The sequence below is a fragment of the Solanum lycopersicum genome, chromosome 11 (assembly GCF_036512215.1).
Source record: "Solanum lycopersicum chromosome 11, SLM_r2.1".
NCBI lineage: Eukaryota > Viridiplantae > Streptophyta > Magnoliopsida > Solanales > Solanaceae > Solanum > Solanum lycopersicum.
The window spans coordinates 18274769-18338708 of record NC_090810.1 but is presented as its reverse complement, the minus strand read 5'-3'; the positions used below and the strand labels follow the sequence as shown (position 1 = coordinate 18338708).

Below are 63940 nucleotides of genomic sequence, written 5' to 3'. Positions count from 1 at the left end.
TAATAAGATTAATAAATTAATCTAACAAGAAAATTATAGTAATGCCAAGTATGTTTGATAAATGACTATTCTAATTAATCAAAAGCTTTTTCGAGGTCTATTTTTATTATCATGTTCCCTTGTACCCCCCTCATTTTTCCGACATGGTCTATTATTTCTTGTACAATAATGACATTCTCAATAGCTTGCCTATGTTTATGTAGCTTGCCTATTTTTAGGAAGCTAGCTTGGCAAGGTCTAATTAGTTCGGTCAGTATTAACTTAATTCTGTATACTATGATTTTCGTTATAATTTTATAGGTAGTATTACATAGGCTGATTGGTCTAATGTTTTTGAAGCTTGATGTATTTTTACATTAAGGTATCAGACATATGGTGGTGGTGTTTATACAAGAGTCTATATATTCATCTTTCCATGCCTTCCTACAGAAGGTTACCATGGATGTTCCCACTATGTTGCAATATTTTTTTATAAAAGAAGAGGTGTGTTGCATCAGTCCCGGGTGCCTTGTATGGTACAAAAGATAGGACAACATCAAATATTTCACTTTCAGTTAAGTTATCACTCAAGGATCATATATCATTTTGGAGTGTGTACTCATCCTAGCTGCTTAACGACTAGTTAGAGAGGTTGTGGTTTGTAGTAAAAAGGTTACCAAAATAGGTTGCTACTGTTGGGTATGTAGCAAGAATTGATGCGAAATAGAGGGTAGTAAAGGAATTTGAAAAGTTTAGAACTTGAAAGGTTGGGAACTTGAAAAGTCCTCTAATGCTTTAATGAAAAAGGCAGTAGTCCCTCATCGGTAATGAAAATGAAAATAGGAGAGTTTAAATAAATAAACACTCCTATTAATTGTTAAAAGGGTTGGAAAGAGGGATCCCCCTCGCGCCGCCGTCGTCGTCGCTCGCTCGCTTCGGCTTTGTCAAATGATCGATCGAGAAATTTATTTTTTTAATTATTTATTTAATTAATTAAATGACCAAAAATTATTTTCAATTAATTAGTTGATAACAGAAGTTAACCGAAATGTTTTCAACTTTTTAGTTAACCCTACCCGACTCGGATCCGCGTGCGTGACCCATTTTTTATTCCGTTATATTTAAAAATTCCTGCCATGACTGTTCTGAAAGGTTGCAACTTTCAGGAACAGTCAATACCATTTGAAAGTTTGCAACCTTTCATTAATGGCCGTGTCAATTCTGAAAGGGTTGCAACCTTTCAGAATATATTCTTCTTGCCAATAAATACCATTCAAACTTCAGAATATTTGACTACGAATTTTCTGATCTTCCTTCTTCTTAAAAACACATATTTCTTCGTGTACTTTCCTGCTGTGGATTGATTCGTTGACATTAGAGTTTTTGGTATCTATACTCTACTGATTAAGATCATTTTACCCTGGAAGGTTATATTCCAAATCAAACCTCGGATAGTAGAGGGGAATAATTTCCTTAAGGGGACACTGTGAATTCAGTGGACTTGATTTTCTTCCTATATTATCAAAAAGAGTATTCCAGATTCTGGTAAGTTTTACAGATTCAATTATTTTTTACAAATAAATTTATGTTCATCTTATTTACTGGTTCTAAAAATCTCAGTTACTTCGTGTTTCTGAATGATTTATTAAAACCAGTAATTTCTGATTTTCATAACACAAATTGGTAACAATCTTAAGGAAATTATTAAATCTATGTTTCTGGTGGAGACAAAAAATTTTGTGATTTTATACTCCTTTAAGTCTGCAATTATAATTTATTGCTTACTTATATTGTATTAATTTTGTTTATCAGAAATGGAAAACACTGGTGTTACAGTGCTGTTGCTGCACCAACCCAAACTCTTGTATCACAAGCAGAGAAATCGGGTAAATTCACAGGTGTGAATTTCAAAGGATGGCAGCAACAAGTATTTTTCTGGCTTACCCCTATTGGTCTACAGAAATTTACAAGTGAAAATACTCCAGTTCCTGCTGATGATATGCCAGACACAAAAAAAATTTTGAGTGTTGAAGCATGGAAACAGTCAGACTTCCTATGTAAAGGTTACATTTTGAGTGCTTTAGAGGATGACTTATATAATGTCTATAGTGCAATAACAACTTCAAAAGAGTTGTGGAATGTACTTGAGAAGAAATATAAGACAGAAGATGCATGCTTGAAAAAGTTTGTGGTCGCAAAGTTTTTAGACTATAAAATGGTAGATTGTAAAACTGTTGGATCACAAGTGCATGAAATTCAACATATTCTCCATGATCTGATTGCTGAAGATATGGTAGTAAATGAAGCTTTTCAAGTGGCTGCAATGATCAAAAGTTGCCTCCTTCGTGGAACGATTTCAAGAATTATCTAAAGCACAAGCGTAATGAAATGAAGCTTGAAGATCTTGCGATTCGGCTCAAGATTGAGGAAGATAAAAGAAATGCAGAAAAGAAATCGCATAAGAGTTCAACAATCATTGGAGTTAATATTGTTGAAGAAGCTCCTACCAAAGACAAAAAGAGAAAGAAGTTCAACGGGCAGAAGTCAGAACAGGCCAAGAAGAAATTCAAAGGCAACTGTTATAATTGTAGTAAGGCTGGTCATACATCTTCTGATTGACATGCTCCAAGAAAGGACAAAAACAAAGGCAAAGGCAAAAGTCAAGCAAACATCGTGGAAAAGATGGAAAATGCAGATAACTTGTGTGCAATGGTATCAGAGTGTAACATAGTTGGAAACCCCAAGGAGTGGTTTCTCGACTCAGGTGCCACTAGACATATTTGCTCTGCGAAAGAAGCCTTTGCAACGTGTACTTCTGCTGAGTACAATGAAGATTTATTCATGGGACACACAGGAACAACAACGATTGCAGGAACTTGGAAAATAATGTTTAAAATGACATCGGGAAAGGTGTTGACATTGAACAATGTTCTGCATGTCCCTACTATTAGGAAGAATTTAGTTTCTGCTGCACTACTAGTTAAGAACGGGTTTAAGTGTGTACTAGTTAGGTATAAAGCTGTAATAAGTAAGAATGAAATGTTTATAGGAAAGGGCTACTTCAATGAGGGTCTTTTCAAACTAAATGTAATGGTTGTTGACAGTATTAATAAAAATTCTGCTTGTGTTTACTTATTGGAGTTAAGTGATTTATGGCATGCCCGTTTGGGACATGTAAATTACAAACCCTTGCGAAAATTGGTTAATCTAGAAGTATTGCCTGATTTTAAATGTGATAAGTCGAAATGTGAAATTTATGTGGAAAGTAAGTTTGTTAAACATCCTTACAAGTCTGTTGCAAGAAATTCAAAAACTGTAGACTTAATTCACACAGATATTTGCGATATGAAGTCAACACCATCTCGTGGTGGAAAAAAATATTTTATAACTTTTATTGATGACTGCACTCGATTTTGTTATGTATATTTGATTAATAGTAAGGATGAAGCAATTGATGCATTTGAGCAATACAAAAATGAAGTGGAAAACCAATTGAATCTAAAGATAAAAATGATTCGGAGTGATAGGGGTGGAGAATATGAATCTCCTTTTGCAGAGATACGTTTGGAATATGGTATTATTCATCAAACTACTGCACCTTATACACCACAGTCAAATGGTTTGGCAGAATGGAAGAACAGAACATTAAAGGAAATGATGAATGCCTTAATAATCAATTCTGGTTCACCGCGAAATCTTTGGGGGAAGTCATCCTTACAACAAATAAAATACTCAATAGAGTACCCCATCGAAAAACACAATCAATTCCATATGAGTTGTGGAAAGGAAGAAAACTCAACTTGAAATATTTCAAAGTGTGGGGGTGTTTAGCCAAGGTAGAGGTTCCTTTACTTAAAAGAATTAAAATTGGACCCAAAACAATAGATTGTGTCTTTATTGGGTATGTTGTGAATAGTAAAGACTGTCGATTTTTGGTTCACAAATCTGATAATCCTGAGATTCAAGTTAATACGATAATTGAATCAGATAATGCAGAGTTTTTTGAAAATATTTATCCGTATAAAACTGAAAGAGAGTAAACAAGTGAAAGACCTAAACGACCACGAGAAGAATCTATGGAAAATATTCTAACTAGTGAGGAACCTAGGAGAAGTACTCGACAACGAAAATCTGTTTCTTTAGGACCAGATTTTGTAGCACTATTGCTTGAAAATGAGCCTCAAACATTTAAAGCAGCTATGTCTTCGTCAGAGTCAACTTATTGGAAAGAAGCAGTCAATAGTGAGATTGAATAAATTTTAAGCAATCACACTTGGGAATTGACTGATCTTCCTCCAGGAAATAAACCTTTAGGATCAAAATGGATCTTTAAAAGGAAAATGAAACCTGATGGGACTATTGACAAATATAAGGCTAGACTGGTAGTCAAAGGGTATAGACAAAAGGAAAGTCTGGACTACTTTGACACATACTCTCCAGTAACAAGGATAACATCAATTAGGATGTTAATAGCACTAGCAGCAGTGCATGATCTTAAAATTCACCAAATGGATGTAAAGACAGCCTTTTTAAATGGAGAGTTAGAGGAAGAAATTTACATGGAACAACCTGAAGGGATTATAGTTCCTGGTAAAGAAAGGAAAGTGTGTAGACTTGTGAAGTCACTTTATGGACTCAAGCAACCACCCAAACAATGACATGCTAAATTTGAATAAATAATGTTGGCAAATGGATTCAAGATTAACGAATGTGATAAATGTGTTCACATTAAAAACGTTATGAATCATGAAGTCATTGTTTGTGTGTATGTTGATGACATGTTAATAATGAGTAAAGAAATTGACGATATAAATGCTACCAAGCGCATGTTGTCCAGCAAGTTCGATATGAAAGACTTAGGAGTTGCTGATTTGATCTTAGGGGTCAAGATTATCAAAACTCCCCAGGAACTAGCATTATCTCAATCTCATTATATTGAAAAAGTATTGGATAAGTTCAATTACTTGAATTTCAATGTAGTCAAAACTCCAATTGATTTAATTTGTACATTTAAAAAGAATGAAGGTCAAAGTGACTCTCAATTGGAATATGCCAGAGTGTTAGGAAGTTTGATGTATATTATGAATTGCACGCGACCAGATATAGCATGTGCTATTAGTAAACTGAGTCGGTACACTAGTAATCCGAATCAAACTCATTGGATGGCTATGAAACGTGTGTTGGGTAATCTAAAATGGACACAACATTATGCTTTGCATTATAATAAATAGCCTGCTGTGATTGAAGGATATAGTGATGCAAATTGGATCACCAGGTCAATTGATGTAAAATCCACGAGTGGTTATGTATTCATACTTGGTGGAGGAGTTGTCTCTTGGAAATCTTCCAAACAGACATGTATTGCTCACTCCACAATGGAATCTGAATCCATTGCTTTGGATAAGGCTAGTGAAGAAGCGGAATGACTCCGGAATTTCCTAGAGGATATTCCATTCTGGCCCAAACCTGTTGGACCAAATTGCATACATTGCGATAGTCAAGCAGCAATAGGTAGGGCAGGGAGCGTTATGTACAACGGAAATTCTCGTCATATACGACGTAGACATAATACCATAAGACAGCTGCTCTCTAGTGGAATTATCAAAATTGACTATGTAAAGTCAAGCGATAATGTGTTTGATCCACTAACGAAAGGCCTAGTGAGAGAAGCAGTTAAAAGATCATCTAAGGGAATGGGTTTACGGCTTAGGACAAGTCAGCATGACGGTAACTCTATCTAGCAGAATGGAGATCCCAAGAACTAGATTCAAGGAGAAAAACAAAGTTGTGGCTGACGGTTCGACATTGTCAATCAACTCAATCAATTCTCATGATGAAGACAATGTTCAGGAAAAGGTTTAGACTTTAAGGCTTGTTAATGAGGTAATAAATCTTAAAGTTTTTAATGATTTGCTAAGTTTGGTAGATTTGACCAAATAGTGTATTTACAAGATGAGACGGTTAGAAATCACCTATTGGAGTGTGAAGTGGAAGCCGCTTCAAAGAGAATTTCTCTATACACTCATAAAACCAGAAGGTGTTCATGACTGAAACGAACACAACCGTAAGAATCATAAACAGTAAAAGGTTAATTGTTTGACATATGTTTGTCTAGGTATACACCAAAGTTTGACGGTTCAAAGATATCACATCTACCGATTGACCGAGTATACCCGACATATGTTCACTACGAAAAGTCCAAGGGGAAACCTATTTATCCAGATGCAATTAATCCTTGCTTGTAAAGTACACAATTGTCCGTGCATTCCTGTGTTATAACTATTCCCCATCAATGTGGGGGATTGTTTGGTATGTAGCAAGAATTGAAGGGAAATAGAGGGAAGGAGAGGAATTTGAAAAGTTTAGAACTTGAAAGGTTGGAAACTTGAAAAGTCCTCTAATTCGTTAATGAAAAAGGCAATAGTCCCTCATTGGTAATGGAAATGAAAATAGGAGAGTTTAAATAAATAAACAATCCTATTAATTATTAAAAGGGTTGGGAGAGGGATCCCCCTCGCGCCGTCGTCGTCGTCGCTAGCTTCGGCTTTGGCTTTGGTTTTGACTTTGGTTTTGGCTTTGGCAAATGATCGATCGAGAGATAATTTTTTGGACAAATTTATTTTAATTATTTATTTAATTACTTACATGGACAAAAATTATTTTCAATTAATTAGTTGATAAAAGAAGTTAACCGAAATGTTTTCAACTTTTTAGTTAACCCGACCCGACTTGGATCCGCGCGCGTGACCCATGTTAAATTCCGTATTATTTAAAAATTCCCGCCATGACTGTTCTAAAAGATTGCAGCTTTCAGGAACAGTCAATACCATTTGAAAGTTTGCAAACTTTCATTAATGGTCGTGTCAATTCTGAAAGGGTTGCAACCTTTCAGAATATATTCTTCTTGCCAATAAATACCATTCAGTTTTCACAATATTTGACTATGAATTTTCTAATCTTCCTTCTTCTTAAAAACACATATTTCTTCGTGTACTTTCTTGTTGTGGATTGATTCGCTGACAGTAGAGTTTTTGGTATCTATACTCTACTAATTAAGATCATTTTACCCTGGGAGGTTATATTCCAAATCAAACCTCGGATACTAGAGGGGAATAATTTCCTTAAGGGGACACTGTGAATTCAGTGGACTTGATTTTCTTCCTAAATTATAAAAAAGAGTATACCAGATTCTGGTAAGTTTTACAGATTCAATTATTTTTTACAAATAAATTTCTGTTCATCATATTTACTGATTCTAAAAATCTCAGTTACTTCGTGTTTCTGAATTATTTATTAAAACCAGTAATTTCTGATTTTCATAACATAGATTGGCAACAACTACTTTATCTATGATCTTCTATTGATCATATAACCAGTTCCTAACTTCAATCTGGAAAGATGAATTTTTATTCCTCCTTCTCGAATTTAACGTAGTGGTATGTAAGAATTTTGTATTCAAGTTTCTATCATTTAGCCATTGGATTCGCGAACTTAGTTTCTGGTAATCCTCTTCTGTTTTTTTAAAATGTCATTGTGGTTCCCAGATTTATTCTCTTTCAAGATTAACTAGGAAGGTGCTATTTGGGTACTTCGGAAATCATTGAATTCCTTTTAAGCATTTTAGGATTCTCATATTTTTGTAAAAAATATCCCCAAAGGTATGTTTCTTCCATTATGTTATATTCAATTTAAAACACGCAATGGCCTCTAAGAGGTTCCCCTTATCCTCCTACGCTTAGTCTACTATGTTAGTGAAATCGGGTGTAAGGTCCTCATTGTTTCTAGGCGGAACTATTTTGGTAAACGATTAATGTTCTACTTGTAGAGAGATATAAGTATAGGGCAGTGATTTAATTATGTTCTAGGCAAGTGCTGAACTTGTGCATCTGGATAATTTAGTAATCATTTGTTATTAGCTAGAAACCTATTAAATCTCTCTGAGATAAGAGAGATGTTATATTTAAATCTCTTATTGATCTATGTATATTGACAACCTTTGTACCCCATGTCAATAAGTTTGCACAAATTGATGGTATCTTGGAAATCTTTAACTCTAGATATGGTAAGAGGGCTCCCGCCTTTTCTCTTCGAGGTTAGCACTAGCTCGTGTAAGTCCCCTCCTGTCATGCAACTACTTTTAAGGTTATGTTGATATTTCTCATGTTCTCCCACAAATGTTACGAATTTATGGTTGTTAGCATAAACAACACTAAATAACTAGAAAGATGAAATTCGTAAGTAGTAGTAGTTATGTCATCCCATTCCAGTATGGTGTTATCTTATAATATTGCAATGCCTCTAGAATTTCCTACTGATGGGACTTCGATCATTCTGGTGATATGAAAGTCCTCTAGTAGGGAATGATGGTTATTCATTTTTGTTTCAAGGAGAGCTATTAACGGTGGTTTATGTCAATTTAGGAGTGAACAGAAGTTGCTCATAAAATCTGGGTCATTTGCACCCCTACAGTTCCATATAATTATATTCATGGGTCTGTTTAAGTTGGGTGAAACCATCAATAGTATGCTCCTCCCGAGATGTAACCTGATGTCCCCAGTAAGGGACTCATAATTATCACATATTTCCCCTATTGAGAGTTTAAGGTCTTATATCCATGGAGACTTTTAAGAGATTCGGGTGGCAGATCAATATTAGTTTTTTTTAATTTATCGTTGAATACCATAATTTTTATATCTTTTAGAATTGATATTTTGTTTCTTATTTCTCACATTAATGTTATGGTTTCCTCTGTCTTTTGTGTTCGGGTAATGTATTAGAACTATAAAGGGTACTGGAGTCGGATACTTGAGACGAAGTTATCACATTGTTAGGTCCCTGGTTTGAGCTCTCCATCGACCCAGTTGGTACAAAACTAGTGGTGAGGTTCCTAGCTGATAAAGGTGAAGATGACTGAACAACGGATCCCTACCCAAGTATGGTGTCGTTTCTGGTAGGAAGGGCATTTCAGTTGGGTATTGATTCATGTCTTGGGGCACTGGCGTCTCCCAAGACGGATATAGAAGGTAGGGCCGGTGAGGTATTGGTAATTGAGTGGAATCTAGAAAGCAAATGCCATCCATACACTCGTGTTGTAAGTTTCCATCGCCAGCTCGCGCCTTCCCCCCCACCACTTCACCTTGAAAGTTTGGGTTTTGGACTAATATGATCACCTTTCTCCATTCTATGACTATATTGAATGCTTTGGACGCTCAGTTCTAACGATGACATCGGTACATTATTTGGGGATGGAGCTGGGGTGGGTATATGGGAGTAGCGAGGGGTGGTTGGAGTTGGGATCGTTTGTGTTTACCATTGCCTGAAATCAGTTTTGGTAGACTTTTAACTCCTTAGGTGTATTCAGTGTGAGGGAAAATATTTTTTAGATAATGTTTTTCAATTTTCTCATGTTTAGTTGGGTCAAACATTTTGGAAAATTTTTTCCAAATCAATTCATTTTCCTCAAACTTAAGGAAAATGACTTTCCTTCAAATGTTAAGTCATCGGGTATGAGATATGATTTAAAATTCGGAACTAGTTGTGTTTGACCCTTGAAAGAAGGGACATAAAAAAATGTATCCCACTCCCTCCATTTTAAATTAAATGATCTAGTTTAAATCGATTAAAATTACGTTAAATATATCAAAGTATTTTTCAATTTTATGGCATTTTAAGCATATCAGTGGAAAGCTAAAATTAAAATATTGTCAAAATAAAAGAAAAAGATCGAATAATTTTTTTTAAACACACTAAAAAAATCATTCTATTTGTATATATTTTGTTAAGCAGCCATCCATGATGGGAAATATAAAACTCATGAAACATGAGGGTAGCAGCTTGTTGACAAGTAGTGTATATATATGTAGCTATAGGAAGTCAATAGGCATGGCTATCAACTCAAACTTTTTCCATGGCTTCATTTGCATTTTGGTTGCAATAATATTAATAGGGTGTGTTTAGTGCAATAGAAAACCAGCATCCTTCTTTGTGTTAGGTGATTCAACATTGGATCATGGTAATAATAACTATATCAACAGTACTAGTGATAATCACTCAAATTGGTGGCCTTATGGTCAATTATTCTTAAAATATCCAACTGGTAGACCTTCTGATAGGCGTCTCTTATATGATTTTATAGGTAAGTAACATCATCAATTTGACCAACTAAACAATAATAGCTACTAGTATATACTACTAGCAGCTATTAGCACTCTTTGTAAAAATTAGAAGTCGTTTCTTTCCGAGTCAATCTTATATCTTTTATACAGTAACCATACATTACTTTAAAAATCCACACAATAACTAAGGGCAAGTGTATAAATTCTTATATAATTCAAATTCACTTAATATAAGATTGCATTAATCTAATCTATTTGTGAAATTACGACATATCTTGATTTTGACAGCTCAATCGTGAAAGTCAAGAGGGGGGTGAATCAAAATTCCCTTCAGTCGACTTCCTAATATGGTCAGTCAACTCACCTGCACGTTAGTAAAACAGACAATTAGTAATGATAACTTGCAGTAAGTAATAATAACACACAGTGTTTTTATACTGGTTCGGATCACCGATGTGGTGCCTAGTCAAGTCCCCTTGGGTTTCAAGGGTTTCCTTAAGAGCTTGTTGAGAACTTTTGTTTTACAGAATGTTATGATTAAGAGCCCGTCTGATGTGCAAATCAGACCTTCTTCTTTTACACAACCTCTACTTGTATAACCTACACTCTAATTTTTCTTTCTCTTTTCTTTACAGTTGTTCACTTAAAGGTGTACAGAGTTTTATGAAAGATGAAAGAAGATAACAATATAAGTTCAAGTGAAGTGAGTTCTTCACACTACAAATCTGGGTCGGCTTATATAGAAGATGACTTGTGCTCGTTGTAAGGGAAAATCCAAGGGGTTTATTTCAATCAAGGATTAGTTTAGGGAGTCAATGATTGAGGTGATTTAGTTGATCTGTATCAATGTAATAGATAGCTTCCTCTACTTTCCTTTTCTGGTTTGATCTTTTCCTTGTATAATCGACAGACTTCTTTACTTGGGGCCTGATTCATGGTTCTTCCCTTTCTTGATAACTTGGTTGTGATCTCTGCCAAGTGTGCGATTTTTCTGCTTCTTTTGGATATTCCTTTCTTTGCTGAACAATATATTCCTTTCCTTATTTTGTTTCTTAAATTGAGGCTTTTCTGCAACTTCAAACAAATATTCGTTTCCTTCTTGAAATCGTTTGTGCTGATAATTTCCGTTTTGATTTCCATTTTTGATTTAATATAAATCTTTTTTGATTGAGTTCTAGCAATTACAAATTTATCTTGAAAGATTTGATTTGATTCCTTGAGTTTAGATTGATTTGAATGAAACTATCTTTGGTTAGATTGATTTGAGCGAATCAATCTTCTCCTAATTGATTGTTGCTGAGTTGATTCTTGAAGCATCAATCAGTAAGATTTTGTGTATCTAAAATAGCTGCACTAGTCTTGATTTTCCTGTGATTTTTCTACGACACAAAATCTGTCATTATAAAAAATATTATAAGTCAACAATCTCCTCCTTTTTTATAGTGACAAAATTTAACTATAAGATTTAGTTTAACTTCCCTGTTTATCAATTTTCGGACTCCCCCTATCTGTATGTTCCACTTTTCTGTATGCTTCCATCTTTTTGTGTGCTTCTAGTATAGTTATCAGAATTCTCCACCTTTGACATAATTAAAAAACAAAATAGACAAGGACAACCGGACAAGTAATAGACTAAACATGTAATTATGAGCATGGTAACTTCACGATACTTGAAGAAAATAAAATTTTTCTTCAAACAAGGGTTTTGTAAAACTATCAGCTAATTAATTTTCAGAACCAACAAGCTCAGCAAGAAATCACCATTTTCAACAAGATTACGAATGAAAAAGATGCCTTGAGAAGATGCAGAGTTAGATAAACTAATAACATTGTATAATCAAAGAATGTTGGAACGTCTTCAATACATAAGTTGAGGTCCAATAATTGATGCATCTGATACGCTCAAACATGCTTTTCAAATAAGAAGTAAAGCGGTCATGTCAAGTAAATAACCCAACTAGTGAGGTCGGGATCGTTCCCACGAGGAAAAATAGTTTCGACTTAACTTCAATCTATTATTACTATTGTTCAGTCAATTACTTCCTTAGAAAGCATAAAATGATAAAAAGGGGGGTTTCTATTCCAAAATAAATGAAAATAACTAGCGAAATAAAAGGAGACAAGTAACAGTTTCGAATGTTGGCGTTTAATCAATTAATCAAAGTAACTAGGGTTTACGTGTTCCCCACAGGTTCATAACTTGATAAGTCTAACTATAACAATTCTTTCCTAGTATCTTGCATGCAAAGTGATAAGTTATGTATTTCTAAATCCTTGGTCCGGCATCTAGAAAATTTCACTCCGCACCTTGGTTCGGCTAGGTGTGTTGCTATCCTATCCCTTATCTTTACCTCATATTAAGCATCATATTCTATATTTGACTAAGTTATTACCTCATACCAATCAATACTAGCCTATTAGATAGTATACACTAAATCTATATTGATAATTCTTTTCCTATTATCTACCTCCTTGGTTCGACAAGTAGCATTTAGGCGAGTTCTAACGTTGGTCATCCGTTAAAAAGACTTCTAAACGAAATAATTATTAATACATGTAAGACACTATTCTAGAAATGTTATTTTAGTTAGGTTTTACCTCATTATTTGCCTATGGTTCCCACAACACTAGTGATGGAGTTTATTTACCCATAGTCATAATCACAATATACAAACATATGGTATAAGAATTCATATACTTACTTCAATGAGAAAGAGTAAAATCCGAAAGTTCGCTTGATTAATCAACAAAAATCACCAACAATCAATTCAAATAATCTCCAAATAATCAAGAATCTAACAATAATCAAAGTTCTAACAATGATCCAGAGTCTAACCTCAAAAACGAGGTTTTTCGAACTATTTATAGAAAATAAAAACCTAATTAAACAAGGACTCTATTTGCTGGAAATCTGTCAAAAACGCGGCTGGATCGACGGACATCGCGACGGATCGTCGTGGTCACGACGGACCGTCATGGACTACGTCGTTCCATATTTGATGAAATTTCTTCTGCTGCTCTCTCATTACCCTCGACGGCAGGTATGACGGATCGTTACGAGCACAACGGTCCGTCGAGGGTCTCTGTTCCAAAACACTTGAACTCTTGGAATATGGGTACTGGGCTACTTCTCTGATCTTCATGACGAACCTGCAGGACTGACCGTCATGGCTACGACCGTCCGTCACGTTTTTTGTAACCCCACACTTGGTCAGACTTTCCCATCTTCCTTAAGCAGCTGCACTACGCTGCCACCTACGGACCTTCACAAGCATGACGGACCGTCACAAGCTCTGTAGGTGGTCTCTTCTGCATTTCTTCGCTCAAAAACTTCCGCATTCATCATTGGACAGATTTCCTACAAATAAGGAAAAACTTATATAAAAATTAGTACAAAAAGGCTTTTGGACACACTAAACTTAAGAAAAAGTATTAATAATACCGTGAAACCACGGTATATCAACACCCTCAACATAAATTTGTTATTTATCCTCAAGCGACGCACTATGACTCAATACACAATCTTTGTACAATAGTATCCATGTTTTATCCTTTGCAATCATTTGGTTATCAATCCCGATTAATCTCATCATATTTATGCATGCTATAACTATTAGGCTTGAATTATGTTGAATCAGACCATGACACAGACTCACCATCCACTAACACCTATCCTCTTCAAATTCTCACCGAGGTGCTAATATTTTTGGTAATGCAACTAGTGTCCTCACTTCAAAACAAAATCCTCATTTGTCACACAATGATTTCAGTTTGAGTATAAGTATTACTTTTCAACACTCACTCTCATAAAAAACTCACACTCATTCATACCTATTTCCATAAGCTTGCCCTTATTTTCACTGCTTTATGTTCGCTATACAACCCTTAGGATCATGATAGGACTTTCTTAGCTTGTAATATAGGCTCAGGGTCAGGTAGGGTATATTTAGGTATACTTTAGTGACTTTTTGCCTCCTTGACATATCGGCTAAACATACCATTTTCTATCATTTTATTTTGCCCAGTTTCCCACATTCTTTCACCTTACTATTTTCCTTTTTTTCTTCATTTGTGTAAGTGACTCTTTTCTTTTCTTGCTTGTATATTTTTTTTTCATTTTTACTTTTCTTTCAAGTAATTTTTGAGTCACTTTACTTTTGTTCATTCTCTCTCTTTATTCTTTCAACCCCACTTTCCAGAGCATTCCTCATAATAGCCACCCTCAACTCATGGCTTTGCCATGAGTCAAAGTACAATACCCAAAGTTGGGTCAAGGCCATAAAAAGGTTGTTTACTGCATTATCCACCCTCAGCTTATGCTTTTGGCATAAACTGAGGTGCACATGTCCAAGGAGGGACCAGGGCAAACACATTATTCCCAGAAAGATCAGTTGGGGTGAGAAAGAAAGATCTAATTTAAGCTCAAATCATTTTTATCAAAGAAGGATAAATTTCATTTGGTTTTCTTTTATTTAGGCTAAAACTGGGCTATATTGAATAATTGCCTATGATCCATTCCTAATTGTCTATTACAGCTTACTTTTAGCAGGACTAACCAGGCTAGTTCTAGCTCAGTACAAATAGTGGACTATTCAAATCTTCCTCACACTCACTTGACATCTCATCACTCTACCAGATTATCAGACACCTAGTTCGAATTTTAGACTTAGGGTCATGCAGTGGTGTACCTCTATGTCATGCTTATAGCCACACATTTATCAATTACCATGCCTAGTCATGCATCATTTTCCATTTTATCAGGATACCATTTTAGCCATCATGCTTCAGAATTAAACTATGTACACAAGATATTAGACATGCCGGTTCAACTGAAAAAGTAATCAGTCTTTCGGGGAAAAAGAACATAGGCAAGAAATCTCAAAAGAGGATAGTGAATTGGCCTACTCAGACTTCACCCTAGCACTCACTTTCCATTTACCCCACCCCAACAAAAAGACATGCAATTGTCCCCAATGCATAAAAAATTGAAATACTAGAGTGGTAGGTGAAGCAAACCTGGGGCACAAAGCGCTGACGATCAGCAAGCTGGTGGGTCCGGTTCCCCGGAACCCACTACTTGTAATATGGACACTCTCAGTGGTATCCTCAGCATGAACAACACTATCAACAGTGCCTCCCGCTATCTCCACAGTTCTGGAGCTAGACGCCCAAGAAGCTAACTCTTCTACTTCATCTGATGCGCCTCCTCCTCAAAAAGCGAGGCTCTCCTAGCATCCTCCATCTCATGTCGCTCCTTCTTCCGTGCTCGCGCCTCATCCTCCTCTCGACCCCTACGCCTCTTGGCATGCTCTCGAGGGGGAGGTGGTGGAATCTCTAAAGTGGCGAATAGGGCCACTATCATTGTGTCTTCAGCAGGCTCTGTAGAAGGGGCCTCAGACTCATTCACCCTAGTTCTAAGATCGTATCAATATATGCTCGAAGACTACCGACCGCAGCCTGAAGGTTCGACACATCCACCGGAGGGGATGGTCGGGCTAGAACTCGCAACTCAAAAGCGTCCAAGCGCTGATGAACCTTAGCGATCTTCCTCTCTGTGTGATGGACAATTCTCCGCACCAAGCTCTCTTCTGCCTCAGCAATAGACTTCTGCATCCAAGGCTGGATGTGATACAGAAGTGTGGCCATTTCTGCCTCTAATTTCTAAACCCTAGCAAGCGGGACCAGAGCGGAGAAAGGGGCTGAGTGAGAGGAGCTAGGGGTAGTGCTACTACCCGGGATAGACTCGATCGGGGTAGTGTCAGTGGAAGCCGCTTGCTTAGCCTTGCGGGCCTGTGCTACCGTCTCATCCAGATTGTCACCAAGAGGAGGCAAATCTAGATGGGGCCCTCTGCATGGAGCCAACTCATTGGCCTCATCCCTGATGAGGCCGATATCAATTGTGCCCAGCGGGGTCTTGAGTTGATCAACGTGCCATATAGGCACACAGACAGACCTGCATAGAGAAAATATCATACACGGGAAAGGGTAAGTAGTTGTGACTTTAAAAGTCTTCTCGTGCATGACCGCCTGTAGAAGACACGCAAAATCTACCTCGAACCGGATATCATTGCCGCCACCAGTACTGCTCGATCCCGTGGGACAATACTATTAGCGGCTGTGGGGGAAAGGCAGTGGCGGACAATCAACCACAAAAACTTCGCCGTGAAAGTCAGGTTGGCCTTCTTGATGACCCCCTTCGACTCAGTCACCCAGTCGGCAATGGACAAGTGCAGGGCCATCCACCTCTTGGAGGTCTCTCTCAGCGATGGCTCACGGAGAAATTGCCATCTTTGACAATCTGCCATCGGTAGTCAAACTCGGCAGTGAGAGGGGTCCGATTAGCATCAACATTCTCGTCGTATAGAAACCGGCCGATAGCAGGCAGGGAGATATCAACCGGAACACCACGTACTCGGACCTGCTCTAGTGGGGCCTGTTTGGAGGGGGCAGCCCGCCTATTAATCTGCGATTGGAGAGTCGCTACGTAGAACTCTCGGACCAGCTCTTCACTATAACGTCCCAACAGACGTGCTGTCCACTCCAGTCGATGTCTGGTGAAGAGATTGTGGATCTCAGGCATCGTTGGGAGACTTCCCGTAAGGACCCGCCACAACAATGTAAGTGTCCGAGTCATAACTCCTTTGTCATTCAGGAACTTGGCATCGGATAGACTTGAAACTGCCCTTCTACACACCACCAGTTGGGCTGGTCGGTGACCGGGGTGAGAGCACGAGCTGGTGAACCGGGTGTGGATTCTGAACTGTCAGCCTCATCAGACGAGGCCGACGCTGCAGCGGTAGAGGGTGCGGGAACCTCAGCAGATCCGGATTCTTCCTCCGACCACGAAACTCCTAAGGAGTCAGATGCTCCTTCTTCATTAGTGGCTGACCCAGAAGGTGTGTCGGTCAGTGTGCGCTCCTCATTAGACTAGGAGGCAGTGACTATGTCGGACGCCACCATTTTGGGTGAGGATCTTGCAGCACGTGCAGCACGGGATGGGGTGGAAGTGCCTGGGGGCACGTACTCAGGGTCATGCTCATCATCAGAGCCAATGACCAGGCGAGCAGACGGGGCAACAGACTTCGATCGCCCGCGTGCATAGACTCGATCTTGTTTTGGTGTCATAGTAGATAGTACCTGTAAAGGATCAATATTAGTACTAGAAGGAGCAAACAAGACAAGCAAAACCACACAAAATAAATAAAAAAATAAAATAAAATGACATTGCTATAGTAACAGTGAAACACAACGGACCAGGTGACGGTTCGTCGTGAGTACGACGGACCATCATGGGGTCCGTCGTGTCTTTCTTAGACTATGTTTATATGGAGAACCCTTAAGGAGAGTCTCTTACAAGTAGACGGTATGTGCAGGACGGACTGTCACAGGTAAGATGGTCCGTCGTAGGTGTATGTCAGAGGACACTTAAAAGATATATGGAGACCCTAGAAGAGGGGTCTCTGACCGTCATGACGGTCATGAAGGACGGATCGTTGAGGGTATGACGATCTGTTGTAAGTGTCCGTTTGAGGACACTTAGAAAAAAATGAGAGACCCTTAGGAAAAGGGTCTCTGACAACCAGAACGGTTGTGCAGGACGGACCGTCGTAGGTATGACGGTCCGTCGCATGTGTCCGTTGAAGGAAACTTAGAAATAGTGAGAGACCCTTAGGAATAGGGTCTTTGACAACCAGAACGGATGTGCAGGACGGACCGTCGCGGGAACAACGGTCCATCGCATGTGGCCGTTGGTGGACATTTGGAGAAATATTGGACAGTGGAGTGTTAGGGAGGTTGGAAGGGACCCAGTGACGGTCCATCATGAATACAACGGTCCGTCATAGGGGTCTCGTTTTGTAACTCAATGACAGAACTGGAGATGCCCCATTCATCTCCTATGACCCAAATCGAATTGGTAGTGTTTTGACCTACATTTGTCTAACCCAATTACCTAGTAAACTAGCAATGCTAAGGCACTTATTTCTAGGGTTTTAACAAGGCAATTTTGGGAATCTTTTAACCTAGGTCAGACAAAATTTGATAAAGAATGAACGTATCAAAAAGAACTAGACTACTAATAATTGATAAACAAAAATGCAATATAAATGAGTACAAATTAGAGACACATACTTGAGAATTTAAGAAAAACAAGAGGGAAAAGGTACTTGGTGATCAAGAAGACACCCACAGCAACAGCTCCAACTAGTAGATGAGGACTTTTGGGACTTTGGAGAATTTGGGGAAAATGATCAGTTGATGAGGGAGATGATTTTAGAAGTTGAAAAGGGAGGGAAATAGGAGGAAGAGTGAAGGAACGGGGTGAAATGAAGGGTTGGGGGTGCTAAATGTTGAATTTTTTTTAAAAACCCCCTGCCGGGTCGGGTCGGGTACGCCTCATTAATGACGCGATGATTCCACGACGATGGTCCATCTCATTTGTGACGGTCCATCGTTGGTTCCGTCGCGTGTGCCCTAGTTTGAAAATAATAGAAAGAAGTACCTGGCACGACGGATTCATGCGACGGTCGGTCACAGTTGACATAGTCTGTCGTTGTATCTGTCAGTGACTCCTGCAGAGTAATTTTTCAGCAGAATTTCCTGGTGATGTGCCTGCAAATTAAAAACCCATTAGTAGAAAATGCTACCATTACTAGAAAGAAAAACTATAAGTATTGGGCTGCCTCCCATCAAGCGCCTGATTTAACGTCGCGGCACGACTGAAGACACTTGATTACTCAGCCTTCATCAAGATGGTATGCCTCTATAACTTCATTCACCGATGCAGTATGCCCAAAATAGAGTTTTATCGTTCTCTATTCACCATAAACCGCACTCCCTCCTTGGTTTTTAACTCAACTGCTCCATGAGGGAATACTTGGGTGATCAAGTAAGGGTCAGTCCGTTTGGAGTTGAGCTTGCCCGGAAGACAAGTTAACACAGAACTATCTAAAAGCACCAAATCCCCAACCATAAACTCTTGTTTTATACTTTTTTTTTCATTCTCCTTCTTCCTCTTTTCTTTGTGGGATATGGCGGATACCGATTGGAGCTCACCACTCTGCCTCATGGTCCTACAAATGTTGAAGGTCGCTTCTTCATTGTTTAATCGAAATTTCATCTGCCCCTTTTCCATATCAACTAAGGCTCTACCTGTAGCAAGGAATGGCCTCCATAGAATAATAGGCACTTCAAAATCAACTTCACAATCAAGAATAACAAAATCTGCTGGAAATATGAAAGACTCCACTTTTACTAGCACATCATGGAATATCCCTATAGTCCTTTTCACTGTTCGATCAGCCATCAGTAGCCGCATCGCAGTGGTTTTTCGGTCACCCAAACCAAACTTCTTGTAAATCGAGAGGGGCATGAGATTTATGCTTGCCCCCAGATCACATAATGCTTTCGCAAAATGTAATGACCCGATTGTACAAGGAATAGTGAACGCACCCGGATATTCTTTCTTTTGTACGAGAGATCTTGTAGCAATAGCACTACAATGCTGCAGTCTATCATCATCCTCGAAAGTGACCGATCTTTTCTTTGTAACTAGATCTTTCATAAACTTGGCATAACCGGGCATTTGCTCTAGAGCTTCTACCAAAGGGACATTGATAGAAAGCTGTTTCAGCATTGTTATGAAACGCCGATATTTACCATCCTCGGTCTTTTTCACAAATCTCTGAGAGAACGGTGGTGGTGGTCTAGGCATGAGAATTACCTTCATAGGGACTTCTGCATCTTTTCCAGTGCTCTCCTCTACTTTACCACTACCCTTTACCACCTTATCATCATCCTTTCACACCTTTTCCTCATTAGGCGGCATAGGTGGGTCAATGGGTTGGTTACCACCCCGAGTAGTGATTGTCATACAGTGTGCATTATTTTTCAGATTTTGGACAGTGTTGCCAGGAAGAGTGACCGGTTGCCTTGTGTTCACAGTCGCAGATAATTGGGCCATTTGCAACTCGATCTGCTTAATCGATATTTCATGTGTATCAACTTTTTTCTCAATACCTGCTAAATCACACCTTAACTCTTTAATGTGCTCATCAATAGCATCAAACCTCCTCATCATTTTTTTCAACATATCCTCAACTCGCGCCATACTATCTCCACCATCCCTAGGAGTAACTTCACGATTTTGAGGAGGTACATAGGGCCCATTCCTATCATTTCTGTTACCGTAGTTACCCTTGTTAAAGTTGTTGTCACGGTTGAAGTTTCCATCTCGAACATAACGACCCTCACGGTTATAGTTACCATAGATACAACCTTGGTTCCCTTGACCTTGGCGCCAATTATCCTGATTTGAGCCTTGGGCGCTTGGTCGAAACCCCTCGTCGGCTCATTTACTGCATAGGAGTCCTCCGATAATAACATTCATCATTATGAGGTGGTGGTTTAGGCAAGTAGTTAACTGCATTTATCTTTTCTGCATCCCCACTGATATGTTTTAGTACCAACCAAGCTCAGTTCTCATCTGAGCCATTTCTTCACGAATCTGATCTGTGGATGGGTTGTAAGTGGACTGCACTGCGAAGGTATTTTTCCCGGTATCTAATTTCCTAGTACTCCAAGTTTTATTATTCCGGGAGATTTTCTCTAACTTTTCAGCAATCTCAGTATAAGGACACTCCCCATAAGATCCACCTCCTATAGTGTCCAACACCGCTTTGTTATTATCATCCTGTCCCCGATAGAAGTATTCCTTCAGTGACTCATCATCTATACGGTGATTTGGAACACTTCTTAAGAACGAGGTGAATCTATCCCAAGAACTACTAACTGACTCTCCTGGTAGTTCCACAAAGTTGTTCACACAGTCTTTGTGGTTTAGTTTCTTGGAGACCGGATTGTAGCGTGCTAAGAAAACATCCGTTAGTTGGTTACAAGTGAAAATTGAGTTGTAAAGGAGCTTAGTGAACCATATAGCATCCTCTCCCATCTGTGAGAGAAGAAACACTCTAAGCCCTATTACATCTAAGTCCAAGTCAGGCCTCCCTACACAACTCTTACACACTTCCCTTACCTTAGCTATATGGGCATGTGGATCCTCAGAAGGTAGCCCTGAAAACAAACCTCTGGCAGTGAGCATTTGCATCAAGCTACTAGTTACCACGAAGGTATGGCCTGGAGGTAGAGCAGGCAAGGCAAGTGGCCCATCGGAGTCTGCTATGTTGTCATAGCCTCTGTAGTATGCTTGGGGCTGTGGAGCAGGATTTTGTCACCTCTGGTAGTGTTCACCCAGAGCATCGGGTAACAACTGACCATGAACATAAACCGGAGCTGGAATGTTCTACTTTGGATCATCATCATTAATTCCCAAGTTTCTATTCATGTTGCGTATTGTACACTCTAATTCGTGATCGTATGGAAACAAGGGTTCTCTTCCTCTCCGTGTATTTTGCATACAAGGAGGGTGGTTCTTCACAAATCAAAAACAATAAATCAAAGAAAAATCAAGAAAATATCAACTAAACTATAGTAATAAGTTTAAATTAATCTTAAAGCTACTTTCCCCGGCAACGGCGCCAAAATTTTATACGCTCAAACTTACTTCTCAAATAAGAAGTAAAGCGTCGTGTCAAGTAAATAACCCAACTAGTGAGGTCGGGATCGTTTCCACGAGGAAAATAGTTTAGACTTAACTTCAATCTATTATTACTATTTTTCAGTCAATTACTTCCATAGAAAGCATAAAATGATAAAATAAAAGGGGGGGGGGATTTCTATTCCTAAATAAATGAAAATAACTAGCGAAATAAAAGGAGAAAACTAACAGCTTCGAATGTTGGAATTTAATCAATTAATCAAAGTAACTAGGGTTTACCTGTTCCCCACAGGTTCATAACTTGATAAGTCTAACTATAACAATTCTTTCCTAGTATCTTGCATGCAAAGTGATAAGTTATGTATTTCTAAATCCTTGGTCCGGCATCTAGAAAATTTCACTCCGCACCTTGGTCCGGCTACATGTGTTGCTATCCTAACCCTTATCTTTACCTCATATTAAGCATCATATTCGATATTTGACTAAGTTATTACCTCGTACCAATCAATACTAACCTATTAGATAGAATACACTAAATCTATGTTGATAATTCTTTTCCTATTATCTACCTCCTTGGTCCGGCAAGTAGCATTAAGGCGAGTTCTAACATTGGCCATCCGTTAAAAAGACTTCTAAACGAAAGAATTATCAATACATGCAAGACACTATTCTAGAAATGTTATTTTAGTTAGGTTTTACCTCATTATTTGTCTATGGTTCCCACAACCCTAGTTATGGAGTTTAGTTACCCATAGTCATAATCACTATATTCAAATATATGGAATAAGAATTCATGTACTTACTTCAGTGAGAAAGATTAAAATCCGAAAGTTCGCTTGATTAATCAACAAAAATCACCAACAATCAATTCAAAGAATCTCAAAATAATCAAGAATCTAACAATAATCAAATGTCTAACAATGATCCAGAGTCTAACCTCAAAAACGAAGTTTTTCAAACTATTTATAGAAAATAAAAACTTAATTAAACAAGGACTCTATTTGCGGGAAATCTGTCAAAAACCCGGCTGGATCGACGGACATCGCGACGGATCGTCGTGGTCATGACGGACCATCATGGACTCCGTCGTTCCATACTTGATGAAATTCTTCTGTTTCTCTCTTCATTACCCCCGACGACAGGTAAGACGGATTGTTACGAGCACAACGATCCGTCGAGGGACTCCGTTCCAAAACACTTGAACTCTTGGAATATGGGTACTGGGGCTACTTCTCTGATCTTCATGACAAACCTGCAGGACGGACCGTCATGGCTACGACGGTCCATCACGTTTTCCGTAACTCCACACTTACACAGGCTTCCCCATCTTCCTTCAGCAGCTGAACTACGCTGCCACCTACGAACCGTCACAAGCTTCGTAGGTGGTCTCTTCTGCATTTCTTCACTCAAAAACCTCTGCATTCATCATTGGACAGATTTCCTCCAATTAAGGAGAAAATTATATAAAATTAGCACAAAAAGGCTTTTGGACACACTAAACATAAGGAAAAAGTATTAATAATACCTTGAAACCACGGTATATCAGCATCACCAAAAGAAGTTGAGTACCACAACTTCCAACGGTTTCACTAGTGCTTTTGCTGTGATTTTTTTTATCACATGCAAAATCAGCTTCTGAATATCCAATTAAATAAAAGAATTCCATAACCCCATTTCAGTGGTCCTAATGAGATATGAGAGCTAATGAAGCTGGTTTTTTGAAAGAGAATCTCGTCTAGATTTTGTAATCTCGTTTTTCCAAAATTAAGTTTTCAAGATAGCTGGTGTTGTGTCTCCATTCCCTTAGAATGTTTACTTTATCGACTGGATTATCGACTCTACTTCTGCAGTAGCTGACTCTTCAGTTAAATTTTGTGGATACTTTTGGAATCTCGTCTGCTGGTTTGGATGTATCAATTATATCCTCACCTTCTTCACTGTCTTTTTTCACTTTTTGTATCAAAATTTTCAAGATTTTTCTTACCATAATACTCCTGCCCAAAAAAGGATCAGGAAGACTTTGATCGAGTGGCATTTTTATTGATGTAGTGATCAATTTTTCTTTTATGCCACTCAATTTTGCTTATGTGATCTGCTTCTTTGTATGTCCAAGCCACATCCAAGGGTAGATTGAGTTTCAACAAGATCACATGATGGTGAAAGTTCCAATTCCAATTACTTCTCATTTTGCATTATTTCCAAATATTACAAATACTCAAGCAATGTTTTTAAAATTTTGAATTTTTTTTCTCTTTTCGCACATCTGTCTTGAGCATCCACTGTCAATTACCCACATTTCTTCTTGTAGGTTTTTCTGGTATGCTTCTGCAAAACAAGTAGATTAATTTCTTTTTAGTACCCAAGTATTTTTGGGTCCTTCAGGGTTAGGATTAAAAACTTTTGGTTTCCAAATCCATTTTCCAGAAGAAAATTTCCTAATATTAAAAGATTTGTGACCTATGTCACCACAAGTATAACAAGAGAAACTAATAGCAGATTTCACAGTATGATAATAGGAATTAGATAAAAATCTATTGGATCTTTTGCAACTTTGATTAGAAGATCTTCTCCCGTTGAAAGTAGTTTTGTTATAGCTTACAGAGTTATGACTAGGATATTTTCTGATATTGTTCAACTATAGTTTTACTTTTTCAGATTCTTGTGCTAGCAAGTCGAATTCACTTTGACTTGCTTTGAGAAGAATCTGTCACTCTTTCTTTTCTTGAGCAATCTTATTGTATACGTCGATTACTTTTTGTAATTCATTAGTAACCATGTCCAAAGAGTCCTATAAGTCATTACACTTAGAATACTTAAAAGATCATACAGTGCTTGTTTCATCTAGTGCCATGAAACATATGTTTGCGATTTCATCATGATTATCTTCAGATATTTCTCCTTGACTCCAGGCTTAGTATTTCTTTGATTATTTCTCCTTCTCGATCTAGGTAGTTTTGTTTGATAGGTCCTTGTTTTCCACAATGGAAGAACCGATCATCATTTCTTTTGAATTTTATTGAAGTTGAATTCCTGTTGACGTCTCTGTCTTCTTTTTCTAAGAAGTTGTTTGACTCCTCTATTTATGAGAGTCATTCCTTCGCTTTGATATTCATCAACTTCATCTCCAATGTCAGATGTCTCGACCGTAAATGCAACACTCTTCTTCTTTTCATCCTTATTGTACCTGTTAATGTGATTATGCTCATAAGCCATTAAATTACCTCGGAGCTCATCATATGTCATGTTCTGTAGTTCTCCATCTTCAAGAATTGCCGCTTAAGTTTCCCAAGCTTTGGGAAGGCACAAGCTTACTGACTTGTAACGAGTTTGAGTATAACATTTCAAGAGATTTTATTTCACAAACAATTTCACTGAATCTTGAAAACATGGATTCAACAATTTCATCATCTGACATTTTGAACAACTCATATTCATTTACGAGTGAGCCGATTCAAGGTTCTTTTACTTTAATGGTTCCGTCATAAGTTACCTCTAGTTTGTCCCACATCTACTTTCCAGTTTCGCAACTTGATATTTTGTCATATTGTGCTCCACTTACTACAAAATACAACAAACTTATAGCTCTAGCATTAGTTTGAATTACCTCTTATTGTTCCTTAGTAATATCAAATGATTCAAGATAAAAAAGTTTTTTAGTGCCATCTTTTTCAATCAATCGTGGAATAGGCTTCGGGCCCTTCTTGATTACCATCCATGCTTGATTATCATTTGAAAAGACAAAGATTCTAAATTTGTCTTCCCAGTGAGAGTAATGTTGTCCATTAAAATATGATGGTCGGTGTGAAAAAATTTCGTCTTGAAGTAATGCGCCAGGAATTAGATAGTGCGTCATTTGATCTTAAGTCACGTGTGGTTAAACACTGAATCTGTGAGAGCTGCTTTGATACCAATTGAACGTCAACAGGAGGATGAATTAAAGATCCATTTAGTGGACTTCCTACTCTGATCAGTTGACTCACCTGCACGTTAGTAAAACGTACAAACAGTAATGACAACTTGCAACAAGTAAATAACACACATTATCTTTTACAGGTTTGGATCATCGATGTTGTGTCCAGTCCAATCCCCTTGGGTTTCAAGGGTTTACTTAAGAGCTTGTTGAGAACTTGGGTTTTACAGAATGTTACAATTAAGAGCCCATCTGATGTGCAAATCAAGCCTTCTTCTTTGACATAACCTCTACCTGTATAACCTAGACTCAAATCTTTCTTTCTCTTTTCTTTACAATTGTTCACTCAGAGGTGTACAGAGTTTTATGTAATATGAAAGAAGATTACAATATAAGTTCAAGTGAAGGGCGTTCTTCACACTACTAATCTAGGTTGGAATATATAAATGATTACTTGTGCTCTTTGTAACAAAAACCCCAAAAGATTTATTTCAATCAAGGATTAGTTTAGGATGTCCTTGATTGAGGTGATTAATTGATCTATATCAATGTAATAGATAGCTTCCTCTACTTTTTTTTTGTTGGTTGGATTTTTATCTTGTATGATCGGCAGACTTCTTTACTAGGGGCTTGATTCATGGTTCTTCCCTTTCTTGATGACTTGGTTGTGATCTCTGCTAAGTGTGTGAGTGTTCTTCTTCTTTAAGATCTTTCTTTCTATGCTGAACAATATATTCCTTTCCTTATTTTGTTCCTTATATTGAGGATTTTCTTTCCAATTCTTCTCTGCAGCTTTAAACAAATACTCTTTTCCTTCTTCAAACAGTTTTTGCTGATAATTTCCTTTTGGATTCACATGCTTGATTTAATAAAAATATTCTTTGATTGAGTTCCAGCAATGACAAATTTATATTAAAAGATTTGATTTGAATACTTGAGTTCAGATTGATTTGAATGAAACTATCTTTTGTTAGATTGAGTTGAGCGAATTAATCTTCTCTTTAATTGATTGCTGCTGATTTGATTCTTGAAGCATCAATCTGTATGATTTTGTATATCTAACACAGTTGCACTAGTAATGATTTTCCTACGACACAATATCTTTGTCATTGTACAAAACATTATAAGTTAACAATCTCCCCCTTTTTAATAATGACAAATTTTAACTATACAATTTAGTTTAACTTCCTTTTTTATCAATTTTCTGACTCCTCCTTTCTGTATGCTTCCATCTTTTTGTATGCTTCCAGTATAGTTCTCAGAATTCTGCGCCTTTGACATAATCAAAAGGGAAAATAAAATAGACAAGAACAACTGGACAAACAGTAGACTAAGGAAATTTAATTATGAGCATGGTAATTTCATGGTATTTGAAGGAAATTAAATCTTTCTTCAAACAAGGGTTTTGTAAAACTATCAGGTAATTAATTTTCAGAACCAACAAGGTCAGATTGAAATCACCATTTTCAACAAGATTACGAATGAAAAAGATTCTTTGGACAGATACGTAGTTATATAAACTAATAGCATTGTACAGTCAATGAATATTGGAACGTCTTCAATAGATAAGTTGAGGTCCAATAATTGATGCATCACCAAAAGAAGTTGAGTACCACAACTTCCAACAGCTAAATTAGTGCTTTTGCTGTAATTGTTTTTATCACCTGCATAATCAGCATCTGAATATTCAATTTAAAAAAATACCATAACCTTTTTCAGAGGTTCCAATGAGATATGAGAGCTAATGAAGCTGGTTTCTTGAAACAGAATCTCGTCTAGATTTTGTATTCTGGTTTTTCCAAAATGAAGTTTGCAAGATAGCTGGTGTTGTGTCTCCATCCCTTGGGATTGTTTACTTTATCGACTGGATTAGTCGACTCTACTTCTATAGTAGCTGGCTCTTCAGTGAAATTTTCGTGGACACTTTTGGAACCTCGTCTGCTGGTTTGGATGTATTAATTTTATCCTCACCTGCTTCCGTGTCTTTTGTCCCTTTTTGTATCAAAATTTTCAAGATTTTTCTTACCATAATATTCCTGCCCAAAGCGGATCAGGAAGACTTTGATCGAGTAGCATTGTTGTTGATTTAATGATCAATTTTTCTTTTATCCCACTCCATTTTGCAGATGTGATCTGTTTCTTTGTATGTCCAAGCCATATCCAAGGGTAGATTAAGATTCTATAAGATCACATGCCGGTCTTTCTTTTCTTGAGCAATCTTATTGTATGCATTGATTAATTTTTGTAATTCATCAATAACCATGTCCAAAGAGTCCTGTAAGTCATTAAAGTTAGATAGTTATAAGATCTTACTTCACTTGTTTCACCTAGTGTCATGAAACATATGTTGGCGGTTTCATCATGATCACTTCAGATATTTCTCCTTGACTCTTGGTTTCGTCATTTCATTGATTATTTTTCCTTCTTTGTTCTGACCACTTTTGTTTGATATGTCCTTATTTTCCATAATAATAGCAGCGATCATCATTTCGTTTGAATTCATTGTTGTTGAATTCTTGTTGAGGTCTCTATCTTCTTTGTCTAAGCATTTGTTTGACTCCTCTATTTATGAGAGGTATTCCTTCGCTTTGATATTCATCGAATTCATCTCCACTGTCAGATGTCTTGGTCGTAAATACTGTCACACCTCTTTTATTTTTTTTACTATTGTTGAGGATATGACGGGTTTAAAAAATGTATATAATTATTTTTTTGTAGAGTCGCCACTTGGAATTGAGTTTTTTAGGTGTTCCAAGTCACCAGATAGTTCTTAGTTTAAAATAAAAAAAAACTTTTTTTTGGTTTACGAAAAACAGAGATTGGGTAAGGAATTCTATTGACCAGAAGGAAGATATGAGGCACCCCCCGAGTCCCGTGGTTCTAGCACGGTCGCTTTATTAACTTGTATTTGGCTAAAATAATTTATTTTTTTGGATAAAAGGGGAAAATTGTATTAATTAATATTTTTTTAAAAAATTGATTGGTCTAAAAGCGTAACCGCACACAAGACCCTTCTTTTTAGAAAAGAATACACACCAAGGATCGTAACAGAACATATGATGATATTTGAAGTTTTATTTTATTTTTTAAAGAAAAAACACAATAATTAATTAGTCAATGTTTTTTTAAAAAAAATAAATGATAAAATGAATAAAAAAAATGGTACAACATATAGACCAAGAAATGGTTAGTATTTATTTATTTATTATTATTAAAAAATTTCTACCATTTATATTTATTATTTTACCAAAAGAAAAAATATACAGACAATTAAGTCTTACTACTAGACAATGACAAGAAAAGAAGAAAAACAAAAAAAAACTTTTACAAAATTACATTTAAACTAATGATATACTAGTTTTAATTTCTTTTTCTTTTAATATGTATTGATAAAAATTTAAGAAATAACTAATTTGGTAAAAAAAAATTTATATAAAATGACTACCTTGACATTTTTGATATAAGATTGCAAAATAGCAAATTTTCTAATTGTTAAATTATTAGGTCAAATTAATCAAATTTGTATTTCACTTTAATAATCAATTCAAATATTTATTTAAGACAATTTTCATTTTTATTTTTTTTATTTGAAAAAAAAGGACCATATTTACATTTTTTTGCAAAAATAACCAGATTTAGATTATTTTTTTTTACAGAAATAACCAGATTTACATATTGCTTTTATTGCAAAATGACCAGATTAAACCCTTTTACAAAAATGACTAGTTTTACATTTTTTATATTTATTTTTTCTTAAGTTCTTTTTTCAAAAAAAAAAGTTACCAAAAACCTAAAAAATTGCGATTGTTTTTTTTTTTATTTACTAAAGCTAATATTTAAACTAAATATGATTAATAATATATATGTACATCATAATAAACACAATCATAATAGAAAAACTATAGAATAAGCTAATAAAAATATACAAACTAGGTAACATAAGGATAAACATAACCATACGAGAATCATAATAAACTTAGCAAAAAAAAATTAACAATTTTTCAAAAAAAAAACATACAAAGAACATAAACATTAATTCAAGATTACATTGAAATATAAAAAGAAATACCTAGAGTTGATGACAAGCAAATAATAGAAAATTCAATTGAATTTCCAAGACAACCCAAGAGAAATATCTTCTTCTTTTTTTAAGAAGAAGAAAGTTTTTTAAGTTTCTTTTTCTTGCAATTTTCTTTCTATATTTTTTTAAAAGATGGAAAAAAGAAGGGGGTTTAAATATGTGTTCAACATTAAACCTCAAACTTTTCTTGAAAACTTAAGAGTCAATGCATGCATTGGATTCTTTATTTTCCCAAGGTGTCACCCAAGATGGCCAATGAATTTTTTTTTATTTTATTTTAAGAAAAGTAAAATTAATTGAATGATTCCTTTTCCCTTTTAGGTGACCCATTTACTTAATTCATTAATTGAATATAGTTATATGGGTCATCAGAAAATAATAGGCCCAAATATCATTTAGATGACCCATTTCTTTTATTCATTGTTTGAATAATAGTTAATGGGTCATCTGAAAATAAAAGGCCCAAATGTCATTATGATGACCCATTTCTTTTATTTATTGTTTGAATAATAGCTGATAAGCCATCTGAAAAAAAAATCTAAAATAGGCCTAATAATTGACCCATTTCATCAAGACCCAAATAAATTGACCCACTAACACAAAATCTAAACATCTAAACAATTTTAAAGATCAAACACAACAAAAGAATGCGGAAAAAAGTGAAAACATATAATAATAAATATAAAACATAATAAAAATGATAATAATAATACTTCAAGCAACAACATCAACATGATAAACTTAAAGAATATTAATAACACGAATCCGACATCAAACGACTTATATGATCAAACGAAAAAAGATAATGATGAATTTGGATAAAGATTGAGAGGGCGGAAAGATATACATAACTTCCGGGTAAATGAAGGTAGCTGAAAAACTTTGCCAAAATTTTTTTGACGGATCTTAAACTTTAAATTTATATCAAATGATAACCCTTGAAGAGCTCTACACATTTATGTAAAGGGTTTGAGATGGGAATGACCGGAACTTTATAAATCTATGGAAAAAAGTAAAAATTCATATTTTGTTTTCCTTATATTTACGGAGTTTGGCTATAGATATGGATGAAAGGTTTGAAAGAAAAAGATGGTAAAATTTTAAAGATTTTTCCGGCCAAAAAGGTGGTGGCCACCGAACGGTGGTGGCGCAGCGGTGGCCGAACGGTGGCATGGTAGTAAGGGAAAGAAGAAAAACTAAAAAATATAAAATAAAAAAAAGCTAATTTTTTGGAGTTTTGTATTTTTGTTTGGGTACAATAATAGACTTTGGATCAAAATATAATGAATGGTTGAGATTAAATCTTGACCATTTCTATTGCCGGGGTAAAAATCAATTCGGCCAATCAGAATTGATCTAAATTAGCCCAATTTAAAAAAAATTGGGTCATTTGAGCCAATAAAATAATAAACAAATACCCAAAATACAAATAAATATAAAATTCCTTACTAAAATATTATAGGAGTAAAATAAACACGTCAAAAATTAGGTGTTCACAGCATGCCCCTCTTTGCTTGGAAATGTGAAGAGTTTTCAAGCAAATAAATTGAACGAAGTGGATAATTTTTTACTGTTTCAAACTCCGATGAAGCCATTTTGGAAAAGATAACCGCATCTTGCTTCAGAGATTGCCTACATATCCTTGATTAAAATGAAATCAGATCAGTGTAGTTCAAGAAACTTAGATAGCCGAAACTATCAGAAACAGTGACAAAAAGATTGCTTCATATTGCTTGTCATCATATACTGCCTATAGTTACAAAGAAAGAGTTAGAGAACTATGTCACTCTACATTTTAAATGTTACAAGATCCCTAAATGATGTATCTTCTTAGGATCTTGTCTAGATCTTTCACTTGCTATGTGCATTATCTTTGAGATCGATCTTCATGTTGTCTTGGCGGCTGATGGATCATTCTTAAGTGCATGTTATAACTTGAGTTGGTTGTTGAAACTCAAAACTCAAGATCACAAAATGAAGAACCCATGAAAAATATGTTTTCTTTAGAAAAGAATAAAACAAATGAGAATCTTGAACTAGGAGATTTAAACCTAGAATGAATAGGTTAAGTGAGGTGTGTTGCCCTGAGAGTTCCAAATAAGACGCATTGTCGTAAGATTTGATGTATCCCCAAAATGTGAATAGAGTGTGTATAACCTTTGAATGTTGGTGCGTATTGCTCCAGACATACATATAATGCGTATTGACCATGAATAGAGAATTGATCTGTATTGCATGTGAATAAGGAGTGGTGCCTACTACACATAAATTTAGATTGATGCGTATTGTACGAAATTCAGACTGGTGCGTATTTCATATGAACACAGGATGGTGCATATTGCCCATGAATAAAGGATGTGTGCTTGTTGCACGAAATTCATATTGGTGTATATTGCACGAAATTTAGACAGGTGTGTATTGCACATGAACAAAGGATGGTGAGTATTGCCCATGAATAAATGATGTGTGCGTATTGCACGAAATTCATATTGATGTTTATTGCACATGAATTCCAATTGGTGCGTATTGCACAGAATTCAAACTGGTGCATATTGCCATGAACACAGGATGGTGCATATTGCCCATGAATAAAGGATCTGTGATTGTTGCATGAAATTCAGATTGGTGCGTATTGCACGAAATTCAGATATGAGCGTATTGAACATCAACAAAGGATGGTGTGTATTGCCCATGAATAAAGGTTGTGTGCTTGTTGCACAAAATTCATATTAGTGCGTATTGCACGAAATTTAGACAGGTGTGTATTGCATATGAAAAAAGGATGTGTGTATTGCTCATGAATAAAGGACGTGTGTGTATTGAACAGAATTCATATTGGAGCTTATTTCCCGAAACTCTCGCATTGATAGGCAAAAATGTGAGTAGCGTGAGATGAAACACCAAACATTTGAAGACTTTGGAGATCTTCTTTTTGTGATGTTTCCTTTTTGACTTGTAACCCTGCATTTTTTTTCTTTATGTGTTGACCAAATGAAAGAGAAAATTGTTAGTTTAAAGTGGTGGTTGGTTTGTGGCCTTGGTTCTCCAACGACTTGACCATACTCACGACCAATTTCTCCAACTCTACTAGAACTCCTCGGTTAATGAACCTTTGAAGCTCCATCTTTGTTAACCAGGGGCCTGGATCTTTTGGTACTACGAAATATCATCGTGCAAGTGATGTCCCAATGAATGATGACCTTCATCAATTTTCAGTGAAGATTTGAGGTGTTTTTAGTCCTTGCTCAATTGGTTGTCAACTCAGATACTCAGCTTTACTTTTGGGAACCCGTAGTAACCTTTGCACTCTTTACATTATTTTGTCAAGACATTATATCGAAAAGAGAAAAAAAACAAATATCAAACTTAAGAGTATGAAAGATTGGATCAACAAGACTATAAACCTAATGAAGGATATTCCTTTGAAAATGAGAAAGAGAACTTATCTGGAGGCATATGTCGACTTTGATTTAACCATGACATGCACTTGGACTTGCCCCCTGATCCGTTTGAGTTTTTAAGTTCTCAAAATTTGAGTCATCGTCAATTGATCTATGTGCCCTTTATGCATAGGCATCGAGAAACGATCATCTTTGCAGATTTCATTCATTATGTTCTCTCCCTTTATCAGAAGGTGCCCGTAGGATTTTCACCTATAAGATTTTACTATTATTTTTTCTTCTTATGATGCCTATAGGTTTTCACCGATAAGACTCTCTCTTTTTTTTACTTACTCATGGTACCCCACAAGGGTTTTCACTCATAAGTTTTTTTTGTTTTTTTTTCGCTGTTTCCTTTGATGATTAATATCATTTTCAGATTTGATTAAAAGTTGGTTGCCAAAGTAAATAAAATTACAATGTGACATTATTCAATATAAAAAAAACTAAAACAATGACCCAGTTTTTTTGTAAATAGTGGAAAGCTGATTTTTTTATATGACCGAACCCCTAAAGGGTTTTCAACGTATCCTTTCGGAATCAGGTCAAACATAGTTCAGAATTCTAAATAAGGGTTTCTTTTTTGTTGAAGAGGTGCCTTTGTTCTTTCAACCCCAAACTTGTCGCAGAACCTTCAAATGCATTAGATGTAGTATCTTTTGACTGAATCTGCATTAACAATTATGCCTGTGATTTTTCCTTCCACATCAGTAAGGTGAAGGGCTTCTTTGGACAATACTTCCTTGATAAGATATGGACCTTGCCAATTTGGGGAAAACTTTCCCTTGGATTCTTCTTGGTGCGGGAGAATGTGCTTTATGACCAGGTGACCTACTTCAAAGTGTCTTGGGTTCACCTTTTTGTTGTATGCATGAGCCATCCTTTACTGATAAAGTTACCAAAACAAACAGTCCTCGATAGTTTCTCGTCTATTAATGCGAGTTGCTCTAGTCAGGTTTTGACCCATTCAGTATCTTCAATTTCAACCTTGACAATAATTCGAAGAGATGGAATTTCGACTTCCGCTGTAATCACAGCCTCAGTTCCATACACCAGCAAATAGGGAGTTGCACCAATCGAGGTGTGCACTGTTGTGCGGTATCCTAAAATTTCAAAAGGTAACTTCTCATGCCATTGTGTAGTGCCTTGAACCATCCTTCTGAGAATATTTTTGATATTCTTGTTGGCTGCCTCCACAGCTCTGTTGGCTTTTGGTCGGTATGGAGTAGAATTGTGGTGCATAATTTTGAACTATTCGCATACCTCCTTCATCAGATTACTATTGAGGTTTGCAGCATTATCTGTGATGATAGCTCTTGGGATACCAAATAGACAAATAATTTTTGAATGAACAAAATCCACGACCGCCTTCTTTGTGAGTGCTTTGAAAGTTATCGCCTCCACCCATTTGGTGAAGTAATCAATTGCAACCAAAATGAATCGATGTCCAGTAGAGGCTTTTGGATCAATTGGTCCAATTACATCCATTCCCAATGCAACAAAGGGCCAAGGAGCAGCCATGGGGTGCAACTCAAAATGAGGTGAATGAATGAGATCACCATGGATTTGACATTAAATGACATTTTTTCACAAAGTGAAAGCAATCCCTTTCCATGGTAAGCCAATAATACCCCGCCCTGGAGTATCTTTTTTGCAATGACATATCTGTTCATGTATGGTCCACATACCCCAGCCTGCACTTCATTCATAATTTTCTTGGCTTCTTCAGCATCTACACATCTCAATAAATTCAGATTCGGAGTTCATTTATACAAAACATCCCCTCTCAAAAAGAAACCATCAGCCAAACGTCTAATATTTCTTTTTTGGCTTCTGTTGGTATGTTTGAGGCGTCTCCCTGTCTTCCAAAACTTCCTTATATCTGAGTACCATGGCTCACCATCAGATTTTGCTTCCTCTGTATTACAATAGCCATGTTTTTCCCGAACATAAATCTCTAATGGGGTGATGTAAGTGTTTCCAGGATAGGGAAGCATTGAGGCCAAAGTAGCCAAGGCATCGGCCAAATCATTATGAAACCTGGGGATGTATCTAAACTCGATGTACACGAACCTTTTGCTAAGATCTTCCACACATTGTCTGTATGGAAGGATCTTTAGGTCTCTAGTTTCCATTCGCCTTCAGCTTGTCGGATAAGCAAATCAGAATCTCCTAACATAATTAATTCTTGCACACCCAAATATATTTCCATTTTTAGACCCATGATGCAAAGCTTCATACTCAGTCGTGTTATTTGTACAAAAGAAACAAAGTCGAGCTATTGTTGGGTAATGTTGCCCTGTGGGCGATATTAAAATTGCCCCAATTCGTATGCCTTTTGTGTTGGTTGCTCCATCAAAGTACAATTGCCAGGCTTGATTTCCATTTGAACCTACTTCTTCAATTGAGTTAATCTCTTCATCTAGAAAATATGTATCCAATGGTTCGTAATCACCATCGACTGGGTTCTCTGCCAAGTGGTCTACCAAAGCTTGGGATTTCATTGCAGTGCGAGTGACATATATAATGTCAAATTCAATGAGAAAAATTTGCCATTTCGCGAGACTGCCAATTGGCATTGGCTTCTGAAAGATGTACTTTAAAGGATACATCCTTGATATGAGGTATGTTGTGTAGGAAAATAAGTAATTCCTTAACTTTTGAGCTATCCAAGTTAGGGCGCAACATGTCCATTCCAAATGGGTGTACTTGACCTCATAACCTGTGAATTTCTTTCTCAAGTAGTAGATAACCTACTCCTTCCTTCCTGTAGCATCATGTTGGCCAAAAATACACCCAAAGGAATTATCTGTTACTAAAAAATATAGAAAGAGAGGCCTGTCAGTTCAGGCAGTACCAACACGGGAGGGTTGGACAAAGACTCCTTGATTTTTTCAAAAGCTCATTGACAATCTTTTGTCCATCTGACAGCAGTATCCTTCTTCAGAAGTTTGAAAATGGGCTCACATGTGGTTGTGAGTTGAGCAATAAACCTGTTGATGTAGTTCAACCTCCCAAGTAGACTCATGACTTCGGTCTTATTTTTCGGGGATGGCAAATCTCGAATGGCTTTTATTTTGGAGGGATCCAATTCGATTCCCTTTCTACTGACAATAAAACCCAGAAGTTTTACAAATAGAACTGTGAATGCACATTTTGCTGGATTGAGCTTATGGTTATATCTTCGCACTCTTTCCATGAATTTTCTCAGGTCTTGCACATGATCAACTTGTGTTTTAGACTTGATGATTACGTCGTCGACGTATACTTCAATTTCTTCATGCATCATATGATGGTTTATGGTGGTCATAGCCCTCATGTAAGTCGCCCCATCATTTTTAAGACTAAATGGCATGACCCTGTAGCAGTAATTTCCCCATGGAGTGGTGAAAGCGGTTTTCTCAGCGTCCTCTTCATCTATCAAGATTCAATAATACCCCGCATAACAGTACACAAAAGATTGCATCTCGTGTTTTGTACAATTATCAACTAGGATGTGGATATTTGGCAATGGAAAGTTGTCTTTTCGACTAGCCTTGTTCAAATCCTGATAGTCAACACAAACTCTTGTCTTTCCATCCTTTTTTGGAACAGGAATAACATTTGCCAACCAAGTAGTGTAACAAATAGCTTGGATCACCTTTGCATTCAGTTGTTTCATTATTTCTTTCTTGATTTTTTCACTCACGTCCGGTTTGAATTTCCTTCTTTTCTGTTGGACGGGTGGAAAATTAGGATAAACGGACAACTTATGAACCTCTAAAACAACACCCAAACCTAGAATGTCATCATAAGACCAAGCAAATACATCTTTGTATTCAAACAAAAGTTTTATTATTACTTCTCTAATTTCCTGATTGATATGTAAACTTGTTTTTATTTCCTTAACATTCTCAGATCTTCCCAAATTGATTGTCTAAGTTTCACTAAGATTAGGATTCGGTTTGTGCTCAAACTGTTCCAGTTCCCTATTAATTTCCCTAAAAGACTCTTCTTCATCATATTCCACCTCTTGACTTGATTCAAGAATAAACAACTCTTTTAAATTAGGGAGTGAATTCCGCATGCATGTCATGTTATCAAAGCTGGCATTTATAGAACTGAAAAATAGAGAATAAGAATTAAGGGAGGGAAAAAGACAAAAATTACTATGAAACTGAAATTTCATTTCACTGACATCAAAAAAGGACATAAGGGTTGACAATAACAAAATACTTTGAACTATTCAGGTCACAACCCTAAGAATAACAAAATACAAAAGAGTAGCAAACAAACTACCACGACTCCTTCCTTATGGGGAAAGGAGTGGCTTCCCAATTGCTTAACTCAACACCTGAGCCCACGAGCTGCATATTGGCATGACTTGTACCTTCACCAACTTGGACCATATTTACTTCACAAAACAACTGACTGAGATCCTAAATAACTTCTTCAATGTCTTCAAGAGTGAATTAATCTTTCAATTCTGGACCCTAAGGTTTGATAAAAGAATGAGAAATATGGGGAATCGGTTGTGGCAACGAACAATCAATCCTTTTGTGGTTCTTAGCCTTATCTCTATTTCTCTTTCTTTGTTTGTATCCGAGGCCAGAGGTGCCTTGATTTCCTAAGAGAGTAATGGGATCCACGATTCCTTGAGAATATACTCCTAAACCTTTACCGGGTTGATAACCATATTTGAGCATCATTGTTGCTACGATTGAAGCGGAAGAAAAGATACATGATTGGATGTTAGATTCTCCTTCTTCAAAGCATAGACTAATACAACCTCAAAAGACTGGTAAACAACAGAATCACATCCTTCATTTGCCTCAATATATGTGACGGATGGATCTCTGTAAATAGGTGAATCATCTTCCCCATGAACAGTGATTTCCTGATTGTTGTATTCAAACTGGACAACTTGATGTAAAGTTGATGGGACGGCTCAAGCCATGTGGATCCATGGACTACCTAGTAGAAAATTATAAGATGTTTCCATATCCATTACTTGGAACACAACATAAATACTACTGGCCCAGTTGTCATGTTTAACTTTATTTCACCAATGGTATCCCTCCTTGAGCCGTCATAAGCTGGCACAAATACATTACTGGGGCAAACTCTGTCAGTGTTAACTTTCAAGCTTTGCAGTGTAGAAAGAGGACATATGTCTACCCCTGACCCTCCATCTATCATGACCCTCTTTACATAGTAACCTTCACATGTCACTGTAAGATGCAAAGCTTTGTTGTGTCCTACTCTCTCCTTGGGCAACTCATCATTAGTGAAAGTGATGATGTTTGACTCGAAGACGCACTTGGTCATATTCTCCAACTGATTTATTGTGGTCTATTTTGGCACATGTGCTTCATTCAAAACCTTATTCAACAGAAGACGATGTTCTTCTGAGTGCAAAATAGAGACAACAGTGAAATCTGTGCAGGCGTCTTCTTCAATTGTTCCACGATAGAGTAATCTGGAACCTTATGCTTTTAGAAATTCTACATTTTTTTCGTTAGTAACTGCTTTCTTTAGTGGGACTTGGATATTTTCAGCCATCTTACCTTTTCTTAATTCTTCTGGAGAATAACATCTTCCCAAACGTGTCAAACCCCCCGCTTCATCAACTTCTTCGAAAATCCCTTTCCTCGATAAACCACTGCGGTTTTGTTATAGTTCCAAGAGACAGCCTTTGAATCAATTACTTGAAGTTGTTGAACGGGCTAAACAAAAATAGGCTCTTTCAACTTGGTCAAGCAACTTTGGTCAAGTTGTCTTAATGAAAAGCCTTTTGATGCATACAACTTTGGCATAGCAGCTCGAACTTCAATCCCCTTTGAAAACCCCGGGAGGCACAAGACTTTGGTGTCAAGATTGACACCTTCCACACTCAGAGATGCAACTGGTTCTAAACTCTTCATTGACTTGTTTTCTTCTCCGATCTTTTGAAACAAATTTCCCATTTTGCTAAGGATTTTGTACTCTTGATCATCACAAACCATATCCAATAAGTTTTTTTGAGCTAGAAGTGGGTTATTGGTCACATTGGGAGTGTTTTGATCATATGTCACAACAACTCCATGCTCAATCAGCTTCTCTATTGCTCCCTTCAAGGTCAAACAATTATCAGTGTTGTATCCTAGGGCTCCTAAATGGTGTTCACATTTTTCATTAGCTTGGAAACCTGGAGCATTTGGATTCAGACGATGTGGTGCGATACACTCAATCGCAATTATGTTTCTTAAATTTTGAAACAAGCTGGAGTACGACTTGCCCAATGGAGTGAATTTCTTTTTCTGTGCTTGATATTGAGCATAATTCTTCATAAGAGGAGACTTGTAAGGGACCAGATAAGGTGGTCGTTGTGGGTGAAAGTTTCCTTGAGATGGGTCCTGAAAATGTGGGCAATTGGGAAGATGCACATATGACTGAGCATTGAAACTGTGTATGTAGATGAAGATACTGGATATTGAGGGGCATAAGGGTAGTAATGTTGAGGATATCTAAGTTTTCCCTAAACGGATGTGTAAGGACAATTAGACTTTCTCTGAGCTCCCCTTGACCCTAATGATAGTGAAATAACTTCCTCTTTCTTTTTACGATTTTTAAAACTTGTTGAACCACCTTGAATGGCCTGTTTGGTATCTTTCATTGCTGCCTGGCCCACGATCCTTCCTTTTTTGAGACCACTTTCGACCATTTCCCCAATTTTGATTGTTGTGTGAAACGTTCTTCCCATTGCGGCTGTGAGGTGGTGGAAGTAGTAAGGATTTTGAGCCTCTATGAAGATATCAACCAATTCTTGCTCATTTAATAGGGGATTGACTCGGGTTGATTGTTCCCTTCATTTGATATCATATTCTCTGAATCTTTAACTTGGTTTTTTTTCTTGTATTGGAGAGTGTATTATGATCTTGCATAATGTCCACATTGTACTGAGATTGTCTAACAAAATCTTGAGACATATCATCCCATATGTGCCAGTGTGAGATCTCTTGGTCTATAAACCATTATGAGGCAACACCAGTCAGGCTCTCACCAAAATAAGCCATGAGCGATTCTTCTTTACCCCCTGCACCCGAAGTTGATAACAGTTACTCTTAAGGTAGGCTATGGGATCTACATCTCCATCATACTTATCAAACTTAGGGGTTTTGAACCCAGGTGGCAGGTGGACATTTGGGAACATACAAAAGTCTTTGAATGCGACACTTTTGTGCCCTCCTAACCCTTCCATTCTCTTCATGTGTTGCTCGATGCTTTTCATTATTTTCAACATTTCTTCTTGCTCTGAGCCTGGAGTGGGCCTCTCAACATCAATGGGGGAGCCGAATTGAACTAAGTCAGGGCCCCCAAATGCTATCCCATAAGTATAATACTGCTCCGGATGAGTGGTGAAATGTCCCTCTTGAGCTGGTCTATGCTCACAGTCAGTTGTGAGAGTATATAGACCGGTGCAGTTATTGTGACAATGGGAGTATTCCTGAGTGGCATGCCTTGAGGACGTGTTGTTGATGGGCCGGCCCCACAATTATCAAATGAACCATACCCTGGAGGGAAGAAAGGTTCTGATGTTGGGACTTGAGAAGATGAAGATCAAATACTAGTGATGTCAGGAAAACCAGGAATAGACGTTGGTGGTTCTTGTCCATTGGCCCAAGCTTACCACAACTATGCCATAATATGTCTCAACGTCCGATTTTCTTCAACAGTGACTGTCTCTCTTGTTGTTGAATCACTTGGAGTATCCACCGGAATCACCATAGTTTCTTTATTGGTAGTCATTGACCCTCTTACCTTAGACCAGGTAAATTATAAGTGCTCTACCAGTTTACCACAATCCAACCACCAAAAGCTAACTAGAGTTGATGTGAAATGAACAAACTTGTTAGGGGTTAGATAATTTTATAAACCAATCACACACTTATTAATCACATAGTAACATGGGTTCATAAGGACATTGTATCATCCCATCTTTGCTTTGCTCATTGTCCTTTTTTTTAGAAAAAAAAAGTTTTGAAAAAAAATTCTGATCGGACCCTTTGGAGGGTGCCTACTTATCATGTTACTGCATGAATCAGATCATTACGTAGTTCAAATATTTAGACAACTTAAAAAGATTAATTTGGAATTCATTCGCCAAAACTTCAAGAAAACAACAAAATCAAAAGGTTTAAACACAACTCGGATCAACATAATATCCTTAAACACCAAATTTTAAACAAAAAATTAAGTTTTTCAACAAAAAAAATGAAATGAACAAAAAAACAACTAAAACTTCTCTATACTCTTCATCACTTTCTTGGGGCTTTCTTTTTCCTCCCAAGGTCTCATACAAATTCAGCAACACCTTCGGCAGATGGGGAACAATGGCCCGTGCTTGCTCATCCACTTCTTGATCATTCATACGGCACTGATTTTTAATAATATAGGAGGTTTGCTCTGCCAGTTAATGAACTTGAAATCTAGCCCTTCTCATGTTTTGATGACAGTCATTTAACAAAGTCTGATGATCACCAAGATTATTCCTCAAGAGGGCCTCTCACCCTTCTGCTGCTTCAAGTTGATGGCAAAGTGTTGCTCTCTCGATGATCAATTGTCTTTGCCCCTCTTCGTTATCAACATAATGACTGATTTTTCTCTGATATTCTTCTAACTGATGCATCCAACACGATCTTTCTTTCTCGAATTTTTCCTTATGTCGCTTAAGTTCTCCCTTTTAATAGTGGACGACCTCTTCGGATGCCACTAAGTCCCTCTTCAATCGAGAGATCTCAAAACTCTGCTCCTTTTTTATCTGTCGTGCCAAGTGGATTTGACTATGCAAATCTTCCTCTAATCGGGCTAATCTTCCCTCTACATGCTTCAATTCTCCTTCCATATCTTGCAACTCTAACTTGTGATTTTTTCCTCTTTGGACTTGTACTTCTTGCCGTGCAATGGTTTCTTTGGCCTTCTCCAACTATTTTTTAAAATGTCTTATAGTATGTTTATCTCTTCTTTTTCTGTTGGATCCTTCGGGAGTGTCACCAAATGTCATTGGATCACGAAACCACGATAGGTACCTAGGAACCACCTTTCATGTATATTTCTTCACAACCATTTCACTTAGCTCAGAAATAATACTCCCGTACTAAATCTTCATAATATCTACGTTATTAAAAGCAAAACCTGGCGGAGTGCCATATGCAAACCTACTCATATCATCATTGGGTAGGATTTCTTGAACTCTGGCTAGTTGACGGATAACCTGAAGTAGGGCATATGGTTGAACACCACTAAGACTAATCAACACAAGAATTGAGATACCACTAGACATGCAAATGATATCCTTAGCTGGTAACCAGTAATAATTCCACACTATTTCATTAGATGTGATCACTGAATGTTTTTCTTCACATGCTATGATTCCTCTTGGAAAATCAATTTTGGCTTCCCTTTCCTTATGAGAGGAAACATAGTTGCACCAATCTGGAGTAAACCTAGGCGCACGATCATGGTGATAAAGGTGTTCCAAAAACCATATTTGGACCAAAATATTACAGCCTTCAAAGTACATTTCTCCACTTAAACATTTAGTCAATGCACGAAACATATCTGCCAGGATCATAGGAATAATAGTTGGACTTTCCATTGTGTCAACGCCTTCACCACACCAGCCAGGCGAATGTCAATATGCTTGTCCCTTTTTGGGGAAAATAATAAGCTCCAAAAATGCGACCATAAAAGCAAAACATCCATTTTCCTTCCAAGCCTCTTCACCGCCCTTGTTAGTCAACTAGTTTCGATAGTTCTTGAATCTATCTCTTAGGCCGTATCTCTAGTATAGAAAGTCCAATGAGACCCACCAATTTTTCAAACTTTCTTTCACTATTTGATTAATCTTGAGCAGTTACAGGAATTTTTTGTCATCAACATGTTTTGAAATTATGGGTCTTTTATTGCTTAGATCAGCACCTCGAACAGTAGACCCCTTCCCCATGAAGCCGACAATTTCTTCAAAAGTTAGTGTCATCTCACAGTCAGAAAAATGAAATACATTCTTTTTGGGATCCCTAATAGGAATTAATGCCTCGACCACATCCCTTCTGGGATCAATCTCCATAAGATGCACTAAATGCCCAAGTGTTCCTTTACTCTTTTTTTGTCATGACTTCCCATGTCTGTCCACCATTGCAATAAATCTTTTGGTATAGTATCTACGATCGTGAACTCTAGAATTCCTTCGCTTCTAGGCCTTTTTCAACCTTGTCCTTAGGTCGATGATGCCATTTGTACCTTTTAATAGAATCAAATAACGGTTTTTATGACAAACTCTAACAGAGTGAAGAAAGAAAAGTAAAAAAAAAAGAGTTTTTTTAAAAAATTAAAAATCAAATAAAATACCAATTTTTACAAACACCAAACCCGAGAAGGGATGCCTACATATCTCTTTTTAATGAGAATCAGGTGTTCTTAGTTCATAAAAGAAAAACTTGTCTTGGGAAGACTACCCCTTTTATTTTGACCTTTTTTAGAAAAAAAATAAAAATTAAACTCACAAAGCTATTTTGAAGATGGTCAACAATGTCAAGGCCTTCTGAACCAACTATTTTTACATAGCATATAAAATGAACATTTTGGTCTAGCATGGATACATATCTTAAATTTCGCTAGGTCAAATGCAAATGATGAAACAAAAAAATAGCACACAAGAGACATTTAATCTAGGTTTAACTTTTATAAAGGTGTTTAGACTGGCTTACTCGAGTGGACAACTCGAGTCAGGGAGGGTCAGCCTACCGGTAGCAGAGCTATTCCGGCTTAACTGGTGGTCCAACCCCACCTAACATGTGTGACAACCTAGAATCAGGAGCATAACCGCACACTGACTCATCCTAGCAGAAGTTCTGTTGAGCGGATCCGCAATCACAGTGTATAACAAAATTACAGAGACTCAGAGGGTGTGCGAGAGAAAATACTTTATATACAATATAATATCAAAACAATGAATTGCTGAAATAACACAATTAGCATCCAAACATAAAATTTATCCAAATAAACAAAATAGCCAAAAAAAATTAATGTACAAAGCTCGAATTTAAAAAGAAATGGTTCCCAGCGGAGTCGCCAGATCTGTCACACCTCTTTTATTTTTTAACAATTGTTGAGAATATGACAGGTTTAAAAAAATATATTTTTTATTCTTTTGTAGAGTTGCCACTTGGAATTGAGTTTTTTGGGTGTTCAAAGTCACTAGATAGTTCTTAGTTTAAAATGAAAAAAAATATTTTTTTTCAGTCTACGAAAAACAAAGATTGGGTAAGGAAATCTATTGACTGGAGGGAAGGTATGAGACACCCCCCGAGTCACATGGTTCTAGCACAGTCGCTTTATTAACTTATATTTGGCTAAAATAATTTATTTATTTATTTTGGATAACAGGGGAAAATTGTATTAATTACTATTTTTAAAAAAAAATTGATTGGCCTAAGAGCGTAACCGCATACAAGACTCTTTTTTAGAAAAGAATACACACCAAGGATCGTAAAATCGAACACATGATTGTATTTGAGGTTTTATTTTATTTTTTAAAGAAAAGAAAAACACAATAATTAATTACTTAATTTTTTTAAAAAATAATGATAAAATGAATAAAAGAAATTGTTGCAACATATAGACCAAGAAATGATTAGTATTTATTTATTAGGTATTGTTAAAAAATTTCTAGCATTTATATTTATTGTTTTACCAAAAGAAAAAAATAGACAATTAAGTTTTACTACTAGACCATGACAATAAAAGAAGAAAACAAAGAAAACTTTTACTAAAATACTATTAAACACTCTTTTAAACAAATGATATACTAGTTTTGATTTTTTTTATATTGATAAAAATTTAAGAAATAACCAATTTGGTAAAAAAAAAATTATATAAAATGACTACCTTGATTTATTTGATAGAATATTGCAAAATAGCAATGTTTCTAATTGTTTGATTATTAAGTCAAATTAGTCAAATTTGTATTTTACTTTAATAATCAATTCAAATATTTATTAAGAGAATTTTTTTTTTTTGAAAAAAAAAGACCATATTTACATATATTTTTTTTGCAGAAATAACTAGATTTACATTTTTATTTTGTTGCAAAAATGACCTGATTAAACCCTTTTACAAAAATGACTAGTTTTATATTTTTTTTTCTTAAGTTCATTTTTCCAAAAGAAAGTTACCAAAAACCTAAAAAAGTATGATTGTTAAATTTTATTTTATTTTACTTACTAAAGCTAACATTTAAACTAAATATGATTAATAATATATATGTACATCATAATAAACACAATCATATGAGTAACACTATAGAATAAATTAATAAAAATATTCAAACTAAGTAACATAAGGATAAACATAATCATACAAGAATCATAATAAACTTAGCAAAAAAGATCAACAATTTTTTAAAAAAAAAACATAAAAAGAACATAAACATTAATTCAAGAATACAATGAAATGTAAAAAGAAATACCTAGAGTTGATGAAAAGCAAATAATAGAACCAAATTAAATTGAATTCTCAAGACAACCCAAGAGAAATATCTTTATTTTTTTTAAGAAGAAGTTTAAAAAAGTTTTTTTTTTCTTGCAATTTTCTTTCTATCTTTTTTTTTTATTTTTTTAAATGGAAAAAAGAAGAGGGTTTAATTAGGTGTTCAACATTAAACTTCTAACTTTTCTTGAAAACTTAAGAGTCAATGCATGTAGTCTTTGTTTTCCCAAGGTGCCACCCAAGACGGCCAATGAATTGTTTTTATTTTTTTTAAAGAAAAATGAGATTAATTGAATGATTCATTTGCCCTTTTAGATGATCCATTTACTTTATTCATTAATTGAATATAGTTATATGAGTCATAAGAAAATAATAGGCTTAAATGTCATTTAGATGACTCATTTCTTTTATTCATTGTTTGAATAATAGTTAATGGGTCATCTGAAAATAAAAGGCCCAAATGTCATGTAGATGACTCACTTCTTTTATTCATTGTTTGAATAATACCTGATAGGTCATCTGAAAAAATCTAAAAAACGCTCAAATGTTGACCCATTTTATCAAAACCAAAACAAATTGACCCACTAACATAAAATCTAAACATCTAAACAATTTTAAAGATTAATCACAACAAAATAATGTAGAAAAAAAAGTAAAAAAAATAATAATACACATAAAACATAATTAAAAATTGATAATAATAATACTTCAAGCAACAACATCAACACGATAAACGTAAAGAACATTAATAACATAGATCCGACACTTATATGGCCAAACGAAAAAAGATAATGATGAATTTGGATAAAGATTGAGAGGGGGGAAAAGATTGACATAACTTCCGGATAAATGAAGGTCGCCGAAATTTTTTTTGATGGATTTTGAACTTAAAATTTATATCAAAATGATAGCCCTTGAAGAGCTCTACACATTTATGTAAAGGGTTTGGGATGGGAATGACCGGAACATTATAAATCTAAGAAAAATAAGTAAAAATTGATATTTGGTTTTCCTTAGATCTACGGAGTTTGGCTATAGATATGGATGAAAAGTTTGAAAGGAAAAGATGGTAAAAATTTTAAAGATTTTTCCGGCCAAAAAGGTGGTGGCCACCGGACGGTGGTGGCGGCAGCGGTGGCCGGCCGACGGCATGATAGTAAGGGAAAGAAGAAAAATAAAAAATCTAAAATAAAAAAAATGGTAATTTTTTGGAGTTTGGTATTTTTGTTTGGGTCCAATAATAGCCCTTGGATCAAAATATCATGAATGGTTGAGATTCAATCTTCACCATTTCTATTGACCGGGTCAAAATCAATTAGCCCATTAGAATTAATCTAAATAAGCCCAATTTAAACAAAATTGGACCACTTGAGCCAATAAATTAATAAAAACAAATACCCAAAATACAAATAAAAATAAAATTCCTTACTAAAATATTATAGGAGTAAAATAAATACGTCAAAAATAAGGTGTTCAGAAATGCAACATTCTTCTTCTATTCATCTTTATTATACATGTTAATGTGATTCTGCTCATAAGCCATTAGATTACCTTGGAGATCATCATATGTTATGTTCTACAGATCTCAATCTTCAAGAATTATCACTTTAGTTTCCCAAGCTTTGGGAAGGCTTCGAACAAGCTTACTGACTTATAACGAGTTTGACTATACCAATCCAAGAGATTTAAGTTCACAAATAATTTTACTGAATCTTGAATACATGGATTCAACAATTTTATCATCAGACAATTTGAAAAACTCGTATTCATTTACGAGTGAGAAAGCTTCCTTTACTTTAGTGGTTCCTTCATAGGTTACCTCTAGTTTGTCCCACATCTCCTTTGCAGTTTCGCAAGTTGATATTTTGTCATATTCTGCTCCGCTTACTGCACAATACAACAAACTTATAGCTCTAACATTAGTTTGAATTACCTCTTGTTGTTCCTTAGTAATATCAAACGATTCAGCATCAAAAGTTTTTTTAGTGCCATCTGCTTTAGTCAATCTTGGAATAGGCTTCGGGCCCTTCTTGATTACTATTCATTCTTGATGATCATTTGAAGAGAAAAAGATTCTAAATTTGTCTTTCTAGCCATTAAAATATGGTGGTCAGTGTGAAGAATGTCCGTCTTGAAGAAACGCGCCAGGAATTAGATATTGTGCCATTTGATCTTTGTTCATGTGTGGTTAAACATTGAATCTCTAAGACTTTGCTCTTATACTAATTGAAAGTCAAGAGGGGGGTCAACTTCCTACTCTGGCCAGTCGACTCACCTGCAAGTTAGTAAAACAGACAAACAGTAATGATATCTTGCAGTAAGTAAATAACACAGAGTGTTTTTATACTGGTTCAGATCATCGATGTGGTGCCTAGTCCAGTCCCCTTGGGTTACAAGGATTTTCTTAAGAGCTTGTTGAGAACTTGGGTTTTACAGAATGTTACGATTAAGATCCCGTCTGATGTGCGAATCAAACCTTCTTCTTTGAAACAACCTCTACTTGTATAACCTACACTCAATTGTTCTTTCTCTTTTCTTTACAATTGTTCATTCAAAGGTGTACAGAGTTTTATGAAAGATAAAGAAAGATTACAATATAAGTTCAAGTAAAATGTGTTCTTCGCATTACAAATCTGGATCGATTTATATAGATGATGACTTGTGCCCTTTGTAAGGAAAAACTCAAGGATTAGTGTAGGATGTCCTTGATTGAGGTGATTTAGTTGATTTGTATCAATGTAATAGATAGTTTCCTCTACTTCTCTTTGCTGTTTTGATCTTTTCCTTGTATGATCGGCAGACTTCTTTACTTGGGGCTTGATTAATGGTTCTTCCCTTTCTTGATGACTTGGTTTTGATCTCTGCCAAGTGTGCCAGTGTTTTGCTTCTTTTAGATCTTCCTTTCTATGCTGAACAATATATTCCTTTCCTTATTTTGTTCCTTAAATTGAGGCTTTTTTTTCCAGGGCTTCTGTGCAGCTTTAAACAAATATTCTTTTCCTTCTTGAAACCGTTTGTGCTGATAATTTCCTTTTTTATTTCCATGCTTGATTTAATATAAATATTTTTTAATAGAGTTCTAGCAATGACAGATTTATCTTGAAAGATTTGATTTGATTTCTTGAGTTTAGATTGATTTGAATGAAACTACCTTTGGTTAGATTGATTTGAGCGAATCAATTTTTTCGTAAATTGCTTGCTGCTGATTTGATTCTTGAAGCATCAATCTGTAAGATTTTGTGTATCTAACATAGTTGCTCTAGTGTTGATTTTCCTGTGATTTTCCTGCGACACAAGATAGTTTGTCATTATACAAAACATTATAAGTTAACAAATCGTACATGTTGATTTAGCAAACCAAAAATGGGAAGTTGATCTAGCAAGCTAAAAATGGCGCATCAATGTCACAAAAGTATGATGAGAGTATCTGCATACAATATATGATAGTTCGGAGTATATTTGTCCTTTTTTCACACACACACACACACACACATATATATATATATATATATATGTATGTATGTATGTATGTATGTATGTCATTAACTCTAACGGAGACTAAATAGGGACAAATGACACAATCTTATTCGTTTATCCGATATTCAATAAATGGAGGGTCGGTAAATAAGATCACAACACGTGTTTGTCTGTTAGTATAAAAGGTATATATGCTCTAGTTTTTATACGATTTATGATAATTCGAAAATATTTACTTTTCATTTTTCTCATATGTATATATAGTTGAGTACTTATTGAAGTTGTGGAGATAGTTGTGGAGATGTAACTCATGGTCTATTGTGTTATTATTTGTAGCGGAATACGCTAACTTGCCACTCATTCCATCTTATTTCCAAGCAAGGATTTACTCGGAGTCAATTTTGCTTCAAGCTTATCTGATTCTCTCCTTGAAACCAACCGTGGTCATGTAAGTCATATATTTTTCCTAACACATGGACAAAATGTGTTTTTTTTTTCTTAAATTTTCTAATTATTACTTCTACTGGCATTTTGTGTTTGTGTTTAGCCAGTTTAGGTAAGCCTTATAAGTTTGAAACTGTTAGACATTCCAAATTTAACGATTGACTTTAATGTTTTTATAAGTAATGGGCCATTATCTGAATTTAGTCAAACATCAGGTGAATTTTTTTAAAAAAAATTATAACTTTTAATGACAACTAAGTCAATTTTTACAAATAAAAAGGGTCGATCCAAACACTTCTTTTAAAAAAAGTAAATCAAACACAACATGTTTTTATTATATTAATTATATCCAAACATATATGTTCACCTTAGCCATAATTAAGGTGAAACTAAAAATACATTCCCGCAATTTAAGATAAATCTTACGGTATAATTTTAAGAGGCTCCAATAACTAGTTGAAAAAGAAAGAAAACAAAACAAAAACTCAAAGTTGATAAATATCAATTGTTGAATGTATACAACTAGCTAGGGTTGGAGCTAGAGGGCCGCCGTAGGATCATACCTTCTTTAATTTACATGAAAATTAGATAGTAGAAGATGAATTTTCAGGATAAAAATCTTGCTTCTTTCTGTTAATGCAACCACCTATGTGTTTACTCAAACATCGCTTGACTTGACGAAAAACACTAGCAAATATTCGTCTCTTGATTCTTCCTCTAACTGGAGGAACCCTCACATTCATAGTTTTTTTTCTGATTGAGGATGACATTGATTCTTTGGTGATAGATAACATAGGTTTTTTCTTTTTTAAAAAAATAAAAATTTAATTGGAGATATTATGCATGATGAAATGGACATTACATGTAAAAGTAGTATTCTAGTTTTATATAGAGACAATAATGTAACAAGGAAATAGGAAGCTTCGTGCCACCTTCCATATATCATGAACTCAATTTATGTATATAATCATTGAAGTTATTAGTTGTATATATTAGTGACTCACAAAAAAACGGCTTTTGCTGGAAAGAAGCTAACATTTTTTGTCGTTTTACAAACTATCTTGAGTATATTCTATATATAAATCTACACCTTACAAATAAAATATAACACATATATAGATTATAGTCTACAGAGGATAATATATGTTTTCATGTTCCAAAATGGCCTATGCTTTAGATATATATGTAGGACTATATATACTGTTGAATTGGATATGCTATTAATTATTTCACCCATATTATGTATCTTTTGTTCTTTTGATTAGATCAAGGTATATAATACCTAAAGATCACATTTCAAATTTTGTGTGTTTTATTCACATCTCTTTACCCCCCAAAAAATAAATGATGATGTGGGCTGTGGCCACCGTTAATTGTCACATAATCCTACACAATGGTTTTTCCTTTTTATTTTATTTTTTTCAATTATAAATTTCTTCTTACTTCAGCTTAATATATAATTTAAATTTTACCCAACTTTGGGTTTTTCAAATTTGTTCTTTTAATAAAATGACAACTTGTTTTAGCTGGATATGTATGTCTACTTATTTAATTATTAGGCCAATTTGAAGAGGAAAAAAGAGCAGAACTCTATTATCTTATCCAAGCAAAATTAGTTTTCAATTATTTACTTTTTTTGTATACAATAACAATGACCATTTTTTTACTGTGTAATTTTTAGTCCAAAATCAATAAAATTTCTTTAAAATATCATCGGTTTTAGTCAAAGAAAAATATTTTTTAAAAAATAATGGGGTTGAAATTGTAAACGTTTTTTAATTTCTTATTTCGATGCAATGACCATTTTTTTTCTTTTTGTTTTAGGCCAAATTTATATTGAAAAGATATGATACATTGTTATGACTCCTTTCTTTCTTTCTTTTTTTTAAAAAAAAATAAAATGTTTTAGCAGAACAAAAAAGTTCACTTTTTTTCTATCTATTATCAACTCTCCTTATTTTGAACAATTTTTTTTTTGTACATTTACAAAATTATTTTCCTTAGTTCTTCCCTACATTAACGTAAAAAATGATTTCATGACAAACAGAATTTTCGTCTCTGAAACTTTTATTTGATGGACTTCAGATCTCTGTATTTTCTTTTTCTAGATCACACCTTAATCTTGTTAGAAATAAAGTAAATTTGGCTAACTACTTGGATATTTTACAAACACATATATAGTCTGTAACATCGAATTTGTCAGAGCTGAATTCTGAAAAAATAGTCATCTATTGCTTAGTGGGAACAATTAGAGCAAATCTCAACCCGTAATTTTTGATTATGACATATGACTTTTATCAAGTAAACTTACAGAAATTAAGAAATTTAATAATGAAGAGGAGCCTCATATGTCAATATCCATGTAACATCATTTAAGTTTGTAATAGTCCTATATTATGAAGCTTTTTTGTGAAACTAACTAGTACTTTTATAACAAAAAAGATTATTCTTAATTTTTGCAGGTAATAGACCTTAAGCACAATTGAAATATTTCAAGAAGGTGACAAAATTGTTAAAGAATAAAGTTGGAGATAAGCATTCCAAAAAAAAACTCATCTCAAATGCTGTTTACATGTTTAGTACTGGAACAGTTAATTATGGTGAAGCTTTTCGAAATAGCCCCGATTTAATTCAGTTTCCATATCCTAAACAACAATTTGTAGAAATGGTATTATCAAATTTCACATCCGTTTTGAAGGTATATACATAAATTGCATTTGAAAGTACATGTCTTTCTATACGGGGAAAAGAGACTGAAAAGTATTTGAACTTTTGGCAAAATTGTTGTTACGATACCAAACTTTATGGATGATCTTTTACCTCTGCACTATTTAACAGTGTATTTTAAAGGTATATGTGTGTCCACGTGAACATCATAAATATTGCATCATTAGAAATAGTAACGTGTCCATATGAGCATATATATATACCTTAACAATACACTATTAAATAGTGTAGGGGTAAAAGGTCTTTTCTAAAGTTCGATATTATTACAACAATTTCGATCAAAGTTCTGATATATTTGAGAACTTTTTCTCTTGTATATAATTAATTAATGTGACTAATATTATGTCTTGTAACAGGAAATTTACAAGAAAGGAGGAAGAAAATTTGCCATATTTACTTTGATTCCCTTAGGTTGTTTTCCAGGTGCTAGGGTTTATACCTTTCAACAAATCAAGAGTGGTGAATGCATAAATGAACTAAATGAGATACTAAAAAATGCATAGTTTGGCTCTTCCAAAACCGATGATGCTATTACAAGAGGAATTAATAGGATTTAAGTATACATTGTTTGATTTATATGAAGTAATTGATAAAAGAATCAACCATCCTTTGAAATTTGGTAAGTTTTATTTTTACTTGGCTTGAAGTGATCGATACTCACTACAACAAAAAATAACTTTTAGTGGCAATAAATAGAAGAGTGCTAAAGTTTTTACCAACATTAATTGAATATCGTTAGATCCAGTGTCGCTAAAAGTTTTAGAAACATATACAAAGAGTCTTAATTACCGCTAAAATTACATATTTATGAGCAATTAAGCTATGGATGTTAATTAATTGCCGCTAAGGACCATTTTTGATGTACTGACTCTATCAATGCTCTTTGTGATTTACGAATATATATCATGGATTTTCATGTTTGTGTAGGGTTTGAAGTATCAAAGAAGGCACGTTGTGGTACAGGACCCTTTCGAGGAATTAACAGTTGTGGAGGAAAGAGGCAAGTTAAAGAGTACTAACTTTGCAAAAATCCCAAAGATTATGTATTCTTCTATGCTACGCATCGGTCACAATCCACCTATGCTAAACTGTTATGGCATGGCGATTCGGATGTCACTAAACCTTATGGCCTAAAATCTTTTTTTTTTTTTAATTTTCAGGCTAAATCCACCATAAAATTGGTGTGCACTATTATCTTTTTTTGGAATAAGACTATCTCTCTATAGCTTCCTCTTCCAACGTGTATGCATACATTTCTATTTTAACTCACAAACTAAAATAACACTGCATTTGCTTTTTAGAATATGGACATCTCTTGATGTAATTGATTGCTTCAAATTTTTGGATGTTCAAAATTCATTGCATGAAATTAAATTTAAAAGTAACTTTAATTCTTGAATCTTATGAGTATAATTCTATTATTATCTTGATTCTTCTCTCCTTAATTTCTCTGCGCTTCAAGAGCCTTCAATAGCGTATTTTTTATGTTGCATGATGGTTTGGTTCTCCTAGAGATTTATTTAGGTCATTAGAGATGTTGGGCAACACTTCTAGGTTATCAAAATGGTTATAACTTTTTATTGCTAGAAACTTGGATTGTTGTAAAATTGATGGCGTAGGAACGAAGATTCAAATATCTTTAATTTGATAGGTTATGGGCCACACAACTCTTTAAATTCTAAAAAAAATGGTCGTTTGAAGCTGACTGAAATAGAATCTTATATCAAAACTTAATCGGTATGAAAATTTTCAACTCAACTTTTTGCTAGGGAATTCTGGTGACCTCAATTCATATCCAAATCATTCATGCGCTAAAATTTTGACCTTTACACATATGGACAATTTAAGAATCACTGGTACGATATTATTCACAAATAGAGAATGATTTGGGTCAAGTTTAGAAACTTTTAGGGTGTTACATTAAGATGATTTTTACAATCTTTCAAGTTCTTAATATATCAGAAAATACCAAACTTCTAATATTCAGATATTAGAAAATGATCATTCATAATATTAATGAGCTGATGAATTACCCCGCGAAGCGCGATCAAGTTATTAAATTTTTTATTTGGTATATATAGTAATACTAGTAAACTTAAATAATAATCTCAAAATAAAAAAAATAAAATTAAATTCCTCCAACTTGATTGACATTATGCAGTACTAACAAAAAGATGACTTCTTGTGACAAAATGAAGAAATATGAATTTAATACTGAATTTCCAATAAAATTGAGTACTGAACTGTTAAAATAGTATTACAACAATAGATTTTTGGTGTCTGTTCTTGTTACATTACTCTCAAACAAAACTACTTCAACATTGATCTTCAAAATAAATAATTACATTTTATAGCATATTAATGAATAATCAAACATACAAAAACTTTAATCCAGACCCTTGAAACTTTTCTTCAATGATATGATTGAGTTTATCGATCATCTCTACAGTAAAATAATTCTTCCAATCTCCGATTTCTCCTCTACGAAAGAACACTTTATATGGCTCTCCAGTTGAAAACTTTCCATTTGTATTCACCTCCAAATTTCTCAAATTCTCAAAGCTACACATTTTTAATATCTCATCCACCACTCTTGAATTTTCTTCCTCTATGGAAAATGGGCATTCCAAGAATTTAGCCAAGCGTTTAAGTTGAATTTTTGGTTTCTTTTTGATTTCTTCATACATTAAGAAAAGTATTTTGTTAGGATTTTGTATGCTTTGTTTCCAATAATCCAACACGTGATTCCAAAATGGACCATAAAGGCTCACCCCTTTACAAAAAAGATCAAACATTTCTTCAATGGAATTAGTATCTTTATGATGAAGTAATAAATTGTTTGCAAAATGCCACATAGAAATAAAAGTGTCCCTAGGATTCCTACATAAGTAAATAAGTTTGGTTTTTGAATCGTGGACTGATTCTGGCAATGAAGCAAAGGGCACATGAGTTGCCAAAAGTCTAGGTGAAGTGTTGGTTGAAAAATCAATGACTTGACCATCAACATAGAGTGTATGCTCTAAGAATGGAACAAGAACATGAGGGTTCTCGACAAGTAAAGGGTGATTAGGTACAAAAATAGGATGTTTCACCCTATTCACTAGAGCGAATAGAAGTGATTTTAACCAAGTACTTCCTGATTTTGGACTTGTAACAAGAATGATATCACTATCCCGAGCTTGAAATTGTTGTTGACATGCAATCACACCTTGAAGAAATTTTGTTGATGTCCAAAAACCTTGATAATTATAGACTGATCTAACCCATCCTTTTTCTTTTGGTAGGATGGAAATCAATTTCTTACACTCTTCACTTAGGTTATCCTCTTCTAAATATTCGGGAAGAGAAGTTGTCATGATTTTGAGAATTGAGTGTTTTCTTCAAGTTTGGGGCTTTTATATAACAGATACGAATGAATAATATACTCACTAACCATGTGAATGTTTAGTCATACACTTCATGTGAGCTCCCACTTCATACTTTTCATGTCTTTCTATTAGTTATAATTATTTCAATTCACTTTTTTTATTTATCTAAAGATTTTTAATAACGTGATTGTGTCAGTATAGTTAGCGAAGCAATCAAAACTCATATTAATTTCAAGATGATTTTTTTGGTACTTATTATCTCACTATTCTTCTATTTCTAATTATGATGAAAATCTAATTGAAACAACAAAAAATAATCCAATTTAACTATATACTTCCCCAATTACTTTTAGTTACCCTTGATAAACTTCGCACTCCTTTTTAAAAAAATATAAATGACATGAATATTTTAGTATTAAATCTATATTAATTTATATATATTTGTAAAATACATGATTTAGTTGGGAAAATGGATATGCTAATATTAAGGATACATTTACAGAAAAATTGTCTTTATAAGCTTTTCACGATTCAAAAAACACCCTAGACGTGACATGATGTAAGGTCTTGAGAGGCCCTATACAAGCCACGTGATATACATCATACAAGATAATAGAAGTAAAGGGTTCAAAAGATATAATCTTATATCATAAAGAGTTTGACAAAAGCGAAAATACTTAATACTACTTTTGACTGGTTCTTGAATTTGATTGAGACTGTCTAATCATATGAACATGTGACATCATCTTGTGGTCTTGAAGTTGATTGGGATATAAAGTTATCAACTCAACATGGCATGAAATTGTACGTCAAGATAAAATGGATCTAAAACTTAAATGTCATGATCCAAAATTGGTTCATGATGACACCTACCATAAACTCAATATGCAAGACAAATAACAAGCGATAAGTATATCTAGAGTATAAATATGTGGGAGAAAATAAACATAGAATATATATATATATATATATATATATATATATATATATATATATATATATATATATATATATATATATGAGAACTAAACCCTGAATTTTGATGTCACCGGTATTAGATCATCTAAGTAATGAAAGAGACTATATACAAAAATCTATCTAATCAAAATATAAAATACAAAAATAATATAATATAACCATCTTGAGTCAGAGAGATGTTTGTTGACACCCAATTTTTGTTGGAATTAATGCATCAATGTTTAGTCTTCCGAAATTGTTTCTTAGTTTTTCAAGAAGTCTCTTTAGTATTTCGTAGTACATGTGTCTAGTTAATTGTGATACAAGTATTTAATTATTTGTGCAATACTTTTTGTTTTCTATTTTGAGTAGTATAAATAGTGATGTAGTTGATGATTGTAATCATCTCAAGTGGCCTTAAGTAGCCTATAATAAACTTGAACATTCTCTAAAGATACTATTTTCCTTCCATATTTCCTACAAATTGGTATCAAGAGTAGATTTTCGTTCTTAATCTGGGATTAGGTGAAGAAAAAAAATATGACATCCAAAACTAATGAAGGTGTTGATTCTTCAGTTGTTCTTACTCCATTTTTTGATGGAACTGATTTTGAATAGTGAAAAATAAAAAGGAAAAAACACTTGAAAGCTGCATGTTTGTGGACTATTGTTGCAAATGGCTTTGAAGAGCCAGACAACGATGGTGATCTTACAGCAGCAGAGATGATAAATCTTGAGGCTAAGTATCGTCAAGATCCAAAAGCCTTGAGCAAAATCCAAACTGGAGTCTCAAGAGCATATTTTGCAAAAATTGCTACCTATGAGACTGCAAAGGAAGCTTGGGATATTCTGGAAACTGAGGTGTATGGTAACGTAAAGTACGCACTATAAATCTTCAAATTCTTAGAAGAGAGTTTCAAAATTTGAAGATGATCAAATATGAAAAAATTGATGAATTTTGCACAAGAGTCATGAATATTGTTAATAAAATGAGAAATCATAGTGATACAATTTACTGACCAACAAGTTGTGGAAAAGATTCTAATTAGTGTCACAGAAAAGTATGAGTACATCGTTGCTATCACTGCGGAGACGAAAGATCTTTCTAAGCTTTCCATCAAAAAACTAGTTGGATCATTTCGTGCACACGAGAAGTAAAAATTTTTTTCGTGAAGATCAACCCAAAGAGTCGACTTTCAAGTCCAAAACAAATGAGAATTCTCAAAATTTCTCAAAAAATCAACAGAAGAAGAATCACAAGCCAAAAAAAAGTAGGATCATGATGGTTCTTCCAAGAAGGCTGAAGAAATAGGTGAGAAAAACTCTAGTCTTTTTTGTAAAGTTTACAAAAAGACTAATCACAATGCAGAAAAATATTGGAACAAAGGCAAGCCCCAATGTAACATTCGTAAAAAGTTTGGCCACGTTGAAAAAGATTGATGGCACAAGAAATGGGAGCTAGCAATTTTTTGTGAAAAATAGAAAGAAGGGAAGAAAACCTTTTCTTTGCTTTAAAATTTGATGCTTCAACAAAAAGCAATGAATGATATGTTGATAGTGGTTGTAGTAATCACATGACTGGAGATGAAAAAACTTTCCCCTCAATTAATAATAGCATCAGTACTAAAGTGAAGATGGGGAATGGATCCTTAGTTGATGCGAAAGGTAAAGGTACTATTTCGATCAACATGAAAGGAAGCGGTAAGCAAATTCATGATGTTCTTTATGTTCCTGACTTGGAAGAAAATTTGTTTAGTGTTGGTCAACTCATGGAAAATGGTTATTCTCTTGTGTTTAGAGATAATTATTGTAGGATTTATTATAAAATTGAGTCAAATCAAGTCATTGTTGAAGTAAAGATGATAAAAAGAAACTTTCATTTGCAATTTCATAACAATGCATTAAAATAATGAAATTGTAGATGATTCATGGCTTTGGCACAAAATATTTTGTCACTTGAATTTTCATAGTTTGGAGCTTCCCAAGCAAAAGGACATGGTGCAAGGCCTTCCTGAGATACATACTAAGGTGGATCCATGTGAAAATTGTATAATGGGAAAACAACATAGGAAGTCTTTTCCAAAAGGGATGTCTTGGAGACCAAGTGTACTTTTGGAACTAATCCATACCGACATTTGTGAACCAATGAAGACTTCATCTCTTGGAAGTCAAATGTATTTTCTAATATGTATTGATGATTTCTCAAGAATGACTTGGGTTTATTTCTTGAAAGAAAAAACAGAAGCATTTGCTACATTCAAGAAATTTAAAGCCCTTGTTGAGAAGCAAAAAAGGTCGCAACATCAAAACCATTTCGCAGTGATAGAGGAGGTGAATACACAAGTCGAGAAGTTGAAGAATATTGCAAAAATGAAGGCATTCAGAAGCAACTTACAACATGGTATACTCCTTAACAAAATGGTGTATCTGAAAGAAGAAATAGAACAATTGTTGAAATGGCCAGAACTATGATGAATGAGAAAGGGTTGCCAAAATATTTTTGGACAGAAGCAGTGCATACATTAGTTCACATCCTTAACATGTGTCCAACAAAGGCACCAAAGGACAAGACACCAGTTGAAGCATGGAGTAGCATTAAACCTTCTGTAAGTCATTTTAAAATTTTCGGGTGTATTTGTTATGCTCATGTACCTGCTGATAAAAGAACAAAATTGGATGAAAAAGTCAAAAATGTATCTTTCTTGGTTATAGTGATATAACAAAAGGATATTGACTTCTCGATTTCAAAACTAACAAACGTGTTGTTAGTAGAGATGTCATTTTTATTAAAAAGACAATATGGAATTGGGATGATAAAAAGATAGAGAATACTGCTATCATATTTTCAAATCAAGAAGAGGACGAGAAAGATGTCTCTCGTGGGGGAGAAATCCCAGATTCAGATGATGAAGAACCGCCTCCAAGAGAAACAAAAATATTGAGTGACATTTATCAAAGATGTAATTTTTCCGGTGTTGAGCCAGATTATTATGAAGAAGCAATGAACCATGAGGAAGAAATATGGATGATTGAAAAAAATAATACTTGGGGGCATGTGGCTATACCTAGAGAAAGAGAAGTTGTAAGTCTAAAATGAAGGAGATATTCAAAAGCACAAATGAATTATGGAATAATGTACAAATTTGGTGGAAATTTCAACTTAATTGGTTATTCTGATGGTGATTGAGCTAGAAGTATAGATGTCATAAAGAGTACTTCTGGTTATGATTTCTTATTTGGATCAAGTATTTGTTCTTGGTTATCAAAAAATCAAAGTGTTGTTTCTCAATCCACATCCGAAGCAGAATATGTTTCAGCATCTAAGGCTACTTCTCAAGCTATTTGGCTTAGGAGAATATTTGAAGACATTGGTGAAAAAGCAAAAACAAAGAAGGGATTGTTCTTTATGTGATAACTAATCAGCAATTGCAATTGCTAAGAATTCAGTCATCCATGAAAGATCAGAGCATATTTCTATCAAGTATCAATTTATTCAAGAAGCACAAGAGAAAGGCCAAATTCAGTTGCATTATTGTCAGGCATGAGAACAACTTGCTGACATCTTCACCAAAGCACTTCCTAAAGAAAAATTTGGCTATCTTCGAGAATGCATTGGAGTTATCAAGCAAATGCATTAGGGGGGGGGGGTGTTGGAATTAATGCATCAATTTTTAGTCTTCTGAAATTGTCTCTTAGATTTTCAAGATGTCTCTTTACAATTTCGTAGCACATGTATCTAGTAAATTGTGATACATGTATTTAGTTATTTGTGCAAGAATTTTTTTTTCTATTTTGAGTAGTATAAACAGTGATGTAGTTGATTATTGTAATCATCTCAAGTGGCCTTAAGTAGCCTATAATAAACTTGAGCATTCTCTAAAGATACTATTTTCCTTCCATATTTCCTACAATTTTGGCTTCCAATATATAAATTCCCTACTTAGATTCTGCCTAGGAATTCTTGGCTTGCCATTTGTATTGAGATTTTGAGGTGTGGAAATCGTTACTTTCAAGCTCTCTTCCTCTCAAAAGGTAATATTCATATTAGTCCAGGTCTCTTTTATTTTTAGCATGTTGATTATTTGCTTTTGACTGTTCGAGGTGTTCAAATATTGATATTTGTAGAATATTACAGCTCACTTTTGACTGCAAATTGGTAGTTTAACCTGTCTGTTACTCGAATGTTGTTGTTGGATTTTTTGATGATGTTTGGGTGTCGAATTGGTTTCTTCCTGTTGTTGTTTCCTTGTTTTGCTGTTAGTCTCAAATGTTACCTATGAGTTTTATTTTAATTCTTAGTTGTGAATATAATTTGCTTGTTTTCTCAATACGTGAGGGTCTTTGATTTATCAGTTAGCACAAAGTACGTGAGTAGATTAGTATACTGCCATATCTCCATTCTTATGGCGTCTGCTCATTCCGTATTAAAACTAAATATCTTAGTCTATTTGTTAATCGTTTGCATCTCTGAAATCTTTATTATGGTAATGTCAGTTTGTATATTCTTTTTTTTTCTTCATACCAACTTAGCTTGTGATGAGTTTGTCTAGTTAAAGTGAGTAAAATGATGTTGAATAGTTGCTTAGTTCAAGCTACCGGAGCTTGATTACATTTCTGTTGTTTATTTCCTATTAATGCCTTTTTGTTGTTTGGAATCTTCTTAGTTTCTGTTGATTTCGTTTTATATTTTTGGGATTTATCTGTATTTCTTTCACATTCACATATGACTTTCTTTCCAAAGAATGATCAAATGAGCCCTATGAATTATCAGTTTGAATTCAATTCTATCTCATTGCATTGTCTTTATATTGTACATAAAAATGATTTCTTTATTTAATGCATATGATCCACGTCTTAAATTTGCATATTACTTGATAAATTTGTGTATGTTGTTGTCTCTTCAAAATGATGTGTATGTTTCTCTACGTCATAAGTAAATCATTTAATCATGTATTTGTTGAAACTTTATCTCTTTTTCTAATTCTTTTCTTTCCCTTTGTGTGTATGTGTATCTCTTTCGAGTCCATGGTGGACTTATATATCTTGCATTACTGAGTTGAGCCATAAGGGTTCGATCTTTGATTTTCCTATTTCTTGAGTCAGCCCTGCTTTATATTCGAAAACTGGTACAGGTTCCGGAGACCTAACAAACTGGTGGAAATTAGTTCATAAATGTTCAAAAGCCCAAGAAATGGGTGTATACAGTGATATACAGGTTTTGGACAGCAAATATGAGCCAAAAACGAAGACGCAGGTTTGAAACATCAAAATCGGTTGTATACATTTAGCTAGCATTTGACCATAGATTTCCAAATATTCTTGACAAATATTATTTGGGTGAAATTTCACCATGTGTTTGTCCATAGTATTTGTGAAATATATTTTACCTTTTAGAAAAATATGATTTATATCCATATGTTTTAAAAATATCAAAACTAACCATAAGTTTGTATTACAAGTCAATGTGATTTTTATTACAACAATAACAAATACTGTCCATGACACTAGAGTAATGTGGTAATTTTGACTGAGTGCAACATGCATCATTTCATCGTGAAGTAGACAAAACACATGACTTTGTTATCTTGAGCCGATTATTAATCATTTTCATCAACAATCATATTATCATTTCACATTCACCGAATATTCCATCACTACTTTGGAATAAATGTAAAAAATTATGTAATATAACATAAGCAACAACTACAGAGGGTGTTATTGTGAAATATAAAAGTTTTTGGGTAAACTTTTAATTTTTAAAAAGATCCCAAATAATGAGACTTGACTCAAATACTAGAAAAAACTAGTATTTGGGAATTTGGGGTATTTGCAAAAAATATTTGCCAAATATTAATGACAAAGTGTATGGACAAACATTATTTGCTAAGTTTTTTCTCAAATATTATTTGGGAAATATATAGCCAAACCCTTAGTATACATTTTATTATGCATGAAAAATGGCCAAAATATAACTCATATGCACTGATATACGATCAGGGTATACACTAATTTTTGGACACGAAAATGGGCTAAATATCATCCTTTTGCACAACAGGGGTCCAACAACAGAGTTAACTCAATGGTCTAAATCCCATTTTTGGCACATAATATATTTAGGAAAGGTTGGGCCAAAAGCCCTAACTTGATTCTCTTCCTTTTATCATTTATATATTGGAGAACTTTCACATATAGCCACTTAAAAATAGTCAATTACACTCCATAATTAAAGTTTGATAATTAAAATTTGTAGCCACATGTTATATGGAGGAGAGAGGCGAGCGAGACTAGGAGAGAGAGAGGAGAGAGAAGAGAGAGGGGGAAAAGAGTGGGAGAAAGGTGAATTGTATATGTATATTGGTTAGATAATTGAATATTATACATTTGTATGTGTATATATGGCAAGTGAGAGTGGGAGAGTGAGGAAAGAAGCAAGCGAGATTGGGAGAGGGATGAGAGAGGGGAGTGAGAGAGGGCTGAGAGTGGGAGAGAGGTGAATTTTACATGTATATAATTATATATTATCCATATGCATTTGTATATAGTGGAATGACACTCGGTGACCATTGCTAGTCTTGAGTGAACCCTTGACCTGACTTACTTAATTCTGCGGAAGACTTAACTCAAATTAAGAAATAAGAACATTCTTTAAAGAAATAATTTAAATAGTTAGTTACCTTGACCAAAATGACACTTACGTCTCAAAGTTAAAACATCTGTCATATAAGATAAAAACAGACGAAAAACTGAATGTTTGATTGTCTATCTATCTATGAAGCCTCTAAATTAAAAATAGATGTTAGGACACTACCCCCCATCATCCTCACAACTGAAAATTGAAAGAAAATTAACTTAAAGGTCAAGATATCCTCCGGAATTAAGGGAGCCTCACCAAATAACTCTAGGCTGCTCACTGGATCAATGGTGCGCTGGAATGTCGATCTTAATTACCTGTGTCTGCATTATAAAACGATGCAAGCCAACTTGCATCAGTACATTGAATGTACGAGTATGCGAGTTGGAATGGTAAAATATCATAGGCTTTAGAAGGAGTAAGAAAAAGCACTTACCTTGGCCTTGCTCATCTCATGAATAACTAACTCATTATAACTATTCATTATATTATATAGCAGTTTAAAGGCATGTACAATATAAAGAAAAATTGTTTAAAAAATGATTTTCAACTATTTATATGCAAAGATTTCATTTAATGTAAAACGTATGTAAAAATAAAAAATAATCTGATGTAAACTCATAATCTTAATAATAAAGAAAATATATCATGCTTCCTCTCAAAGTCTACTCGTGGATTGCATGAATGAAATCCCATACGCCCATTCATACTAAGTAGAAGCTCTTGAAGAACCATGCACCTACTGCTGTG

At 34.9% G+C, this 63940-nt stretch overlaps 1 long non-coding RNA gene and 1 pseudogene across 1 annotated transcript; one reads left to right on the top strand and one right to left on the bottom strand.

Annotated features, from left to right (window-relative positions):
* Positions 1–33656: 33656 nt before the first annotated feature.
* On the bottom strand, positions 33657–35539 carry LOC138339683 (uncharacterized; annotated as a pseudogene).
* A 13804-nt stretch (positions 35540–49343) lies between these two features.
* Positions 49344–53294, top strand: LOC104644719 (uncharacterized). Its single transcript, XR_738588.3, has 3 exons — positions 49344–49511; positions 51970–52205; positions 53162–53294. It is a non-coding gene; the product is annotated as an uncharacterized lncRNA (long non-coding RNA).
* Positions 53295–63940: the final 10646 nt, after the last annotated feature.